Consider the following 72,089-nt stretch of genomic DNA (forward strand, 5'->3'; position numbering starts at 1 on the left):
GGCAATTTCAAGTCCGCGTGGGTTCTACCCTGTCTGCTCATTATAATCAGGATCAGGGTGTCCCACAAGGCAGTATTTTGTCTGTCACTTTATTTAGTATAAAAATTAACAGTTTGTCAAAAGTTTTAAATGATTCAGTTGATGGATCACTTTTTGTGGATGATTTTAATCTATCTTGCCGTGGTAAAAATATGCACACAATAGAAAGGCAATTACAATTATGTCTCAATAAAATTAACAAGTGGTGTTTAGAAAACGGGTTTAAATTTTCCAAATCAAAAACTAATTGTATACATTTCTGCAGAAAATATAAGCCACATAAGGACCCTGAACTATTTCTGAATGGCACTCCTATCAAAGTTGTTAAGGAGGCCAAGTTCTTGGGACTTATTTTTGATAACCACTTAACTTTCCTTCCACATATTAAATACCTTAAAGCTAAATGCCTGAAGGCACTCGACTTATTGAAAGTAGTTTCTAATTCAAAGTGGGGAGGGGATCAAACAACTCTCTTACACTTATACAGGTCACTAATTCGTTCAAAACTTGATTATGGCTCCATCGTCTATGGTGGAGCCTGCAAAAGTAATTTACAAAAACTCGATACCATCCATCATCAAGGCCTGAGGCTTTGCCTTGGAGCCTTCAGAACGTCTCCCATTCACAGTCTTTATATAGAAGCAGATGAGCCTTCTCTTAAACAACGCCGTTTAAAATTATCGTTACAATACATCACTAAATTATATTCTAATCAGTCCAATCCAGCTTTTGAATGCATCTTCAATCCTCTCTACGAGGATCTTTACAATAAGAAATCAACACTTACTCCACCACTCGGAATCAGAATAAAATCTCCAATATCAGCTTCGAATATTCAACTTCAAGATATAGCTCCTACTAAACTTTTCTCATCTCCTCCTTGGCAAATGGTAAAGCCAGAAGTAGACCTGACATTAACAAAACTAAAGAAATCAGATACTAACCAATTAATTTACCAACAAGAATACCTTCAACTAAGAAACACTTACGACACTTATAAATCTATATTTACAGATGGATCCAAGGATGGTGGCGCAGTTGCTAGTGCCACTGTCATTGGATCCAGAACAATCTCTTCACGTTTACCTGATAACAGTTCAATATTCACTGCAGAAGCAAACGCCATTTTTACAGCACTTAAATATGTCAGTAATCAATCTAAACATAAACAATTCATACTGTTTTCAGATTCTCTTTCATGTCTTCAGGCAATTAAAAATATGTCTTCAAAACATCCACTTTTAATCCAAATTCTTGAGTTATTTAATGATCTTGCTACTGGCCAATATGACATCGTCTTTTGTTGGTTACCAAGCCATGTTGGTATCATTGGTAACACAATGGCCGATGCTGCTGCTAAAGCAGCGCTCAACAAATCTGTGACACCACTTCTGATCCCATACACTGATTTTAAACCCATTATTCGATCTTACATCCGAGATCTTATGCAACAGAAGTGGGACGCCCAAGTAGGTATCAATGAATTACATGAAATTAAACCAAATATCGGATATACCTTCTTGGGCTGTCAGTCCAGATTTGAGGAGGTCATTATGCGACGATGTCGTATTGGCCACAGCAGATATACTCATGAATATTTACTAAAAGGTGAGGATCCTCCGTTTTGTATCCCTTGTGATGAAAGAATCACAGTCAAGCATGTCCTGCTTGACTGTGTTGATTTTTCCATCACAAGGGATAAATATTTCAATGTAAAAACAATTAAGGACATTTTTAATGATGTTAATTCTCGTTTAATATTATGTTTTTTAAAGGAAATAGAACTTGTTCATAAATTTTGATGTGTTCAATGTATTGTTTTAAAAATTGGTAGTGCGAAATTCATAACTTAGATTGTTAGTGGCTGTACCCTTGAGGGGGGTTGAAGTAGTGTAAAATTATTGTCCCCCTAAGAGGGTATGTAAGTCCCAAATCATTCGAAGTATTTTTCAGCACACTAGGATTTTAAACGTAGTATCTTCGTTATTTTAATCTAAGGCTTAACTGGTTCACTGTCGCCAGTGACTGAAGGGATGATATAAATCCTGCTGGGGTCCATGCAGGAAGCAAAAGTACTGTAAGTCCCCATGGTCCCCAGTATGGTGATCTCCCTTCCGTTGCTGACGATTTCTAGCCCATTTTTATATTGTGATGTTCATTAATGCTTACTGTTTTTATTATTCACAACTAGTTTTAAATCAAGTCTGTGATATTCTAGTTATTCTACTGTCCTTCGTCGACAGGTTTTTATTTCGTATAATTATGTGTATTATTAATGTACTTCTCGTCACGATATGGCTGAAATACTGCCGATGTGACGTTAAATCTTAACTCACTCACTCACTCACGTAAATTGCCTATACAGAGTAATCTGGGCAGATAAGAGAATATTGTTAATTCAAAACGCCTTTTTCGGCTATGTAACTATGGTTCTGTTGAGGACCAAGTCCATTATTTATTTATCTGTGACAAGTTGTAATTGGTATTGATCAGAATGTAATACAATCAATAAATCGACCACATATGGGTTATCTTTGTAAAGGGTGATTTAGTTTGACAACAGCTTAGCATTAAACGTTAGATTGGTTTTAGGAACTTCGTATTACACCCTCACAATAGCATAAAGCAAACTTAATAAGACGTGGCCTTGCTCGTGAAATATATAGTGGTTTATTTGGCGAAGCGTTACATTGCGTTACCGTTAATATAAAAAATACACTAAAATATAATTACTGTTTTGTGTTTGCTTAGTTGTAAGACTGTCAATCACACTCGCACATCGATCGTTTGCTCAAACATTTTCTAGCAAGGATAAGAATTTATGGATGAACAACTTCTTTATTACAATTAAGAGCGACGTTTCGGTGTAGGTTCTAACACCGTTATCAAGCAAATGTTAGAACCTACACCGAAACGTCGCTCTTAATTGTAATAAAGTTGTTCATCCATAAATTCTTATCCTTACTTAGTACTCCAACTTCTAAATGCCTATCAAAGAAGTCAAACATATTTGACGAAAATTAGTTCTTAGAAGAAGATGTCATCATCGTGTTGTTCAGCTGTAACAATTGGAATACTGATAGATGACGTCATTATCGCGTTGTTCACCTGTAACAATTGGAATACTGATAGATGACGTCATTATCGCGTTGTTCACCTGTAACAATTGGAATACTGATAGATGACGTCATTATCGCTTTGCTCAACTGTAACAATTGGAATACTGATAGATGACGTCATTATCGCGTTGTTCACCTGTAACAATTGGAATACTGATAGATGACGTCATTATCGCGTTGTTCACCTGTAAAAATTGGAATACTGATAGATGACGTCATTATCGCGTTGTTCACCTGTAAAAATTGGAATACTGATGGATGACGTCATCCTCGTGTTGTTCACCTGTAACAATAGGGATGCGTGTTCAACTTACCGCCTCCGTGGTCAATTGGTAGAGCGTCCGCCCGGAGAGCGAAATATCAGGGGTTCTATCTGCAGCTTGGCATTAAGGGACCAAAATATGGACTGGTCGGCTCGCAGTATACCTCTGTTTGACTGGGGTATTTTATGTTGAACTGCGGCATGGTATCTCAATGGGACACACACACACACACACACACACACACGTGCTGACTAGAAATATAAGAAATATTCTTCCTGTGTTGTCCTTGGGGATGTTTGGTTCACACAGATAATGCCCCAGAGAAACTTCTTACGGGCTGTTTGTTCTTCTCCAATTACATTTGGAACACCTACATAGATAACAGTCCGATCTAAGCCATTTACAATGCATTTAGACGTTGGATAGGTATTTAGAAGTTGGAAGAACATGAATACATGACACTTTATGGAAAAAAAACCCTTCTTTTATTATTTGCCATTACAATTCAGGGCTGATGCTTGTTCCTTCATTAGGTAATCAAGCATGATCAAGCATGCGATCCTGACGTTCTTCTTCTCCGGAATCCACAAAGGTATAACATGTGGTTGCATGCTCTGTTGGATATGTATCTAATGCAGGTGTCAGGTGCACCTCACTTTTAATTGAAAGTCCTTCGCACAATGTGCAACCTCATCGCCATGTTTTGCAAGACATGACGTACCTGAAACTGTTGTTCATTTGAGGAATAGGACTTATATGGAGGTCTACTTCTTTATTATGACGAACACAGCGTTTCGGAGTATAAACTCACTCCTTCTTCAGGTGAATTCACCCGAGTAAGTATTTACTCTGAAACGTTGTGTTCCTCATTATAAAGAAGTTGACATTCATAAATTCTCTTTCTTATGTGAATCACTTGTATACTTTATCACTTGTGTATAAATGTCTTTCAAAGACATGGTCGACCGCCTCCGTGGTCTAGTGGTATAGCGTCCGCCCGGAGAGCGGAAGATCCGGGGGTCGATCCCCGACCGCGTCATACCAAAAGACGTTAAAGGATGGTACTTGTTGTTACCCTGTCTGGCGCTCGGCATTAAGGGGCTAAAACAAGGACTGGACGGCTCGGAGTCAGTATACTGTGTCTGAGTGGGGTATTCATGTTAAACTGCGGCATGGTATCTCAGTGAGCTAGCACTATAAATCGGCATCAGTCCGGACTAGTACAAGCAGCCACACAAATACACACCCGTACATGCACGTCGCTATATAAGTGCAATAATCTTGGACGCGACGTTAAACCTCATTTCACCTCACCTCAAAGACATGTTCATTTGGGTAAATGTGTGGTAGAGTTCTGCACGTCTCTTCTTGTGTGATTACCTCAACTAATTTCGTGTAAAACTGAAACGTGAAACTGCATATCACAATGTAAAACAAACTGAAGACGTGCTTCCTGTTTTAACAAGATATGTGCTTGTGTTCCTCTGAGTTTCGGGCACAAATACTGTTACTGCTAACATAAACTAATGTCCATGGGAAAGGATTCTTATGCACTGTTGGATTAAACTGAATATTTAATGACATCACTTGTTTTGAATGTCTCTTGGGAAACTGGGTATGGGCTATCAGGTAATGTAATGGACCATGCATCACCGATCATAAGAAGCGAATGTTCGATATTTTAGTGTGTATGGTGTGTGTGTGTGTGTGTGTGTGTGTGTATATGGATATATATATATATATATATATATATATATATATATATATATATATCCAATATATATATGTGTGTGTGTGTGTGTGTGAGTTTGTATGGTATGTGTGTGTCTGTGTGTGTATGGTGTATGTGTGTCTGTGTGAGTGTGAGTGTGTGTGTGTGTATGGTGTGTGTGTGTGTGTGTGTGTGTGTGTGTGTGTGTGTGTGTGTGTGTGTGTGTGTGTGTGTGTATGTGTGGTGTATGTGTGTATGTGTGTGTGTGTGTATGGTGTGTGTGTGTGTGTGTGTGTGTGTGTGTGTGTGTGTGTGTGTGTGTGTGTGTGTGTGTGTGTGTGTGTGTGTGTGTGTGTGTGTGTGTGTGAGAAGGGAAAAGTATATTGACGCCAAAAAATGTTTTCTGGTTGATGCAACAATTAATCTAAAACAATTCGCGAACGTCTGCCATGTACCAAATTCTGCCGCTAAATAGTATATGGTTTCGGGTAGAGGCGACTATGCTTGTGGTAAGAGGCAACTAACTGGAACGGTGGTCAGGCTCGCTGACCAATTACTCAGATCGATGCTCATGATGTCAATCACTGGTTTTGTCTGGTCGAGACACGAGTATTTACAGAGCTCCGTCGTATATCTGGAATCTTGCTGCGTACTGCGTTCAAAACAACAACAACAACAACAAACAAACAAAAACAATAAATATTAATGTGATGTATTCGATTATTTTAATTACTTGCTTTCAAGCTTTCCGGCCTGCTGTGTCTATTTCATCTTCACGTCTGTCCTGGCTATCGATCTTACCGTTCAGTTCGATAATGAAGCCTTTTGTTGAACAGGTGTTACCTTTTGTGTATTACACAGAATTCATACACTTGCTATTTCCTTGTCAACAATCCTTCAGTAGTATACCTGACCCACCAGGAGAAAAGGAGCCTTATGGGTGAAAAATCACCTTTTGACTTCTCATTATATTTTAAAGCTACAGTATCTTCGGAACACAAAAATTACAATTCTCCAGCTTCAATTTATATATATGATATACGAGGACTCGTTTTTCGAATTGTAACTTGTAATAATTGCAGTTTTTAGACATAATGTCTGATGAATTGAAAGTAGACATGTACGATGAAAGGTTTTGAAATAATGGTGATATCACAATACGAACTAACGAGAGAAAAAATTATATTTGTTCGTGCAGTCCGCTCACATGGCGAGTTGATGTCTTTATGACATCATAGCACAATTGCATCCCAGCACCCACGAGGTCCCCTTTCTCTGGGTGGATCACATATATTCATGCACGCACACGCTTCGTACACGTCTTCCCATGAAGACACCACCCATTTGTTTGTTTGTAGATTATGGTAATACAACAATAATTATGTGTATTTAACGAGTCTAATCCTCCCATTGAAGCATGCTCAGAGATCTACATCACCCCGTCACCCTAGTCAATGGATTAGTGTGCACTCTAATTAGATTCTCAGCTCATTACATTACATACAGCGAGGTGGTAGAAGGTATAAAGTCAGCAGATCACCAACCATTTCCATGGACAGCTGCTCGAACGTATATAAACAGAGCAGCCAAGGATAAAAATGAAATCATATCAATATAAGAAAATAGAAATCATATCAATGCAAAAACAGAAGTTATGTGAACACTGAACTCAAAATAGATATGTCTACCCTACTCACACACAGGAGTCCCAAAGAGGGACAGAACAGAACTTTATTACGCTCAGTTTACATTTTCTTTCACAAATAGATATCCCATTCCATCTTCCTTTTTCAATTGGTAAGTGGTGGCATGAAGTACGAAATAAAAGTAGAGGGATAGCTTTATTTAGGGGTCAGCCGAAATTTCCTAGGCAGAAGGCTACCTCATAAACACTTAATGCAACAACAACACCATTTCCTGCTGGGCGCCCTGGCAGGAAAAAACACCGCATGTACCATGCGCGTCATAAGTACTCACCAGAACACAATTCTTTGGATACAAGGAACAGCAAAAACACGAACAAGATCATTTATTAACACAAGACAGCAGCAGTTACTATGGTGATTAGAGTCACGCCACGAGTCAATAAAAGCATAACAGACCATAAACATATGCTGCTCTGGTTGGTTACGACACTATAGACAATAAGCATCAACATACACTAGTAGCATTTCAATATTCTTGGTCAATGCTGACATGTCCTCACGAATTTGAAGTCGCCGGGATGTTTCGAGTTATCCGTAGTTCGAGGTGGGCAATGTTTTCAATACATATGGTACTCTGAAGGGTCATCGTCAAGTGAATGTAATTCTAGATAAGGGTGTTTCAATCTTTATATTAAAACGGAATTCAAAGTTCGAAAGCTAATCCTACCTAACTGTTATGATGTTCCATTTGAAGTTTTCTTAACGGGGCGGGGCACGGGTGGCCCAGTCGTCTAAGGCGCCGCAATTCGCTGAGCAGAGTTGCGTCCCTTGGGCACGCCAGAAACCTATGATTGTGGGTTCGAATCCCGGTTCGCCCCGATTATGTTTCTAGGTTTGTCAGCTCCATACCCGTGCTCGTGGGTTTCACCGTAGTGGAAACGTCTGAGACATGCATCACTTCGGGCTTTCCTCCCACATTAAGCTGACACGCCGTGATATAACTGGAATATTGTTAAAAGCGGCGTTAAACCCAACTCACTCACTCACTCACTCACTCACTCTTAACGGGGCAAATCGGGATTGAGGGGAAATCAGTCCTTGCACAGCTAAGCGACGCAACTCCGAATAGCCTTGACTGGACCTCTCGTGAACAGAAAAGAAGAGCCAGACAGGTGAAACTACTTAAGCTACATAATAATCAAACGAATCCTAGTTGTACGGTGGTTTGGATGGAATAGAGTGTTATAAATTTGCATTGGCAATTGAAAAGACTCAGTATAAGGTAGTGAAAAAAACCAAATTACTCTTTTTCATGCCAATTGTGTGAATGACGAGTGACATGCTTACCCTTCTCGCCAACACCTGGTGTCATCACAGTTTCTCAGTGATCCATATAGTTTTCACCGCGATATTGCCTTTTACACCCAATTGAATCTGTTCCGGGAGATAATCGAGACTGTTCCCTTGTGTTGACGTTTTGTATTTACTTCAGACAGAGTATTTGTTCAGGCAGCTGTTTAAAGCTCCACCTTAACTATACATAGCCCGCAAGGTGGCGATGTTTCAGTTTCGAACAGTGATTGACAACGTAATAATAATCAGATTATATATTCAAAACTTCAATTATTATGCAGATGTTTCAACTAGTGTTTTGGAAGAGGTCTAATTTGAAACACCAGGAGTTGCGCCAATATTTCTTACCTTGAACATAGTACATGAATACATGTATGTCACGTGCATATACATAATAATGAAAACAACCACCTGATAAATAAGTAACGAGTAAAAAATATATGTTTGTACCTACATTAGGCCTGTCCAGAAAATAATGTTCTTACGATAAACTAAATATCCAACAAATATTCAAAGACAATTTAAATCATGGATATCGTATTTTTTCACATTTTCACACACAAAACTGAGTTTGATCATTAGATCCACATGTGTCCAATGTAAGTTTTGTCCGATGGATTTGGATACAATTCGCGCACAAGTTTTAAAACACAATCTGGCATCGCTTTCCGTTTTGTCCACACCAATCCTTCATCTGCTCCCATGTCCGTTTCTTCATGTCCAAGTAGATCTCTCCATATCTATATCTCTATATCTGTTCAACTCAGTGTCTGTTGCGCTGTTTTCGAATCGACGTCTTTCTGCGACTTGGTGGGGCACCACCACGATTGCCTGTGTTGTGTCACGCATGGATAAAAAAAGGAGTATGTCCAGACATCTTCGTCATCAATCTGGTTATGACACTGATCCACTTATCTAAAAAACCGCACTGAATTAGTCAAAGTTTCTGTTGCACTTGCAAGGAAGGAGAGAAAGGTGCCTCCTTGTTGATTCGAGTTGACGGGCGGACTGACGTCAACTTGAATTGGAACTTTCTCCTAGACAAAATTACCAATGTCGTTATCGAAATGACCAATTGATAAAATTTCTGCAGAGTAGGCCTGATGTAGTAAATGTCATGTGTAGTGTAGGTGTGATGTATCACATGCCATGTGTAGTGTAGGCCTGTTATAACAGATGTTATGTGATGTGTTGATCTGATGGAGCAGATGCAAAGTGATTTGAAGGCCTGATGTAGCAGGAACCATGTGTAGTGGAGGCCTGATGTAGCAGGTGTCATGTGTAAGGTATGCCTGATGTAGCAGGTGCCATGTGTAGTGTACGCCTGATGTAGCAGGAACCATGTGTAGTGCAGGCCTGATGTAGCAGGTGCCATGTGTAGTGTAGGCCTGAGGTAGCAGGTGCCATGTGTAGCGTAGGCCTGATGTAGCAGGTGCCATGTGTAGTGTAGGGCTGATGTAGCAGGTGCCATGTGCAGTATAGGCCTGATGTAGCAGGTGCCATGTGTAGCGTAGGCCTGATGTAGAAGGAATCATGTGTAGTGTAGGCCTGATGTAGCAGGTGCCATGTGTAGTGTAGGGCTGATGTAGCAGGTGCCATGTGTAGTGTAGGCTTGAGGTAGCAGGTGCCATGTGTAGCGTAGGCCTGATGTAGCAGGAACCATGTGTAGTGCAGCCCTGATGTAGCAGGTGCCATGTGTAGTGTAGGGCTGATGTAGCAGGTGCCATGTGTAGTGTATGCCTGAGGTAACAGGTGCCATGTGTAGCGTAGGCCTGATGTAGCAGGAATCATGTGTAGTGCAGCCCTGATGTAGCAGGTGCCATGTGTAGTGTAGGGCTGATGTAGCAGGTGCCATGTGTAGTGTAGGCCTGAGGTAGCAGGTGCCATGTGTAGCGTAGGCCTGATGTAGCAGGAACCATGTGTAGTGTAGGGCTGATGTAGCAGGTGCCATGTGTAGTATATGCCTGATGTAGCAGATGCAATGTGTAGTGTTGGCGTGCTGTAGCAGGTACACTTTATAGTGTAGGTCTGATGTAGCAGAAGTCATCTTTGGGGTAGACCTGATGTAGCAGATGCTATATGTAGTGTAGGCCTGATGTAGCTGGAACCATGTGTAGTGCAGGCCTGATGTAGCACATGTCATGTGTAGTTTAGGCCTGGTGTACCAGGAACCATGTGCAGTGCAGGCCTGATGTAGCAGGTGCAATGTGTAGTGTAGGCCTGATGTAGCAGGAACCATGTGCAGTGCAGGGCTGATGTAGCAGGTGCCATATGTAGTGTAGGCTTAATGTAGCAGGAACCATGTGTAGTGCAGGCCTGATGTAGCAGGTGCCATGTGTAGTGTAGGCCTGATGTAGCAGGTGCCATGTGTAGCGTAGGCCTGATGTAGCAGGAACCATGTGTAGTGCAGCCCTGATGTAGCAGGTGCCATGTGTAGTGTAGGGCTGATGTAGCAGGTGCCATGTGTAGTGTAGGGCTGATGTAGCAGATGCCATGTGCAGTGCAGGCCTGATGTAGCAGGTGCCATGTGTAGTGTAGGGCTGATGTAGCAGGTGCAATGTGTAGTGTAGGCCTGATGTAGCAGGTACCATCTGTAGTGTAGGCCTGATGTAGCAGATGCAATGTGTAGTGTTGGCGTGCTGTAGCAGGTACACTTTATAGTGTAGGTCTGATGTAGCAGAAGTCATCTTTGGGGTAGACCTGATGTAGCAGATGCTATATGTAGTGTAGGCCTGATGTAGCTGGAACCATGTGTAGTGCAGGCCTGATGTAGCACATGTCATGTGTAGTGTAGGCCTGGTGTACCAGGAACCATGTGCAGTGCAGGCCTGATGTAGCAGGTGCAATCAGTAGTGTAGGCCTGATGTAGCAGGAACCATGTGCAGTGCAGGGCTGATGTAGCAGGTGCCATATGTAGTGTAGGCTTAATGTAGCATGAACCATGTATATTGCAGGCCTGATGTAGCAGGTGCCATGTGTAGTGTAGGCCTGATGTAGCAGGAACCATGTGTATTGCAGGGCTGATGTAGCCTGTGCCATGTGTAGTGTAGGCTTGATGTAGCAGGAACCATGTGTAGTGTAGGCCTGATGTAGCAGGAACCATGTGTATTGCAGGGCTGATGTAGCAGGTGCCTTGCGTAGTGTAGGCTTGATGTAGAAGGAGCCATGTATAGTGCAGGCCTGATGTAGCAGATACCATGTGTAGTATAGGCCTGATGTAGCAGATGCCATATGTAGTATAGGCATCATGTAGCAGGTGCCATGTGTAGTGTAGCCCTGATGTAGCAGGTGCCATGTGTAGTGTAGGCTTGATGTAGCAGTACCAAGTGTAGTGTAGGTCTGATGTAGCTGGTAACATGTGAGGTGTAGGCCTGATGTAGCAGGTGGCATGTGTAGTGATGGCCTGATGTAGCAGATGGCATGTGTAGTGTTGGCCTGATGTAGCAGATGTCATGTGTAATGTAGGTCTGATGTAGCAGATGCCATGTGTAGTGTTGGCCTGATGTAGCAGATGTCATGTGCAATGTAGGTCTGATGTAGCAGGTGCCATGTGTAGTGTTGGCCTGATGTAGCAGATGTCATGTGTAGTGAAGGCCTGATGTAGCAGGTGCCATGTGTAGTGTTGGCCTGATGTAGCAGGTGCCATGTGTAGTGCAGAACTGATCTAGCAAGAACCATGTGTAGTGTAGGCCTGATGTAGCACATGCCATGTGTAATGCAGGGCTGATGTAGCAGATACCATGTGTAGTGTAGGCCTGATGTAGCTGGTAACATGTGTAGTGTAGGTCTGATGTAGCAGATGTCATGTGTAATGTAGGCCTGATGTATCAGGTGCCATGTGTAGTGTAGGCCTGATGTAGCAGGTGCCATGTGTAGTATAGGCCTGATGTAGCAGATGCTATATGTAGTTTAGGGCTGATGTAGCAGGTGCCATGTGTAGTATATGCCTGATGTAGCAGGAACCATGTGTAGTTTAGGCCTGATGTAGCAGGTGCTATGTTTAGTGTACGTCTGATGTAGCCGGAACCATGTGTAGTGTAAGCCTGGTGTAGCAGATGCCATGTGATTTGAAGGCCTGATGTAGCAGGTGCCATGTGTAGTATAGGCCTGATGTAGCTGGTAACATGTGAGGTGTAGGCCTGATGTAGCAGGTGCAATGTGTAGTGTAGGCCTGATGTAGCACATGCGATGTTAAGTATAGGCCTGATGTAGCAGATGCTATATGTAGCGTAGGCCTGATGTAGCAGGTGCCATGTGTAGTGTTGGCCTGATGTAGTAGGTGCCATGTGTAGTGTAGGCCTGATATAGCAGATGCCATGTGTAGTGTAGGCCTGATGTAGCACATGCCATGTGTAGTATAGGCCTGATGTAGCAGATGCTATATGTAGCGTAGGCCTGATGTAGCAGATGTCATGTGTAGTGTAGGCCTGATGTAGCAGATGCCATGTGTAGTGTAGGCCTGATGTAGCAGGTGGCATGCGTAGTGTAGACCTGATGTAGCAGATGCAATGTGTAGTGTAGACCTGATGTAGCAGGTGCCATGTGTAGTGTAGACCTGATGTAGCAGATGCCATGTTTAGTGTAGGCCTGATGCAGCAGGTGCCATGTGTAGTCTAAGCCAGATACAGCACATGCCATGTGTAGTGTAGGTCTGATGTAGCAGGTGCCATGTTTAGTATAGGCCTGATGTAGCAGATGCCATGTGTAATTTAGGCCTGATGTTGCACATGCCATGTGTAATGTAGGCCTGATGTAGCAGGTGCCATGTGTAGTGTAGTCCTGATGTAGCAGATGCCATGTTTAGTGAAGGCCTGATGTAGCACATGCCATGTTTAGTGTAGGCCTGATGTAGCACATGCCATGTTTAGTGTAGGCCTGATGTAGCACATGCCATGTTTAGTGTAGGCCTGATGCAGCAGATGCCATTTATAGTGAAGGCCTGATGTAGCAGGTGCCATGTGTAGTGTTGGCCTGATGTAGCAGATGTCATGTTTAGTGTTGGCCTTATGTAGCACATGCCATGTTTAGTGTAGGCCAGATACATACTATGGGCGTAGGTTACTGACAGCGGTAGAATCTAAGTGCATGTTGGCGATGGAGCGAAAACACACGTCTTAATGTCATTGTTCCATTCCAATGGTCCCGCACACGTCATTTCCACTTTACCGGTGACGGCGCAGACCACGTACATGTTGCAGCCACTGCAGTGCGGGTATTTATCATTGAGGCCCTCACAATTGTCCACACAGCTATCTGAAACACAGTATTCTCTAAATGTAGTTTACACACACGCAACCATCTGATACATAGCGTAAATAATACTGGTATAGTGTGCTGTCACTCAGCTATCTGTTACACAGTGTTCTCTAAATATAGTGTGCAGTCACTCAGCTATCTGTTACACAGTGTTCTCTAAATATAGTCTGCAGTCGCTCAGCTATTTGTTACACAGTGTTCTCTAAATATAGTCTGCAGTCACTCAGCCACCTGTTACAGAGTGTTCTCTAAATATATTCTGCAGTCACTCAGCTAACTGTTACACAGTGTTCTCTAAATATAGTGTGCAGTCACTCAGCTATCTGTTACACAGTGTTTTCTAAAAATAGTGTGGATTAACTCAGCTATGTGTTACACAGTGTTCTCTAAATATTGTCTGCAGTCACTCAGCCACCTGTTACACAATGTCTTCTAAATATAGTGTGCAGTCACTCAGCTATCTGTTACACAGTGTTCTCTAAATAAAGTCTGCAGTCATTCAGCTATCTGTTACACAATGTTCTCTAAATATAGTGTGCAGTCACTCAGCCTTCTGTTATACAGTGTTCTCTAAATACAGTGTGCAGTCACTCAGCTATCTGTTACACAGTGTTCTCTAAATATAGTGTGCAGTCACTCAGCTGTCTGTTACACAGTGTTCTCTAAATATTGTCTGCAGTCACTCAGCCACCTGTTACACACTGTCTTCTAAATATAGTGTGCAGTCACTCAGCTATCTGTTATACAGTGTTCTCTAAATACAGTGTGCAGTCACTCAGCTATCTGTTACACAGTTTTCTCTAAATATAGTCTGCAGTCACTCAGCTGTCTGTTACACAGTGTCCTCTCAATATAGTCTCCAGTCACTCAGCTCTCTGTTACACAGTGTTCTCTAAATATAGTGTGCAGTCACTCAGCTATCTGTTACACAGTGTTCTCTAAATATAGTGTGCAGTCACTCAGCTATCTGTTACACAGTGTTCTCTAAATAGAGTGTGCAGTCACTCAGCTCTCTTTTACACAGTGTTCTCTAAATACTAGTATAGCCTGCAGTCACTCAGCTATCTGTTACACAGTGTTCTCTAAATATAGTGTGCAGTCACTCAGCTATCTGTTACACAGTGTTCTCTAAATAGAGTGTGCAGTCACTCAGCTATCTTTTACACAGTGTTCTCTAAATACTAGTATAGCCTGCAGTCACTCAGCTATGTGTTACACAGTGTTCTCTAAATATAGTGTGCAGTCACTCAGCTATTTGCTACACAGTGTTCTCTAAATGTAGTGTGCATTCACTCAGCTATCTGTTACACTGTGTTCTCTAAATATAGTGTGCACTCACTCAGCTATGTGTTACACTGTGTTTTCTAAATATAGTCTGCAGTCACTCAGCTATATGTTACACAGTTTTCTCTAAATAAAGTGTGCAGTCATTCAGCTATCTGTTACACTGTGTTTTCCAAATATAATGTGCAGTCACTCAGCTATTTGCTACACAGTGGTCTCTAGATACCATTAAAGTGTGCTGTCACTCAATTATATGTTACACAGTGTTTTCTTAATATAGTGTGCAGTCACTCGGTGGCCTCTAGATACCAGTAAAGTGTGCTGTCACTCAACTATATGTTACACGGTGTTTTCTAAATATAGTGTGCAGTCACTTAGCTATCTGTTACACAGTATCCTCTAAATTTAGTCGGGGGCACGGGTGGCCCAGTTGACTAAGGCGCCGCGATTCGCTGTGCAGAGTTGCGTCCCTTGGGCACGCCAGAAACCTATGATTGTGGGTTCGAATCCCGGTTCGCCCCGATTATGTTTCTAGGTTTGTCAGCACCATACCCGTGCTCGTGGGTTTCACCGAAGTGGTAAACGTCTTAGACCTGCATCACTTCGGGCTTTCCTCCCACATTAAGCTGACACGCCGTGATATAACTGGAATAATGTTAAAAGCGGCGTTAAACCCAACTCACTCACTCACTCACTAAATTTAGTCTGCAGTCACTCAGCTATCTGCTAGACAGTGTCCTCTAAATACTAGCGTAGTGTGCAGCCACTCATTCATCTGCTACACAGTGTCCTCTAAATGCTAGTATAGTGTGCAGTCACTCAACACATCTGTTACACAGTGTCCTCTAAATACGAGTATAATGTGCAGTCACTCAACCATATGTTACAGTGGCCTCTAGATACCAGTAAGGTGTGCTGTCACTCAACCATCTGTTACACCATTTTCTCATGGTGTTCTATATCATTCACATAGGAGTCTGAAATACACTGCTCACATGAATATCCGAAAAGAGTTATGTACAAATGGACAGGGCAACCTCGTTTTGCCCTGTACATCCTGAGTGAGTGGGCTCTTACACCAGTATAGACACCATTTCAGTTTAATAACGGTCTATTATGTAATACTGGAGATAAAAAAATCAACCTTATTGATAAATGTGTCTTTTGTTCTCACCACAAAGAAATATTTTTTATTTCGCAGTTATTACTGTATCAGTTATGCCAGTTGTATTTATAATAATAATAAATAGATAAATAAAGGGCGTAATACAAATGTTTACTCTATGACATATACGGTCATCAATATCTACACACAATTCTTTGCAAATAATTAAATAAATACTTTTGTTGGCGGTAGTAGGTTTCGTTGTGGTCGTTGAAGTAGTCGTCACAGTAGTGGTTTCCGTAGTGGTTGTAGCAACCGTACTTGTAGTACTTGGTATTGTAGTTGTTGCAGTGGTAGTAGTTGCAGAAACTGTAGTTGGAGAAGTTTCTGTTGTAGTTACCGCAGGTGTAATAGTCGTAGATGTGACCCAGGCTGCAGTTGGTGTCGTTATCGTTGGTGTTGACGATGGAGTAGTTGTAGCAACTGAAGTTGTTGTTGTAGTTGTAGCTTGGGTCGGGGTGGCTAAAGCTGTCGCAGTAGTGGTTTCTTTAGGGGTTGTAGTAACCGTACTTGTAGTAGTTGGTGTATTAGGTGTTGTTGTGGTAGTAGTTGCAACAACTGTAGTTGTAGACATTTCTGTAGTAGCTACCGCGGCCGTTATAGTCGTTGATGTGACCCCAGCTGTAGTTGGTGTCGTTACCGTGGGTGTTGACGTGGGAGTAGTTGTAGCAACTGTAGTTGTTGTAGTAGTTGTAGGTGGAGTCGGTGTTGTTATAGTTGTCGGCGCAGTGGCTATTGTTGATGGTCGAGAGAGGGTTGTAGAAGTCGTCGTTTTTGTTGTAGATCCTATCACAGCCAGAGACATAACTGTAACTGTTGAAGAAGTTGCTTCTCCAGTAGTTCTCGTGGTAAAAGACTCTGTGGTAGATGTCGTGGTGCTAAGTGGCGCAAATGCAGTGTGTGAGTTTAAATCCAGCTCGCGCACTGCACCTAAGGTGAAAATATATAAAAAGCATGTATTGCTCTTATAGTTGTAATAAAAATGATGATGATGATGATGACGACGACGACGACGACGATAATAATAATAATAATAATAATAATAATAATAATAATAATAATAATAATAATAATAATAATAATAATAATAATAATAATAATAATAATAGCCAAGGATGTGGGACATACTCTCAATGTCAGTGTTGATTTTGTTGATGGTTCTGTACTGCTGGACGGTACAGAAATGAGTGTCAACCAAGCGAAGTGCCATATCAAATCGGCCCAGACTCCGTTTTTCAAGGAAAGACTTTCTGAACGACCACTAGTACTGCATCGTGTTTATGTGCAGTGTGTTGATAGGGTCAACGGTATACAGTATCTGACGTATCCAGGCCAACAAATCTGATCTGGTCCTTTTTGATACATCCAATGAAATCATTTACATCATTGAATTTTCTGTCCCTTTTGACACGAATGTGATTGACAAGTTTCAGGAAAAACATGGCAAATATGCAGACCTTGTTTTCCAAATATCACGCTTTCATCCCCAGTAACAGGTTGTTCGATTCCCAATTGATTCTCCGAAAAGCTCTCGGTAGAACCCAAGAGCATTTTGCACAAAACTGTTTCAGGTGCCTGTGCTAAAGAAAAGGCCCCTAAAGAAAGATGCATGTAATGTATCGATCAGATTTTAGAACCACCTTAGCCAATGTCACGCATTTATCTACCAGTGACTCCACCAAAGCAAATGCCATGACATTGCCACACCCACACCCACACCCACGCCCACGCCCATGCCCACAGCCACGCCCACGCCCACGCCCACACCCACGCCTACAGCCACGCCCACACCCACACCCACACCCACACCCACGCCCACACCCACGCCCACGCCCACACCCACACCCACACCCACACCCACATCAACACCAACAACTTTCTGCTTGTGTGTATAACACACCTGTCAACCTGGTTACACATATGAGTTGCTATTGTTCCTACCTCCGTCCAGACACAGGTGCCCGCTAGCTGCAGCAACAGGTACACACACCTCATCTACAGAACACGGTTGACTTGCACAAGGATGGGCGCTCTTCTGACAAAATGAAAAGTGTATTTTCGGTTCAAAAACTAGCATCGTAACCTCGGAACATGCAAGTACATTCTGGATATGACTTTGTGTAACAAACGTCGTTACAAAATTTTTACATTTCAAAATCCACCATAGTGTGTTGTCAAGGAATTCGCCTGAACAAATACGCTAATTTACTCAACAATACCCGGTCATATTGAAATCATGCATGTATAGAAATTGCATCAAGTAGAATCGAACAACCGTGCTACAAGATTAGAGTCTACACATACGGGAATCAGACATCACTACCAGAACTTTATCTAACCCTCCCTAGAAAATTGAGCCATACACACTTGGGCCAACCTGCCCCCGATAACCTGTCATCATACACATTTCTCTGTCATTTTTATGAGTCTAAGTTTTCCTGGTTTTAATGTTTTCCGGTAAAATAACACCATGAGCAGTATCAAACAAGATAATTTAGACAAAAAGAGAATATATAACAATTTCCCTCAGAAATAATTTCAAAGGTCAAAATTACACGCAATTCTAGTCTAGCAGAATATCCAATGAAAAAGAACAAGAACAGTTTAGAATGGCACAAGTATGTTGTATTCTGATTTACATCCTGGGTGAGTTGGCATTAACGCTGCTTACAGTTTTCCAGTTATATCACCGCGATTCAGTTAAATCCGGGAGGAAATCCCGAAATGATGTACGTCTCAGGATTTGGTAAAGTGGTGTAGACCATGGATGACTGAGAGTGATCAAATTTGTATCCTAACTATTGACGGAAACAATCCACTTATGTTGTGCAACATCTTCTGAGCAAGAGTCGAATAACGCTCTTTGAAATCTTGGATCTCTAAAGTTGTGAAATGTAAACACCAAAGGCTTAAGCTGCTGGAATATTGCTCAAAATGAAGGGAAAGTTGACTATTGGAAAGTTGAAGTCATCCTTCTTGCCATACAATCTTGAGGAGAGTTTTTTGTCACTCTGAATCTTTATGCATATATCTAAATATGAAACAGATGAAACAGTCTCACTGGTCTCCTTTGTTGCTAGTTGAGATGGGTAAATCAGTGGACGTGGATCAGTACTTCTATAACACTGACATAATGCTCCGACATGGCCATCAACTACCATGTCTGCTGGTCTCCTTTATATCTAGTTGCGGTTGGTAAATCAGTGGACGTGGATAAGTACTTTTATAACACTGTCATAATGTTCCGACATGGCCATCAACTACCATGTCTACTGGTCTCCTTTATATCTAGTTGCGGTGGGTAAATCAGTGGACGTGGATAAGTACTTCTATAACACTGTCATAATGTTCCGACATGGCCATCAACTACCATGTCTGCTGGTCTCCTTTATATCTAGTTGCGGTGGGTAAATCAGTGGACGTGGATAAGTACTTTTATAACACTGTCATAATGTTCCGACATGGCCATCAACTACCATGTCTACTGGTCTCCTTTATATCTAGTTGCGGTGGGTAAATCAGTGGACGTGGATAAGTACTTTTATAACACTGTCATAATGTTCCGACATGGCCATCAACTACCATGTCTACTGGTCTCCTTTATGTCTCGTTTAGGTGGGTAAATCAGTGGACGTGGATAAGTACTTCTATAACACTGTCATAATGTTCCGACATGGCCATCAACTACCATGTCTACTGGTCTCCTTTATATCTAGTTGCGGTGGGTAAATCAGTGGACGTGGATAAGTACTTCTATAACACTGTCATAATGTTCCGACATGGCCATCAACTACCATGTCTGCTGGTCTCCTTTATATCTAGTTGCGGTGGGTAAATCAGTGGACGTGGATAAGTACTTTTATAACACTGTCATAATGTTCCGACATGGCCATCAACTACCATGTCTACTGGTCTCCTTTATATCTAGTTGCGGTGGGTAAATCAGTGGACGTGGATAAGTACTTCTATAACACTGTCATAATGTTCCGACATGGCCATCAACTACCATGTCTACTGGTCTCCTTTATGTCTCGTTTAGGTGGGTAAATCAGTGGACGTGGATAAGTACTTCTATAACACTGTCATAATGTTCCGACATGGCCATCAACTACCATGTCTGCTGGTCTCCTTTATATCTAGTTGCGGTGGGTAAATCAGTGGACGTGGATAAGTACTTCTATAACACTGTCATAATGCTCCGACATGGCCATCAACTACCATGTCTACTGGTCTCCTTTATGTCTAGTTTAGGTGGGTAAATCAGTGGACGTGGATAAGTACTTCTATAACACTGTCATAATGTTCCGACATGGCCATCAACTACCATGTCTACTGGTCTCCTGTATATCTAGTTGCGGTGGGTAAATCAGTGGACGTGGATAAGTACTTCTATAACACTGTCATAATGCTCCGACATGGCCATCAACTACCATGTCTGCTGGTCTCCTTTTTATCTAGTTGCAGTGGGTAAATCAGTGGACGTGGATAAGTACTTCTATAACACTGTCATAATGCTCCGACATGGCCATCAACTACCATGTTTTCTCATCAGCTAAGTGTGATGACGTCATCAGCTGAAGTTGAAATGCAGCTGCTATTCGCATCCACGTGATCATAAGGTAACGCAGACAAAATAAAACATATACCTAAGTAATTACCATCGATTTCTTTATGTAATTCTGCCTTTTACGTTCGTCTTTCTTTCCACTTTTAAAAATGTCCATTATCAGCATAAGCTTTCTGTAACCCGACAGTGCGACAATGACAGAAATTGCAGCAAATGTCATGCTTGTATGCAAACTGCCATTGTTAGGATCTTTTGTGAAGAAAGAATCAATGGAGCATGCACCTGTGACACATGCATGCACGAGTGAGAGAGTGGACTGGATATAACGCCGCTTTAAACAGTATTCCAGTTATATCACGGAGTGTAGGCTTAATGTGGGTGGGAGAAAGGCCCGAAATGATGCAGTTCTTGGACGTTTACCACTTCAATGAAATTCACGAGCATCACTGAGTCCCAATGTTTGAAAGAAGTTGCTGTTCTCAAAGATCGACCTCAGGACATTTGTCTGTGCAATTTGTGATTCAATAATGCTAGACTAATTACATGCGTCATTAGCAAGAAGTACATGCCTTGCCCTTCGGTCTCAAGGTGTACAAGACCATTGGGCAAGTAAGATAAGTACATTCCTCTTCTAACACTTGTAACTAATAATGCAAATCGAGTCTCTACAGGTATCACAATGTTTGATTGACGTCATATGACGTTGCATGCTTGTCACGTCACGAGTGAGCCTTCGAGTTACCAACCTCCTATGGATATATATGGATATATATGGTTATATAACACTTGCGCATATATGGAATTCAGCGTTGAACATAAACGTAGAACACAGAATGTGGATATAATTTATGATTAATTTGGCTACCAGACATAGGCTTAAGAAATAACTCGACACCTTAGACTTTGGATCTTTGTAATATCTCTCCTAAAACACACATATAGGGGTTTCGACATATTTCATAATACGAAATGAACACGGGCGGACCTTAGCGCAAACAGTTTAACATTCGTGAGTTGCTTAGAAAGGTTTTCAAAACTTTAAAATGTCGAAAAGGAATTGAAAATCTTCGCCAGACCATTTAATACCCATGTTATATTTTACCACATCAAAATCTTAATGGGCCTAAATTTTACTCTTCCCTTATAATTTCGGAATAGGATGGTACACAGGAGGGACAAATTTAAGAACAGAATATCTGAAGAGATCCCAGGTGAATATAAAACAAATCATACCATTCCAAGAGGAGCCATGGCGTCCGAGTATACATGATGCCTGCTGACAGAGAAGGAGTCAGGTGAGGTGTTCCTGGTGTCTCTGCTGAGCTGACACAAGCCTGTCCCTGTAGCCCAGGTGTAGGCCCTGCACGGAGTGGAGTACCAGCACAGAGACTGACACAGCGTGAAGCTGGGGACGCGAGTCTCTTTGAAAACACCGGACACGAGTTGTCCTGAGATGACCGTGTGTCCATTCCCTTGAACTGCCATTACTGTGGCATACAGAATCAGCAACAACAATTTAACTGCACTCTTTACGAAAGGCATATTCCAAGATTTCATACGGCAATGTAATAATCGCATGTGCCAGGGAAATGTTAGCATTAGATCCGCGTGGTTCATCTGATGGATTCTGCAGTGTCAAATAAGCAGAGGACCTTGTTATCGACAAGTGACAGCCGCCACCTCGTTAGGGAGTTAATTGAGTGCAGAACACCTGCTGTAATTTGCTAAGTGCATCGGCTGAACATGAACTGTGAGCACAATGAACCATGGGCACCTCAAATTTTCTCAGTGTGAGAAGGAATTTAAAGTTGTACCAAATGATTATTTCAACGTACAACACAAACCATAATCATATGGCAACGATATCCGATCTGGTTCTTATTAGGAAACAGTGAGTCATGGACTCACATACCTATAAACAGTCTTTCTTTTAATTTCCGTCGCTATTATAAGTATGTCATTTACGCTAATTGAAATCTACGTCGCTGGATAATCGAGACTGACGTTGACGTTTTATGTTTAAATAACATTTTAAATACTCACGAATCAATCATTGAACATTAGTACAACAAAACAATTATATGAGGATGCTTTGGAAACTATAACAATTATTTCGTAGTCGTTAACGTACTACGTGAAGTTACAAAAACCTGCACTTCATACAAATGGAAATCATAGGAAATAGAAGACTTCAGTGCATGCAGCTGTTGGTATGGTGTGTGCTTAAAATGGTGGACGCTGTCGGTAACGTTGCTGAGTGTGATTAAAACATAACAACGTGATAGGCAGTATCCTTCAATACTTTAATATCGATTCTCACGCTTGGCCATCAAACATACGGGCAATTAGCTTAAATAATATTACAATAAGGAAGGAATCTCGCACTGAAAAATCATGGACAGGGGATTTAGTGTGCACAGTTATTCTATTTATCAATGTCTACTCACAGTACAGTTCCTGCTCAAAACGTCATTTGAAACAAACGAGGCGTTTTCAGGTAAGGCTTTTATTTACGTAGGTTACATTAATTAATATAACACAGAACATAAATTCAGCGCATATGTTTTTTAGGAAAGGGTATGGGCACTCGCATTTTTAAAATGCGCATTTATATCTAAAATCAAGAGCTCGCATTATTTCCATGTGGCATTACATTCCTGTTTTACAGTATATACCAGATAGGAAAAGATTGACTTTTTAAAGTCTGAAAACTGACTTGCTGGACGTTTCAGATTTTTGTATTCCAAGCAAACACTTGACTTATTGAAGGATGATAGCCTACTCTGACACATGAGTATAACAGCACAATACAGTTGTCAAAGATGTCCACAAACTTAGCTTTACGGTTAAATCATTGAACCAAAGCAGGTGACATTCACGATAAATGTGAACACATATACAGCACAAATACATTCATGTGCACAACTAACATTTAAAGATGCAAGGTTCTAATTCCATGCGGGGCGGTCAGGTTGCCTAGTGGTTACCCCTAATAAATAATAAAAACAATCAAACTTAATGCCACCCCGCCCCGAACTTGGATGTGCAATGACGGTTACTCACACCTCACAGCTGTCAATGGCTGACACTACTGTGTTTACATTCTCCGTAACAAGTTCAGAAGTTACATGAAGCAAGATGACAACCCCGATCTATGATGTGATTTAACATCAATCTGTAGATTTGAATGATTTGAATAGGAATGAACCTGCTGGTACAATATGATTACCAATGGAACCGAGTAGTACTGAACAGCCGCTTTTTAGGCTGCAGGCTGGGTGTTTTGACACGAGGGGTCAGTTTCAAGATTTCACGGATTCAACAACAGCGTGAAAGATAAATAATGTGATCGTGGTGGGCCAGAATCAGTTTCGTGTATGATTTTCTTAATTGTGCGTGTTCTGAAATGAATCACAAGTTTGATGAGTTGCTATCATCCAGTGTGCTGTTGATTGTCGGTTGTTTCAATGAGGAAATCGCCTGCTCCGATTCTCATCACTTCAGAACAAGTCCCTAAAAGTTCCATAAACATTACATTTGTATGCAAAAGATATGCCTTTGTTAAATATTGTAATGTCATCTTCGAAACAGTCAGCCTAGAACGCAAAAAACATCCGATATCAAACTACCGTATTTCCTCTAATTAGACGCTAGGCCGTATATTTATTTGGCGAAAGTCGTTGACTCGGCGTGTATTAGACATCTGGCTTGTATTAGAGACCCAGCGTGTAATGGTGGAAATAAAGATACGTTTTACAGTTCATATGGGGGCGATCGATTGGCAGACATTTTTTTATGAATCGATACGTAGGGTATCGATGTATTCATACGCACGTTTTTTGTGTGAAAAATCTTTACATATTTCAATGCGTTTCTTCAACAAAAAGGAAACCTCTTTTTAACCCATCAGAATCAAGCATTCGTCAGTGTCATGGTAGAATTTTCAGTAAACAGCAGACAGTCATTTGTCAGAGGTCGGTGGTCCTTAGTCTGATGTCAGTACTCATCAGCCAGTAGACAGTCATTTGTCAGAGGTCGGTGGTCATTATCCTGATGTCAGTAGTCAGCAGTCAGTGATACGCGATCAGTGGTCAGTAGTCAGTAGTCAATCTTTAGTCATTGGTCAGTGGTCAGTGTTCAGCAATCAGAGGTCAAGTCAGAAATCAGAAGTAGACAGTGGCCAGTTGTCAATTGTAGTAGTCATCAGGAGCAACCAACATCCAGTGGTCAGAGGTCAGTAGTAAGTAGACAGTGGCCAGTTGTCAATAGTAAAAGTCATCAGGAGCAATCAATATCCAGTGGTCAGAGATCAGTAGTAAGTAGACAGTGGTCTGTTGTCAATAGTAGTAGTCATCAGGAGCAATCAATATCCAGTGGTCAGAGATCAGTAGTAAGTAGACAGTGGTCTGTTGTCAATAGTAGTAGTCATCAGGAGCAATCAATATCCAGTAGTCAGAGGTCAGTAGTAAGTAGACAGTGGCCTGTTGCCAGTATTAGCAATCATCAGGAGCAATCAATATCCAGTAGTTGGAGGTCAGTAGTAAGTAGACAGTGGCCTGTTGTCAATAGTAAAAGTCATCAGGAGCCATCAATATCCAGTAGTCAGAGTTCAGTAGTAAGTAGACAGTGGCCAGTTGTCGATAGTAGTAGTTATCAGGAGCAATCAATATCCAGTAGTCAGAAGTGTGTGGTAAGTAGACAGTGGCCTGTTGTCAATAGTGGAAGTCATCAGGAACAATCAATATCCAGTGGTCAGAGATCAGTAGTAAGTAGACAGTGGCCAGTTGTCGATAGTAGTAGTCATCAGAAGCAATCAATATCTAGTAGTCAGAGGTCAGTAGTAAGTAGACAGTGGCCAGTTGTCAATAGTCAAAATTATGTAATGGCAAGTGGTCAATAGTCATTCGCCATTGGTCACTGGTCAAATGTCAGTGGTCAGAGGTAAATAGTCGACAGTCAGTCAGAAGTCAAAGGTCAGTAAGCAGTAGTCAGAAGTAACAGGTCAGTGCTAGTCGTCGGTAGTCATTGGTTATGTCAGTGGTTTGTAGTAAATGGTCACTGGCCAGTGGACAAAAGTCAAAGGTCAGGGCTTAGGAGTTAGACGTCAAAGGTCAGAACCAGTGGTCGATAGTCATCAGTCATTGGTCATTTGCCAAATCAGTGGTCATTCTTCAGTCGTCAGTCGTTAGTAATCATTGGTCAGAGGTCAGTGGTGAGTGGTCATTCGTCCAAGTCAGAGATCAGAGGTCAAAGGTCAGAGGTCATTTGTCATTCGTAAAATGTCAGAGGTCAGTGGTCAGGGGTCACAGGTCAGTGGTCAGTCATCAAACGTCAGTAGTCTGAGGTCAGTGTTCCTAGGACAGTGGCCAAAAGTCCATGCCCAGGAACCAATGGTCAGTAGCCAGTGGTCAATACTCAGTAGTCATCAGCAGCATTCAATAGTCAGTGGTCTGATGTCAGTAGTCAGTAGTCAGTGGTCCGTGATATATTGGCAGTGGTCAGATGGCAATGTCAGATGTCAAGGGTCAGTATTCAGTAGTCAGTAGTCAATAGTCAACAGTCAGCGGCAGAGGTCAGTATACAGTAGTCAGTTGGCAGATGTCAGTTGGCAGCGGTCAGTATACAGTAGTCAGTTGGCAGATGTCAGTTGGCAGCGGTCAGTAGACAGTAGTCAGTAGGAATTTGTAGGCGGCAGAGGTCAGTATACAGTAGTCAGTCGGCAGATGTCAGCGGGCAGCGGGCAGTAGACAGTAGTCAGTGGGCGGATGTCAATGGTCAGAAGTCAGTGGCAAGAGGTCAGTGGGCAGATGTTTGAAAGAAGTGGGCGGATGTCAATAGTCAGTAGACAGTAGTCAGTGGCAAGAAGTCATCGGGAAGTGGGCGGATGTCAATAGTCAGTAGACAGTAGTCAGTGGCATGATGTCAGTGGCGTCAATGCTAAGTGGTCAGTAGGCACTGGACAGTGGGTAGATGGCAATGCTCAGTAGTCAGTAGGCATTTGACAGTGGGTGGATGTCAATGATCAGTAGTCAGTAGGCATTGGACAGTGGGTAGATGTCAATGCTCAGTAGTCAGTAGGCATTGGAGTGTGGGTAGATGTCAATGCTCAGTAGTCAGTAGGCATTGGACAGTGGGTAGATGTCAATGCTCAGTAGTCAGTAGGCATTGGAGTGTGGGTGGATGTCAATGCTCAGTAGTGAGGAGGCATTGGACAGTGGGTAGATGTCAACGCTCAGTAGTAAGTAGGCATTGGACAGTTGGTAGATGTCAATGATCAGTAGTCAGTAGGCATTGGAGTGTGGGTAGATGTCAATGATCAGCAGTCAGTAGGCATTGGGGTGTGGGTGGATGTCAATGCTCAGTAGTCAGGAGACATTGGACAGTGGGTAGATGTCAGTGCTCAGTAGTCAGTAGGCATTGGACAGTGGGTAGATGTCAATGAGCAGTAGTCAGTAGGCATTGGAGTGTGGGTAGATATCAGTTCTCAGTAGTTAGGAGACATTGGATAGTGGGTAGATGTCAATCCTCAGTAGTCAGTGTCACTACTATATCACATTATACAGAAATATTGATGAGCAAATACAATATCATCACGGTGTGTAAGAAAGCAATCACATATATGAGCATATATTTATTAGCCACGGTTAAAATACAGCCATGTTGACTCGGGTTACAATTTCATTGTTCTTTACAGTGGTATACAGTCCGATCTTCAGAATCCAAATACCTTCTGAAAGCATAGTCACATCATTATCCTATTTCACTCACATTAATCACCAGATTAACTGACACGGATCTCTACCCATATGAAGCAGAGAGTCACAATTTTTGACATGTCTCTTAAATTCGCCGCATTGTATTGACAGGTGTGAATGAATCCGCTTGCGTTTGTCCATTTCTACCTGTAAACGACCTACATGAATATAATCGACCTTCCACTTCCAGATGAGCCACAAGATATGTCATCTTCTGAGGGTATCAAACAATAATGATGATGCGGGTCTAAATTGTGTCTAATTATGTTATCTTTTTCGAAGCCATTGGTGTAGCTTGACATTGTTTATAGTTGCTGGATGAATATACGGTTTTTAGTATACCGTGGACGGGCTGAAGTTAATGTCCTCCAGTTTCAACTCTTAACATCCAAATGACAATCATGCTCATGTATTATACACCAGGTGACAAGGCAATTGTGTTCGGGTATAAAACTACTGATGACAAGGCAATGGTGCTCGGTTATTACACAGCAGGTGACTTGGCCATGGTGCTCAGGTATTACACAACAGGTGATACGGTAATGGCGTTCAGGTACAACACAGCAGATGACAAAGTAATAGTGATCAGGTACAACACAACAGGTGACAAGGTACTGGTGCTCAGGTACAACACAACAGGTGACAAGGTAATGGCGTTCAGGTAAAACACAGCAGATGACAAAGTAATGGTACTCAGGTACAACACAGCAGGTGGCAAGGCACTGGTGCTCAGGTGCAACACAGCAGATGACAAGGTTATGGTGCTCAGGTACAACACAGCAGGTGACAAGGCACTGGTGCTCAGGTGCAACACAGCAGTGACAAGGTTATGGTACTCAGGTACAACACAACAGGTGGCAAGGCACTGGTGCTCAGGTACAACACAACAGGTGGCAAGGTACTGGTGCTCAAGTACAGCACAACAGGTGACAAGGTACTGGTGCTCAGGTACACCTCAACAGGTGACAAGGTACTGGTGCTCAAGTACAGCAAAACAGGTGACAAGGTTATGGTGCTCAGGTACACCTCAACAGGTGACAAGGTACTGGTGCTCAAGTACAGCACAACAGGTGACAAGGTACTGGTGCTCAGGTACAACACAGCAGATGACAAGGTACTGGTGCTCAGGTACACCTCAACAGGTGACAAGGTACTGGTGCTCAAGTACAGCACAACAGGTGACAAGGTACTGGTGCTCAGGTACACCTCAACAGATGACAAGGTACTGGTACTCAGGTACAACACAGCAGGTGACAAGGTACTGGTGCTCAGGTACAACACAACAGGTGACAAGGCACTGGTGCTCAGGTACAACACAACAGGTGACAAGGTACTGGTGCTCAAGTACAACACAACAGGTGACAAGGTACTGGTACTCAGGTACAACACAGCAGGTGACAAGGTACTGGTGCTCAGGTACAACACAACAGGTGACAAGGTACTGGTGCTCAGGTACAGCACAACAGGTGACAAGACATTGTTACATAATCACAAGATACATGTGCTCACGTATTATACAACATGTATAGGTTATAACTCATGTGTTTAGTCGCATCAATCAGGTATTATGCAAATTGATCACTTTGTCAAACAAACAAAACTGACCTCCTCAAAGCAAACACGAGGAAACTGATGAAAGTGTTCAGTGATGCTTCTTGTGGCAAGTGAGAATCAAACACCTACGCACTTTCTATACAAGGTTGATTTATACTAACACGGACATTGTACACCAAATCATCCCAGGCAGTCTGAATACGCAGCAGGTTTCAATTGCATGTTGGTGATGGTGGAAAACTGCATTGCTTGATGGTGTCATACCATACAGTCCCTCCTCCACAGAGCCTTTGAAAGAGACCGTTAACCGTGCACTCGACGTACTTGTCGCAACCTGCGCATGATGGAAATCTCCCGATGCGATCAGCACAGTCGTGCGACACACAGGCATCTGTAACAGTGCATCATCTTTTAGTATTTTCTATCTAAAGTATATAGATTTCTACAATGTTAGAATTTTTAAGTAACATATATAATGAATGTTACATTGAAATCAGACTGAATGAGTGAGAATATGGGTTTGGTTGAGCGCAGCTTATGACCGTGTGTGAACTTGATGTGCTAGGCAAGCGCTGGTGCTGACCGACCATGACACAGAATCAGGGCGTACAGGGACTAGAACCCTCAATCATCGAGGTCGGACGCCTTGTATACACAATGGAAGAGCTTAACTCAGCAGCCTCCTAACATGGTAGGGATGTCATCTGCGGGATGACTCCATGCCCTGCTACATACTTTCCTTCAATGGAAGTCTGCAGACTTGGGTACTGAGACTAATTGTGGTCAAATTTGATATGAACATGCTGAATCCAACGTGTGTGTGTGTGTGTGTGTGTGTGTGTGTGTGTGTGTGTGTGTGTGTGTGTGTGTGTGTGTGTGTGTGTGTGTGTGTGTGGCATGTGTATGTGTGTGTGGCGTGTGTGTGTGGCTTGTGTGTGTATGTGTGTGTGGCATGTGTGCGTATGTATGTGCCTGTCTGTCTGCCTGTCTGTCTGCTTGTATGTGTGGCGTGTGTATGATCATTGCTTACCTGATGAAGTTCCAGTAGGTTGCTCTGTGTTGACTTGCATAGTTGTAGTGGCCACAGTAGTAGTTGCTGCAGTTGTAGTGGTTACTTGGTATGGTTCTGCTGTAGTTGTCACAGTAGTAGGTGCTGCAGTGGTAGTCGTCACAGTAGTAGGTGCTGCAGTGGTAGTTGTCACACTCGTAGTTGCTGCAGTGGTAGTTCGTTTATTAGCAGTGGTCACAGTAGTAGGTGCGGCAGTGGTAGTCACAGTAGTAGGTGCTGCAGTGGTAGTCGTCACAGTAGTAGTTGCTGCAGTGGAAGCCGTCACAGTGGTAGGTGCTGCAGTAACAGTGGTCGCGGTAGTGGGTCTTGCTGTAGTAGTTGTCAGAGTAGTAGGTGCTGCAGGGGTCGTTGTCACAGTAGTAGGTGCTGCAGTGGTAGTTGTCACAGTAGTAGGTGCTGCAGTGGAAGTTGTCACAGTAGTAGGTGCTGCAGTGGTAGTTGTCACAGTAGTAGGTGCTGCAGTGGTAGTCGTCACAGTGGTAGGCCCTGCAGCAGTAGCTCGTTCAGTAGTTGTGGAACCTGTCACTGTGTTAATTGATGTAGTCAGCAGATCAGTTGTCAAAGATGTGGATCCTACAGTAGTTAGTGTAGTGGACGCAGACGCAGTCGCAGACGCAGACGCAGACGCAGACGCAGACGCAGCTGTAGATGCAGACGCAGCTGTAGATGCACCAGTGAGCTGTGATGTAGACTGGACAGTGGATGGCACATCTGTCACTTCTTGATGTGCACAAAAAGACAAAATCCAAATTGTTATCTCTTCAATGGTATGGGTACTTTTGATTTTGCTTGTTTAACAATTTGATCTTGAATGTGCCAAACGTTTATGTTTCAACGAATGACGTATGCCTAATGGGGAGTCATCTAAGCATATACAACTTATACCATCTGGTCCGCGGCCAGTTCCAAACAAACGGAAAGTGTGTTTCACAATATTCAAAAACCTTTCGCAGAGGTTTAGCGTCTCTTTCCATGTGTGTACGGTAACAAATATATCATGGCTAACGTGCAGTGACTGTAAAACACAGTAAAATCATATTATCTGTCTCTAAGACATATGTACACACGCCAAAGCTTAACGCCGCTTTTAGCAATGCTCCAGCAATATCACGTCGGGGGACACCAGAAATGGGCTTCACACATTGTACCCATGTGGGGAATCGAACCCGGGTCTTCGGCGTGACGAGCGAACGCTTCAACCACTTGGCTACCCGACCGCCCCCACTAACCTTGAACTATATATTATGAGGTTGTTCTTTTGCCTAGTTAAGCCAATGTAACCTCTCATGTTGGAAGTATATTGTCGTTGACATAATACCTCAAAATTATACAATTACAAATGGTGTTCAAATTAGAGGTATCAAACAAACAATAACGTACCTCCGATTTGTGTAAAAATAGGTTTGGCTGCTTATGCACCATTGCTTACCTCCATGCAGACACAGGTATCCCGTGACTGCCTTCGTTGGCACACACGTCTCATCTAAAGAACATGGTCGTCCCCTACAGGGGTGGTCAAATTTCTGACAACAAAACATGAATTATTATTAAATATCAAAAGGCATTGTGAATACATTGACGTAAGAAAGAAACTCAAGCTGTCCAACCGAGGCTCACCCTCAACATCGATTGTCTTTGAGTATAACTTTAGTAAATAAAAATTGAACTATTATACTGTCGTGCATAAGTATTCATGTTTCACTGTCCGGGAAGCCTCCGTCAATTAGTTTTAAAATACGTTCTCACAAATCACTAAATAAAAGCTCGACACAGAACGGCAAGCATCAGCAGTCGTCAATACACCATACAAGTTCTCCAAGTAGAATTGATCTGGTGCATCCAATATTCATATTTCAATTATAATGCAACTTTTCTCACAATACAACAGGCGGATCAAACAGATTTGCAGTATTTTAAAATGTCCAGTAGAGCTGTTTTTAGGAGTCAAAGTCATGTCAACACCACAGAGTTCAGCACCAGTCTGAATACCTTATGAAGTAATTTGTGATTGATTTTGCAAGATACACTGGATGTTGCGCCCTGTGACGTCAGCCGAGTGTTCCCTTTCATACGTTGTAACGAAAGATTGGGACTGAATTGTTTCGCTCGTTGGCTTTTTGTGTTTTCACAAAATCAAATCAACGAATTCTTAAAATACTCTATCATACGTGCGTACTCGTATACTCAATGTCTGACACCTGAAACCATTTAATGCAATCTTTTTCCAATATTCCAACGCTTGATACTATTGATACAACTTAGTTTATATATTTTTTCAACTGAATCAGTACCATCCCAGCACAGAAGCTAATCTGTTACGATAAAAAGGCTTATATAACAATGTTTTGGGACACAAACAAGTGATGATAAAAAATAATTGGACAAAACTAGATAATAAAAAGGATAAAAAATATAAGGCCACATACCAGTCCCAGGGGAGCCATGGCGTCCGAGTATACATGATGCCGGCTGACAGAGAAGGAGGCAGGTGAGGTGTTCCTGGTGTCTCTGCTGAGCTGACACAAGCCTGTGACTGTAGCCCAGGTGTAGGCCCTGCACGGAGTGGAGTACCAGCACAGAGACTGACACAGCGTGAAGCTGGGGACGCGAGTCTCTTTGAAAACACCGGACACGAGTTGTCCTGAGATGACCGTGTGTCCATTCCCTTGAACTGCCATTACTAGAATGTACAGAACCACCAGTAACATGTTTATAGCTCAAGTGATATTCTCGAAGAAATATGGCAGTCAGTTAGGATGTTCCCGTGAGTATCAATCAGTGTCGCCAGTGACAATGCATAACATATGACGAAAGCACCTATATACCACGAAGCCATATAATGACTATTGATAATCCTGGAACATAATTAATGTTTGGTTTGTTTGTTCACTCATAACATTAAATTTTAAATTACCTGTTAACTGCTTCAATAAATCCACGAATCTCTGCCTTCTCACTTGAATTATCTTAAGAAAATCAACTGCTTTCAGACAAATTTGGGAGATGGTTCTATAGACCTCCAGCATTGTGGGCAAATGACCTCTGCCCAAACCATGTCAGTTTTGTCTGAGGTATACAAAGGAAATGTTTCTCAGCAGAACAGAGGGATCTACAAGGTTGATATACCTGGATACGGTCAGATAAGTAGGAAGGTGCCGCCTCTATCTGGTGCAGATCGATAAGCACAGGTGTAAAATTGGGCTGGCCGTTTGGTTCTTTACCCAATCCTTGATGCCGTGCTTTGTCCTTGAAATACGTTGTTCTGTCTTAGACGTAATAACATCGTCCACAAGTAACGAAGCGCGGGTACATTTCTGGTCAGCGATTTTGGCAGCAGTAAACATTTTAGCATTATTTGAAAGAAGAGGCGTCTTTTTAATGCTCAGTTTCCATTAGTTGAAGTGTTTAGGTTCTGTATAAATATTACCTCGAAGGCTATAATCCTGAGGGAACCAAACAAATCACAATAATATGATACTCAGTATTTCTTAATGGCCTCATTCAACACTTTGTGAACACCAGTGAATTCACGGTTATGCAACATTCTGGGGCATGGCTTCATGTGCATTGAGATTGTAAAACTCTGGCACATGCTAGAGACATCCTTGAACGATTTGATTATAAGAGTTAATGACTGATCCCTGAATGAAATGTGAAACATGGTGCCCACTCTCCCCCCTGGGTGGGGTAAGGTGAAATGAGGTTCACGTGTGTGTGTGTGTGTGTGTGTGTGTGTGTGTGTGTGTGTGTGTGTGTGTGTGTGTGTGTGTGTGTGTGTGTGTGTGTGTGTGTGTGTGTGTGTGTGTGTGTGTGTGTGTGTGTGTGTGTGTGTGTGTGTGTGTCTGGTGTGTGTCTGGTGTGTGTGTGTGTGTGTCTCTGTGTGTGTGTATTTGCGTGTGTGTGTGATTGAGTGAGAGATAGATAGATAGATAGCGAGAAAGAGAGAGAGAGAGAGAGAGAGAGAGAGAGAGACACAGAGAGAGGGTGAGTGAGAGAAAACTTGTGCTATTCCAGTCTTATGCTGATTACATAGTGCCTACCAGCCCACTGAGATATCATGCTGTAGTTTGACATGTTTACCTCAGACAGAGTATACGGACCAATCCTTGTTTTATCTCCTTTTTTCCGAGCGCCAGGCAGGGTAACAACAAGTAACATAACCTAACATCGATTTGTACGAGGCTACCAGGCGACAGAGCACGTTATACCACCCGCTCCTTTCTTTTAAATATCATTGAAAACAGGTAATGCTTTTAATACCTTGGTCTGCAAGGCCACTATTCCTATTATTAGTTATTTTCAACATTTTGGCCAACCAAACAATATTATTCCTATAATTATAGGCACATGAAAAAACGTATCACAAAATTTATACATTTAGCTTGGACTTCAAGATTTAACTTTTTCCTCTAGTTACAGGCAGATGAATAAATACATCAGTGATTTCCTATATGTATCATCTTCTACAAGAGTATACTCTTCCTATAATTATAAGCCGATGAATACATGCTTCGGGGATTTCCTATATGAACCTTGCTCAGCAAGATTTAACTATTCCTATTGTTATAAGCAGAAGGATAAATACATCAGTAATTTGCTGCATGCACATATAACTACAAGATCGAATGATTCCTGTAAACCAAGTACAAACTATGGCCCGCCAATATATACTGAGTGATGCAGCCTGGACTGTGAACCCGCACTGCACTCATGTTTGGTTCAAAAGAAGTTCATGCTAATGTATTAATGTAACTTACCAATGTGAAGGGAATCAATTTACACGTCAGAGTGCAGTCAGTAGGGGGTATTTTGTCAGGTGTAGGTGAGGCTTAAGAAGTCTTACACAAGGACATCAACTACAGCAAGACTTTCCAGTAATTGAATATTGATTGTGACGAGACTCTCAAGTTGTCAGTTTCTGACATTTGTTCATGCTCAGTGAAGATAGTTGCTTATTTCGTCCCCTAACGTTGGCATATGTGGATTAGTACCGAATCCACCTTAATGAATCTGAATGCACAGTTTGGCACAGACCTTTTTCACCCTTTCGTCATCTTGGATCGAAAACGAGACTTGGGGTGTTCAGTTCCATGCAGAGTGAGTTGCATCTGCTGATTGGGAACAGAGAGTGTGTTGTGATTGGCAATTCCATCATTTCAATAATCACATTGTATCCAAAATGTCGAATGCAGAAGAAATTCGTACTTACTACTGAGGAAAATAATCAATTATTTGTTTAATTTCAATATGTCAATAGATTAATTAAGGTAGCAGTCTTGGTCTGTAGAAAGTTGAGTGTCAAATCTACTAAAGAAAATGACACAAATACTCTTAGCTGGTTCCCGGAAATATGTGTGTGTGTGTGTGTGTGTGTGTGTGTGTGTGTGTGTGTGTGTGTGTGTGTGTGTGTGTGTGTGTGTGTGTGTGTGTGTGTGTGTGTGTGTGTGTGTGTGTTCATCTACATCTAATTAAGTTGTTACCATGGTAACGACGAGAGTTAAACTGTGGTAGCTGGTAGGTATTGTACCACACGACCTTCCAATTGTCGGTGTTCTTTCGCGTCTGTTGAGTAGTGTACATACTCCTATGTGAGACGTGAGAGTTCATCTATATATTTTTCATAAACGTTCAAAAGCCACATAAGAGGACACTGCAGCACTAGCTCTGCTCAGATCCCAACATTAAAGTCATGTCAGGTAGTTGATTAGTTCTTGTATCGGTTAGCCTCATCCCCGCCTGTGTCTGTGTGGCATAAGATGTCACTGACCAAGGTCCAGACATCGGACAAATGCAACAACCACGACATACCTTTATGCAGCCACACGAACCACAATGAGCTTTGCAAAGCATATTTATTTCATTAAGGTAATCACAAATGATAAATCAACAGAAACTCCGGTGCTGCTTGTCATACACAGTGGTTGGAGGTTGCATGGACAAAGACAAAGTTAGTGTTGAGGTTGACGTCAGTTCCGAACTTAAGAGGGTTTGTTAATACAGTATTGAAAGCTGGTCTTCAATAACAAAGGTTAAGGCATTCTGTTAATCAGAGTTTCCCGAATGCATCAGGTCAGGTGTACTTTAAATGGTTTCCGGCATGTGGGGGATTATAACAATTTAGGGTTGGCAGATTTGACAGGCCTTTCCTCCCTCGATTGCTATAGGTCCACAGCTGACAGTATCAGGGTCGTACTGGGTTTGACCCGGACACTGGGTGACGAACATGTTGCCCTTGGTGTCACAATGGATGAATTTAGTGGTGTCAGAGGGGTGGGCGTAGTCACAGGTGTCGCCAGGGGAACAGGGGTTGGTGACATTGTCGAAGGTGTCTGTAACATAAAATACTTGCATATACATCTCTGTAACGTTTTTCCTTGAAACAACACGATCACAACTGAAAGGTTTGGAGACAATAAACAGGCCATTAAATATGTATTCTTCTCTCTGGAAATATGGCAATTAAGTTGATGAGTCATTATGAATCATACATGGAGAGACAAGAACGTTCATTATTAGTATTGTATACAGATTATAATATGAACTGCAGCTAAGGGGGTTTGTATGATCCTTGCACCGTTTGGCTGGTTAGGCTCATCATCAGCTCAGGGTCCTTCGCCCCTCTACACGCAGCCCAGGCAGCGAATGGGACTTCTCATAGGAAGTGCTGCCTAGGATAATGTGAAGACTCCCCAACTCTGCAGCCTTCTGCATTACCCAGTTTGTCAGAAGGGCTGTATTACTGGTAGCAAACCCGGGTACTTTCCCAATGTCAGACAACAAATTGGGAGGTACCAAACCTAATGCACCGAGAACAATGGGGAGTCAGACAACTTGGTACTTGGGATGCAAGCATGACATTTCGAAACCACAAGTATGGCGAAGATGGTAACAAAATGATCGATCACTCCATCATGCCGCTTAAGATACTGTGTTTGTGCCCAAGCTTTGCATCCATTGCACAGTCATTAAATTCATTACATAATCTACATTTCATATTTACCTTTTTTTAGTATTGTTATTTTTTATATCATAATTACTGTGTGACCTACTTGTAGGAGGTTGATTAATGTCTATGCTGTAACTGGCGTTGATACAAGAAGCCACCTGCTGAATGGTCAGACGTGTTCCAATCACAGTAATATAGAGTGGTCTCCCTTTCATGATTTCGTTAAAGTGCATGATACCCGGCCTCCCATCAGTAACACTGAGTCTGACGTCATAGAAGGCGGGTCCAGGACGGGGGGTGTTGTAGGAGGAGTACATTTCTAGGGTACCACACACCACCTTCACAATCTGTGAACACGTTCAAATTAGGTTAGCAGTGATGTTAATGTTTCAAAATTCAAAAGTCTTTGAAATGCATTCAGAAGTGATACAAATAAGGAAGAGAATTTATGGACGTCAACTTTTTTGCAAGGAATACGAAGTCCAAAACGTTCATTTCAACAACGTTGAAAAGTATCAGCACCAAGCCACACCTCTAATCGGACTGTCACATTGTGCAGTGAAACAATGGGAATCAGCACTGAGACTGCAATCAGTATCTGGTGTGTCCACCCCCCACACGGATGACATTCGAGAGGGGCCTGCTGCTGCTCAGACGTCTCATGTTCAATACAGGGATCCTCTGGCAGTCCTGGCGCAGTGTCCATTCCTTCAGGTCTTCAACCGTGAGGCCTCCAGCTCTCACTTGGCGGCCTACGTACTCCCAGAGGTGTTCATATGAGGGTTTGTCATTAGTTTTCGGGGTGGGGGGCACGGGTGGCCCAGTCGTCTAAGGCGCCGCGATTCGCTGTGCAGAGTCGCGTCCCTTGGGCACGCCAGAAACCTATGATTGTGGGTTCGAACCGCAGTTCGCCCCGATTATGTTTCTAGGTTTGTCAGCACCATACCCGTGCTTGTGGGTTTCACCGAAGTGGTAAACGTCTGAGACCTGCATCACTTCGGGCTTCCCTCCCACATTAAGCTGACACGCTGCGGTATAACTGGAATACTGTTAAAAGCGGCGTTAAACCCGACTCACTCACTCACTCATTAACTCATTAGTTTTCGGAATTGGATTTGGAATCAGGTGATACTTGATTAATCCTCGTATGTATATAATATCCACCTCTACATACCACTGCTTTGTTTTCGTCGGGGCTGGTGATGTTATCCTCATTGGTGACAAATGTTTCTTCCACTGTGCCGTTTTCTGGCAGCGGTTTATTAATAGGATGTCCCTCCTCAACAGCAGTTGAAGCTGCAGCCCAAAGTTTTAGCATTGCACAAGGTATGTCCCTAACGTAAAACCAAAATTATATCCATAATCATAAGGAATGTCTACTAAAGACAAAGTCCATTATACGATTTCGTATCACCCCACCCCACCCCCCACCCCCGGCCCCCATGTGCCATCCGTCACAAGCACATGCAAAGGCAAGTCAATTGTTAACCTGAAGAAAACACACCAACATTTCTTACAAAGCACATACCCAGCGACAAGCATTCGATGCCTACCACTTTGAACATTACGATAAAAATGAAACTGAGAGTTAAACTTTTGCTGCTTACACAATACCTACAAGTCTCAAGCGACCTACCTCCACACGAACTGTCTTTCAGTTGGTAGAGCAGACTGTCGATCTCCTTAAATGAATTGAGCATTATCACGTGGGTACAGGAAGGATGAGTAGCCACGCCCCTCAGCTCAGTCTCGTCAGCGTTTCCTATACCGACCGATATCATCGTGATGCCTGCCGCTTTAGCCTTCGTAGCAGGGCTGATGGTCGCTGGTTTGTCGTTGGACTTGCCGTCGGTCAAAAGGATTGCTACACGCTTGGCATTAGCCCGGGCACCTGCTGCTGGGCTCAGCAGGACGTTAAAGGTGTGGAGAATAGCAGCAGCTGTGTTTGTGCCACCGTTACTCTTACTGATTCTGCCGATAGCTTTCAACAAGCTGCTTTTGGTTGTGTGGTCCTGGAACTTGATGTCATCACCAACCTTGGAAGCATATTCTACGACTGCGATCTTGACTGCATCTTTTGATACGTCCAGTTTAGTGACAACGGCTTTAACGAATTCAATCATACGTTGAAAGTCACGCCGTGAGACGCTTCCCGAACCATCAAGAATGAAGGTAAGGTCAAGCTGTGTCCTGCAATCTAGAATGTACATGTTATGATGAATACATATAGTCGGATAGACAGATGGTTGGATTGAGTTGGGTTTAATGCCGCATTTAACAGTATTTCAGTTATATGAATTTGTTTCAGCTTAGTTTGGGAGGCCGACAAGCACGGGCATTGTACTGACGGACATAAAAACATATCTCTCGCACACACACACACGCACGCGCACACACACACGCGCATACACATACATACACGCACACAAACACACACACACACACACATACCAATTCCTTTCATTGCTCTAGCTTTAGTTATGAATCCAGATTGGCTGCCACCAGGTCTCAGCTTCGAGGCCCAGAACGAGGCTTGACTGGCGACGTCACCAGGAGGACTGTTGCTCTGGTTCTCCTTTATGTAGAGGGCAGATGCCAGGCCGGAATATAGAGGCTTTCTCAGGTCAGCCCAGGATGTACTGCGCCAGTCGATGTTGAAGGCTGACTGGACAATACTACACTCAGATGCGATGGATGATGGACAAGTTTTTGTCATCAGGAACTTTGATTTATCGACCTGTAAATATACAAAATGAAAGATGTAATAAATATAGTAATAGTGGTAAATAGTGAACTCAGATGTCCAAATCACAGAACAATTACACTGATCAGCAGGCATTCTGTGAGATATTCTGATGCTACGTTGACAGCGTTTCGCAAACACACAACATATGATCAAGGGCTAATGGTCATAGACTGATAAAGTTCTTTTTAAACACTCGTTTTACTTCTGCACCAGAATGGCATGTCCTTCTATTAAGGATTATTTAGAAGCATGTCTATTTAATTCAATTAAATGAAAAACTCCTATCTGAAACCTTAGCTCTATGCCCAGCATGAAGTTATTCTGTGATGGTGAATACTGCTGAACACCCAGCTCAGCAGTATTCTAGCTGCATATTATCGAGTCTGGACCAAAGAAACCAAAGGTGTCGGTTCGGCTGTCGGGTCACGATGACATGCTATAAACCAAGTCACCTGGTTTCACGGACTGATCCATTTAAGTTTTTCTTACAACAATAGGGTGCTGGGGATCAGTTCTGCCCGGTACAAAGTGCACGTTCTGCTCTTACTTTTTCCTCAGGACATGAAATGTCAGTTATAAAATCTATGTTGGAAGGCAGCTACTGAGTGCATGCATGTATTTGTGTACACATGGCAATGATGGGTTGTCCTACCTGCCAGATTCCTCCGTCATACCCAGACCTGTAGGTTTTAGAGTCTTTGCCATCGTTAGTCTCCACGTAGGCCAGACGTCGCAGGAACAGTCGGTCGTCACCGAGGATGCACTTGGATCTGATCCTGTCTATGACGGCGTTGACAACATAGCTTCCGGAAACTCCGGGATTCAACGTCAAGTCCGCTCCGCCTGCAGTCCCAAGTGCGCCAGGCAGGAACAGTGCCCAAACCAGATACATCTTGTTTACCATTCTGTGAATTGTATTATATGCTAGGCGTTTACATCCTGAGGGACCACGTTCTCTCGTTCAGATAATAATGATAAAAATGTGTGTACTTCTATTTCGCTAGCCTCCCTACACTCGGTGCAGGCTCACAGTGTCCTCCATTTTCATTCTCAGCTCCCTAGGAAGTATACAACACAGGCTGCCTTGTGGGGCGTTTGGTGATAACAGTGACATTACTATCCTATCCTACCCAGTTTTACTGCTGGGTGAACAGAGGCATATATTGACCAAAGTCGCAGTTAACAAAGATACTTATTGCCTTGCTTTGTCATTACTACTACCAAATAATGAAACCACCCCAAACCCAAAGAAGACATGAGGTCAATGACATGTTAGTGGTTAATATATTACACTTTATTATGGTCAAAAACTGCTTTATTGTTTATAACGAGATACGTTTCCCTTCGCTCTTATTGGCTAACCGTGTCATTGTTTCCATTCACGTTATGAATGTAATCTTTTAAACAATGAGGATGACATCATTCGTTTATTGCGTCACGCAAGATTTTTTTGTGACGTCGTTTTAGAGATTTACTCACTGAGTTAATGTTTTCCTTGAGATTTAGCCACATCCCTCAATTTCCCCCAACAAAATACTGTTGTCTACAGTTGCCTAGGAAACAGGAAAATGGGTGAGGTAAAGAACAATCGCTGCGATGTGCCAACTTGTGTCGTCCTACAGTCGCCTTTCCGTAAGTTAGGTAATTCTAGACGAGATCGCATGGTAATTCCAGGACAGCACACGTAATAATAGCATCTTCAGTTACGTTATGTCGATGCCGCTGTATTGATCAATATAGCCGGCTCTATATTAACGGTATCGCTGGTTCTTTATGTCGTGATGTAGTACCGCAGTGTCCTACTGACGTTCATGTCGACCTCTTTTCTTACGTACGTTTTTATGCAAATGGTGTGAGTGGCGGGTGTTACCGGCAGGGCAGGACATGCTTACCCTTTTCGCGGACACCCGTCGCTATAACAGTGATCCATTCATAGGAAATATTTTTCACCACAATCTTGCCTTTTCCACGGGGGAATGGTTTTTATCTGGCGTTCTCGTATAACCCTCTCGTCATACTGTTGTACTGTCATCTTTTACAATCGCACCATCTCGTTATACTGTTGAACTATCATATTCTACAATCGCACCATCACATCACACTGTTGTACTGTCATAGTCTACAATCGTACCATCACATCACACTGTTGTACTGTCATAGTCTACAATCGCGCCATCACATCACACTCTTGTTCTGTCATAGTCTACACTCACGCCCTCACATCACACTCTTGTTCTGTCATAGTCTACACTCGCGCCCTCACATCACACTCTTGTACTGTCATAGTCTACAATCGCGCCCTCACATCACACTCTTGCACTGTCATAGTCTACAATCTCGCCATCTCGTCATATTGTTGTACTGTCATATTCTACAATCACACCCTCACATCACACTCCTGTACTGTCATAGTCTACAATCGCGCCCTCACATCACACTCTTGTACTGTCATAGTCTACACTCGCGCCCTCACATCACACTCTTGTACTGTCATAGTCTACAATCTCGCCATCTCGTCATATTGTTGTACTGTCATATTCTACAATCACACCCTCACATCACACTCCTGTACTGTCATAGTCTACACTCGCGCCCTCACATCACACTCCTGTACTGTCATAGTCTACAATCGCGCCCTCACATCACACTGTTGTACTGTCATAGTCTACAATCACACCCTCACATCACACTCTTGTACTGTCATAGTCTACAATCGCGCCCTCACATCACACTCCTGTACTGTCATATTCTACAATCACACCCTCACATCACACTCCTGTACTGTCATAGTCTACAATCGCGCCCTCACATCACACTGTTGTACTGTCATAGTCTACAATCGCGCCCTCACATCACACTCCTGTACTGTCATAGTCTACAATCGCGCCCTCACATCACACTCCTGTACTGTCATAGTCTACAATCGCGCCCTCACATCACACTGTTGTACTGTCATAGTCTACAATCGCGCCCTCACATCATACTGTTGTTCTGTCATAGTCTACAATCGCGCCCTCACATCATACTCATGTTCTGGCATAGTCATCAATCGCGCCAACTCGTCATACTTTTGTACTGTCATAGTCTACAATCGCGCCAGCTCTTCATATTTTTGTACTGTCATAGTCTACAATCGCGCCCTCACATCACACTCCTGTACTGTCATAGTCTACACTCGCGCCCTCACATCATACTGTTGTTCTGTCATAGTCTACACTCGCGCCCTCACATCACACTCCTGTACTGTCATAGTCTACAATCGCGCCATCACATCACACTCTTGTTCTGTCATAGTCTACACTCACGCCCTCACATCACACTCTTGTTCTGTCATAGTCTTCACTCGCGCCCTCACATCACACTCTTGCACTGTCATAGTCTACAATCACACCCTCACATCACACTCTTGTACTGTCATAGTCTACACTCGCGCCCTCACATCACACTCCTGTACTGTCATAGTCTACAATCACGCCCTCACATCACACTCTTGTACTGTCATAGTCTACAATCACACCCTCACATCACACTCTTGCACTGTCATAGTCTACAATCTCGCCATCTCGTCATATTGTTGTACTGTCATATTCTACAATCACACCCTCACATCACACTCCTGTACTGTCATAGTCTACAATCGCGCCCTCACATCACACTCTTGTACTGTCATAGTCTACACTCGCGCCCTCACATCACACTCTTGTACTGTCATAGTCTACACTCGCGCCCTCACATCACACTCCTGTACTGTCATAGTCTACAATCGCGCCCTCACATCACACTGTTGTACTGTCATAGTCTACAATCACACCCTCACATCACACTCTTGCACTGTCATAGTCTACAATCTCGCCATCTCGTCATATTGTTGTACTCTCATATTCTACAATCACACCCTCACATCACACTCTTGTACTGTCATAGTCTACACTCGCGCCCTCACATCACACTCTTGTACTGTCATAGTCTACAATCGCGCCCTCACATCACACTCTTGTACTGTCATAGTCTACAATCACACCCTCACATCACACTCTTGTACTGTCATAGTCTACACTCGCGCCCTCACATCACACTCCTGTACTGTCATAGTCTACAATCACACCCTCACATCACACTCTTGTACTGTCATATTCTACAATCACACCCTCACATCACACTCCTGTACTGTCATAGTCTACAATCGCGCCCTCACATCACACTGTTGTACTGTCATAGTCTACAATCGCGCCCTCACATCACACTCTTGTACTGTCATAGTCTACAATCGCGCCCTCACATCACACTGTTGTACTGTCATAGTCTACAATCGCGCCCTCACATCATACTGTTGTTCTGTCATAGTCTACAATCGCGCCCTCACATCATACTCATGTTCTGGCATAGTCATCAATCGCGCCAACTCGTCATACTTTTGTACTGCCATAGTCTACAATCGCGCCAGCTCTTCATATTTTTGTACTGTCATAGTCTACAATCGCGCCCTCACATCACACTCCTGTACTGTCATAGTCTACAATCGCGCCCTCACATCACACTCTTGTTCTGTTATAGTCATCAATCGCGCCAGCTCGCCATACTTTTGTACTGTCATAGTCTACAATCGCGCCAGCTCGTCATACTGTTGTACTGTCATCTCTTACAATCGCAACCCCTCTTCATATTTTTGTACTGTCATATTGTAGAATCGCGTGATCTCGCCATACTGTTGTACTGGGGGTGATGGGTAGCCTTGTGGTTAAATTGTTTGCTCGTCACGCCGAAGATTCGGGTACAATGTGTGAAGACCATTTCTGGTGCCATACTGTTGGTTAAACTGTCATATTGTACCATCGCGCCCTCTCGCCATACTGTTGTATGGCCACAATATACAATCGTGCCCCCTTATCATACCGTTTTACTTTCATATTCTACAATCTCGCCCTCTCGTCATACTGTTGTACTGTTATGTTGTACGATCGTATCATCAAGTCATACTGTTTTACTGTCATATTCTACAATCCCCCCCCCCTCCCCCCCCCCCCCCCCCCCCCCTCTCGTCACACTGTTGTACTGACATCCAACAAGAGAGGTTGTACAGTTGGAGTGGTGTAAAGGGTGAAACGAGGTGACAATAACAAACGCGACCCGGCAGGGCTAACACGGTACCAGCACGCTTGTGTGACGGGACCCACCTTGATCTGACAACTATACAACCCCTGATGTTACAGACAAGCCGTGACGAAGTCCTAAAGCACATCCATACCCAGAATATTATGTGAACCGACAGTGAAACACACAAGGGTGTAACCCTCTACTTGTAGAAGAATGTATGCAAAGAGTATACACCATGTGCGATAAGGCTAAAATGAAACAAACGAGAAGTGTTTATTTGATGGTGATGTATTTGATACGGGTATCATTGTTGCGTTTTGGACCTTAAATTTGCAGTGTTTCGGCGACTGTTTTTAGTTTTGAAACATTTTCATAAAGTTTGTAATTTACTTTCTTTTGCCCGGCAGTTTATTTCCCATGACTGAAGTATGACTGAAGTATGACTGAAGTATGATTGAAGTATGACTGAAGTATGACTGACGTATGACTGAAGTATGACTAAAGTGTGATTGAAGTATGACTGAAGTATGACTGAGGTATGACTGAAGCGTTTTTGAAGCATGATGCATGTACGACAAATTGCATTGATAACAGTATAATTGCTGCTTACCTGACTGCACCGGCTCTCAGCTGCACGTCGTGGGTTGTAAACAGTTTGTGTTCTTTATATAAGCTAGTGAGTTACATTAAATTGACATATATGGTCCAAAATTAAATATGACTAATTATGATATATCGTCACGATCTCATCCAGATCCAGCAGATGTCCTCCCAATCATGTTCACGGCGTGGGTTGTGATACACAAAGTCAACCCTTGAGTCTGATGGGTGGGATCCGGTTTCACACTCTCTATTTGGATATATGTGCCAGCTCTGGACATTGTTTGCGGACATGTATGTTCTGGACGCCTCCCTCAGGTTTATGGGTTTATTGGTGTGTGGCATCTGCTGTGGTGCAGTCAGTTCACCGTCGCCTAAACAACCACGTCTCATCTGCTGTCGCGTTTTTATGCCTTTACATTTGTTGAAAAAAATTGTGATTATTCAATTCCCCACAACAATTTAAATTTCAACCCGCAGCGACTTATACAAAGGCCACGCTATATTTTGAGATTGACAGGTTGCTAGGGAGTAATTCCTACCAGGAATCCCTAAGTGGTAGAAGGACCCTCGCAATCGTTAAATAAATACGTTTTTAAATTGTAAATTTATATAAAAAGATCAAAATTGTGATTCATATATTCAGGTTGGCTTATCATACAGCAAGTTATTTAGAAACATTTTTGCACAGTCAGATTTCTTTTTTTTCCTCACATCTTCCTTGAAAAAAAGTAAAATAAACGAAACAGTAAACTGACATATACTTTTTAAGATGTTCATTCACTTTAAACATGGGTGAGGGAACGCAGCTGTAATATTTACATAAATACATTTGGACTAAAAAAGAATAGGGACGGCGATGTAAAACGTTCGCTCGTCACGCCGAAGACCCGGGTTCGAATCCCCACATGGGTACAATGTGTAAAGCCCATTTCTGGTTTCCCCTGCCGTGATATTGCTTAAATATTGCAATAGGCGGCATAAAACCACACTCACTCGCTCACTCATTAAACAATGAATAGGAGTTATGGCTTTGGGGTTTTCTCCCTAATACCTGAGTCCATCTAAAGCCGTACACGTGCCTCGGCAGTGTATTTGTTTACATGTTCATTATAAGCACGTACACGCCTAACACATGGTGCCTAAAGTACTAATGCAGTTTTGGCAATGATCAAACCACCAAGTGTTTGCAGAACCCAGTACCTAACATGCTAGCCGTATGTAAAGTGGTTTATGTTACGTCGTCTAATAAATAATGGTACTGGATATACGATCTTTGACAAGACCACTCGCCGTGCTGTTCCCTGGTGATATACTACATTAATAATGATAACTCTAATATATAATTACCGTAGTTTACTACAGTGCGTGTTGTGTGGGGGGTGGGGGGTGTTAGGGGGTGAGGGGTCGGGAGGGGGGGGGGGGGTGTATTTGTAAGTTCATATCGATAAATCTAATGTATAATTAACGTTGTTGATACAGTACATGTTGTAGGGGAATATTTGTAAATTTATATCGATAACTCTAATGTATAATTACCGTAGTTGACTACAGTACGTGTTGTGGGGGGACATTTGTAAGTTTATTTCGATAACTCTAATGTATAATTACGGTAGTTGACTACAGTTCATGTTGTGGGGGACATTTGTAAGCCTATGTTGATAACTGTAATGTATTATTACCTAATTTTCACAATAAGAATATGGAAGCTATATAATAATTATATTTTTCATTGGGCGAGGTACATAGATATTCATGTATTCAAAAATATATTTTCTCGTGATGCCACGTAAACAGTAATATAAGGAACACTCCGTGTTTAGGTGTTGAGACGTTAATTCATCTAATGACACTTTTAATATTACATCCAATATTTGTTTAGAAGTATCAAGCCCCATATTGACTTTGATTAACCAATCTAATCGTTCTAACCGACCACCCGGTTTAGAAGTGACACAGCTAACCGACGCGCCAGCTGAACAGCGATAGTCGGACGTGTGCACCCATTCGCTGAAGCGGACATAAAATATCCTTTAAATCAGTCAGTATGGATCAACAACTTCTTAATGCCTCTTAAAGAAGTTCTCCTTCAAAACGTTTGGAAATGAAAATCACCGGCCAAACACCAATACAACGTAAGATTGTACGTACTTTTGTAATTTGTTTTAAAATATTCATATGCCAAATAATCATAAACTCCACACTGAAATGCTTTACCATTAACAGGGGTATATAGTTTGTATGTCCTGTCATATCTCGAAATTACAGGAATCTATATAGAATAAACACGATATTAAGCAGATTTTTTGGACATCTGGGAGTAAAATGTTGTTGTTTTTTAAATAACTTAAATAACTTATTTTCTGAAAGAAACTTGGAGGTTGGAGTGTCTATGTTCGTAGTAGCTGGCTGGCTGGTCGATGTTTGGATTAAGCGAGATAACTAAACACTGTCTAAATGGGGATAATATGTCCAAATTTCCAAAAATAGGATTTTGTTACCACTTACGAGATATTGTCCATTGCTATCTCAATGTTTAAAGATAGAGTGCAACTTTGGTGATTCACAATGTCTTCGCGATTTTAAGGCCATCTTAACAACTATATCTTTATATCAGTTTTATTTATTTGTATATTAACCGCTCCCGTGGTCTACTGGTAGAGCGTATGCCCGATAAGCGGAAGCTCCGGGATTCGATCCCCGTCCGCGTCATAACAAAATACGTTAAAAGATTGTACTTGTTGTTAACCTGTCTGCTCGGCATTAAGGGTCTTAAACAAGGACTGGTCGGCTCGGAATCAGTATACTTCTGTGTCTGAGTTGGTTATCATGTTAAACTGCGGTATGGTATCTCGGTGGGCACTATAAAATTGGTATCAGTCTGGACCAGTACAAGCAGCCACACAAACACATGCACAGACGGCTGACCCTTGGCGCCACTTGGCCTACACACTTCGGGGACTTTGAACGTTAACGAGATTGGATGATGTCACTGTGCATGCTCTGCAGAGTAAAATAAATACGTCGACAACAATCCTCCATCTCCCAGCACTATGTTTGTGGGTTTTACCAAAGTGGCAAACGTCCGAAACCTGCATCACCTCTGGCTTTCCTCCCACATTAAGCTGACATGCTGTGATAGAAAACTGGAATACTGTTCAAAGCAGCTTTAAACCACACTCACTCCCTCACTCACTCCTCCCACATCAAGCTGACACGCCGTGATATACACCTGGAATACTGTTCAAAGCAGCGTTAAACCACACTCACTCACTCCTCCCATATTTAGCTGACACGCCGTCATATATCTGGAATACTGTTTAAAGCGACGTTAAACCCCATTCACTCACTCACTCCTCCAATAACAAGCTGACACGCCGCGATATAACTGGAATACTGTTTAAAGCAGCGTTAAACCACATTCACTCCCTCACTCACTCACGCACTCACTCACTCACACTCTGCCCTCTCTTGACCTTCCGAAACACGGGGATTTGTCCCAAAATGTAACTGTGTGATGTTTATTAGACACCTTTCATTCTGAAACTCGTCAGGTTCTGTTGTTATACAAGTGTGTTTTACAAACAACACCAAAATGGAAATCTCTATCTTAATTTATTCAACAACAACATACATTATTCAATTCATAAATAATACAAATAAAAACTGACAATATAATGACATGTGCAATGGTACACGAGTTCCCATGGGTTGTTTTCTTCGTGTAAACACTTGCCTTTACATGTGTTTGTGACGGGTGCCGAACACCTGACGTCATCACTATTTAATAGTGATTCCTTAACACATGTTTATGATGTAGATAGAAGCGTACAATGGACTCTGATTTGAGAGTTTTGTCGCTTTTATTTTATACACTACATTTAATCGTGTATCTACGAAAGTCTGATGGTGCCACTTTTGTACAATATTTTAAAATAATTTTTTAAGTCGAAATCTCTCCATATTTTAAATATTTATTACGAACTTTCGATTTTTTTCTTGTTATTTCGATTTTATTCTCATTATTTTGGTTTAATTCTCGTTATGTCAATTCTTTTCTCGCAATTTCGATTTTTGGAAATAGTTTTGAAACAAGAAAAATAAGCAGAGAAAAAAAAATCAAATTTCAAGTTTTTGGAATATACTTGAAGTAATAAGAAAAAACTCGAAGTAACGGGAAAAGAATTGAAATAACCTAAATTTCTATTTGAAAAAGATAATATTATGGTACCAAAGTAGCATCATCAGGTTTTTTTGTGTATCAACCTGCTCAAACAATACTGTGGAATTCCAAGAACCCCTCTGATGACATGCATGCCGTAAAAGGTGACTATGCTTGTCGTAAAAGGTGACTAACGGGATCGGGTGGTCAGGCTCGCTGACTTGGTTGATGCATGTCATCGATCCCAATTGGGAGGATCGATGCTCATGATATCAATCACTGGATTGTCTAGCCCAGACTCGATTATTTACAGACCGCCGTCATATAGCTGGAATATTGCTGAGTGCGGCCTTAAACAACAAACCAACCAACCAACCCTCTGATGAATGTCTAATAGTTATTGTTTAATGTAAGACGTCATCACGAAACTACGAATAAATTACTACAACCACAACAATCCAATGAATATATAGTAAGCTGACAATGTAAGTTGGTCTTGGTGACAGGGGTATCTCCATGAAGAAATGAATTGGTCCCAAAATCTCATTTGAACTGAAATACTCATTGTAATTGATTCGGTGAAGAGAAATGGCGATTTCAGTTTATAATGAAAATCTTTTTTTCCCAAAAATTTGGAGGTCAAATCGAATTACGTTAACTTTTGCTGTTATGGTATCTTTTGGTTGATTCGATGGAGCAAATCCCACATCTAATTTGATGTTTTATTAAAGTGAACAAGTCCCACTTTAACAGAGTAATACAAAGCTACAAAGTCAGTCTTCTGACGGAATTTTGGAAACAAGAAATTTAGCACCAAGTTTCAATCCGTAGCAGGAATAGTTCATCTTGTGTTATGGAAACTCGATCAGCTACGTCGTTTGGGTAGTTGAACGTAATACAGTCCTGTTGGTTATGATGTGATTGATGGCCTTTTGAAGATGTGGATGATATGACGATATGTAGTCGACACATTGGATATGTAAGTGCATCTTCCAATTCCTTTACGCATTAAGTACCTGTTATTTTTAATTGAGGCTTACAGGTTGTTTATCTGTAATTATTTTTTATGTGGAAAAATAAATTTCGAGTCGGGAGGAATCAATCCAGGTGGTGTTGTTGGAGGCTAGACCAACTTTAATGTTACAAAAGTGAAAAAGCAAATCAAAGTCATCTTGATTTAAAAAAGTGTCGGTTTACCTGACATAGGCACATGTGTAAATATATCGAAACCTATATACGTTTTACCTAGGTGACAGAAAAGTACTAATTGTCGACTGCTTTTCATTATACGTGATCTGTGGATTTAGTCTGGATAGAAACATTTTGTCAGTGAATCTACATTTACACGATTAAGAATTTAGAAATATATTTCAATGCTGTGTTTGGGAGTTATGTTTGACGTAGAGCTTACAATGAACACATACAACTTTGTTCATTTCATAATACTGTAAATGGTAACAAGGAAGATGCTCTATACAGTATCAAAGTCGAATTAACATTTAGAAACATAACATATGATTCGATCGGGCCACGTTTCACAAGGAAGTCATTCCGGCTTCTAACAGAAATAAAATAACACTTGTTAGAAAGTACAAAAAACAGAGCGAGTGCATAAAAGCGTTATAAACGTTAAAGGCAAGAAAAGCAGCAAGCCGCGTGGGTCCATAGCACCGTGTTAGCGGACAATAAAAACAGAATATGAGTTGGTGTGTCGAGGAACTAAATAGTCAAGAAAGGTAACAGGAATTAAAATAAGAAATATTCTAGATAAGCGATTCTGATATAACGAAAGATAGATGTATTTGCTAACGAAATATATATACACACTAAATATAGTATTTGTTGTACGATAATACTTCATGTTGGGCAACATTTTCATCCTGGTTCAGTCTGGTTCAGTCGCCATAATTTGATAACCTCGACGCTGTTGTTACTAGTTAACGTACCCATGTTAATCCCTCTCATGTATGATAACTGTTGTTACCACTACAGTATTATAAAGAAATTGTTATCCATAAACTTGTGTCTACTTTATTAAGGAAATTGAAACACGAAACGTTTACGTGAAGATGAAATGAACAAAAGAAAACATCAACAAATTCGTTAAACATTGTACAAGCGTAAAGCAAGGAATAGTTCCACAAACCTTTGTTGTCCTTTGTCGCCCTACATTTGTGATGACCTCAGTAAGAATGAGTATTCCTATGTCTTAAGCCAAGCATCTTCAGTGCAACATAACTTTGATCCACAACACACAACAACATGGCGCGTGAGTGACTTGTCATGGTATTACAGAGGGTGTTGGGGGACGGGTTGACAAAGGGGAATTATGTTATGTCTGGCTTTTCACCCGCTTTGGCGAGAACGGTCCTAGTTAGGTCGCGAGTGGTACATCTCTGGTCCAACCCATCTCCATAATAAACGACAATCCCTAACGGATCAGGTTTTCAACAATATATTAACACACACCACATAGAGGAAGTTTGTTGAATAATATATGCATAAAAAAAGGAATGTTTTGTTAGGAACGCTACGAGAGGTTAATGGAAATATATATTCGCTGCCAAGTGTCCGGACATTGAATACCTGCCCTTATGTTTTGCTTATGAGGTGTTTGTTTTAGCAATAAAACAAAATATCATTGTTGTGAAAGTGTTTGTAATCAAAATCAAATTTTCATATTTGCTTTTTCAGCAGCAACGTGTAGGGGTTAGTTGCCACTTGTAGAGCCTTTGACTAAGGATCCATTTCACTTGGCAGCGGAATTCTGAAACTGTCTAACGCATGTGTGACCGGGTGAAAGACGCATGACGTGGAATACAAGAAAGCTAAATACAAACTAAACACAGAAAGTAAAATGGAAATACTGACGTGATAGATAGGAAGGAAAAGCAAAGGCGCCGGAAATCCTACCAGTGTGACCGGAAGTGACGTCATCAACACGTGACCGCTCCCGAGGAGCTTGGGTCATGCGTATCATATTCTTCGAGGTCAAAAGGTTGTTTCTCCTCTTCTGCTGTGATGGGATATCAATTCACTTTCAGTTCAAGCTCAACAACTCCCAATGTTTCCATACTCAGCTTATTCCTGGAGTTCCCATTTAATCTTTTAGTCTTACCTATCCGTGTGTCGTGTACATTTACAGCGGACACCCATTAATCCGGCCGATTCCAGTGTTTCCAATCCAAAGGGCCAATTATCAACGCGTCCCTTGATTCGATAGACCTAACATTTGTTAATCTGGACAAAACTAGGAACGGATTAACGGGGTCTCCCTGTACATGACATGATGCAAGTTTCAATACTTGTAGAAATGATGTACTCGTAACCTGCTCCTACCGAGGGTCGAACCCAATCTACTGAATAGGGATGAAATGAACCCATCCAACCCGCCCCATTATTTCTCGACTCTATTACTTGATATATGTATGGTGTAGACACAGTATGCAAAACATTTTCTTTGTATTACATTCTGGATTTAAATTGTAACTTATAACTAGTAGCTGCTGATAATATCTTGGGTAACTAGTTTGAATAAACCGCCATAAGTTTCCACAGGTAAATAAGTGGCGCACGATAAGTGTTGTTGATGGCGTGATGACTACACTGTCGTCGCCGTCTCCTTGTTAGGAAAACAAATAGGTGTCATTAGTTTGTATTAAAGACTAGCAGAGTTCGTTATGGTCTTGAAACCCATTACGTACCAAGATACAAATAAACATCCTTTTTTGTAGACTAAGTACATAATTTCATAAATAATATCCCTAAAAATATTCAACGTTCTCTTGTTCAGTTTCATATCTTCTGTGGATCTGCTTATCCAGATGTACAAATCTTCATAAGAATCCTACCTATGTGTCAATGGGGTTTTGCTACTTTTTCTTAAAGCCAATATGTTTATTACTTCATAATCTGCTAAGTTTGCCCTCTAGGTTTACAAGCCATCGTGACTGATATATACACAGTCAAGTACGTCATGTTTTCTACGAGCACATTACAAGCATCTGAATCTATGACGGCGTGTCTTGATATAGCGTCTACAGCAGGGCCTTGATGCTAATAATCTCCCAGAATTCTTTGAATGCGTCTACTGCGCAGCTTCCGCCTCCTGTTCTTCCTTGGCGAGGCAGCGTGGGCACCAACATGTCACCTGAAAACATAGGTGGATAGGTGATAGATAGAGTGAGTGAGTGAGTGAGTTTCACGCCATTGCAGAATAGTGCATCAATATCCAGGCATGGTACCAACTAAATGGGCTTCACAAGACTATCAGCTTCACAAAACTATTGGCTTCACACGAATGTGATCGTCACAAGAATGTGGTTGTCAGAAGAATATGACCTTCACAAGACTATGGGTTTCACAAGTCTATTGGTTTCACAAGGCTATTGGCTTCACAAGAATGTGAGCGTCACAAGAATGTGATTGTCGGAAGAATATATGACCTTCACAAGAATATGGGCTTCACAAGAACATGGCCTTCACAAGAATATGGGCTTCACAAGAAGGAGGACTTCACAAAATATGGGCTTCACAAGAATATGGCCTTCACAAAAATATGGGCTTCACAAGAAGGAGGACTTCACAAGAATATGGACTTCACACATTGTACACGTGGGGAATCGCATCCGTGACGACACAGCGCTTTAATAACTAGCCCATGATCACCCAAAAGCCCACCTGATAATAGTGATAGAGTGAGTGATAGCGTTTTATGCCCCTTTAAACAAGACGAGGGAATATCAGAAAGTGTCTGAGCTTGTCATATATAGGTTATTATTGTGCCTACCCGTGACGTCAGTATTTACCGTGTGGCGTGAGCATATATAGTAGTCATCAATAGTCTTATCATGGAGGGTCGATCACCAAAGAATATTGGGGAACGGTTGCATGTTGTTTAGGTGTGTGTGAGTGTTTGTGTGTGTGTGTGTGTGTGTGTGTGTGTGTGTGTGTGTGTGTGTGTGTGTGTTATGCAACAGTTAAACGATGAGTTGGCGAGATAGTTTGGAGGATGCGCTACGCTCTGGTCGACCCTCCAGCAGCACCACAAACCACAGACGGCCCAGTGGGTAATATCAGCACCCCATGCCCAGCGGTCACGTAGGCTGACCACCAGTCCTACTTTCAGGCCTTTCCACAAGCATGAGGTACTGACCCTGTCAAATCATCCGTTCACGATGATCTTCCATGATATTCATAGGCATAGCCTTAACAAGCGGTTGTAGCCTAGTGGTTAAAGCGTTCGCTCGTCACGCTGAATGCCTGTTCTATTCCCCCATGGGTACAATGTGTGAAGCCCATTTATGGCATTCCCCCATCGCCTGAAGCGCAATAAAATCCTCCTACTTCGCGCATAAGACTGTACTTTAATGTATTGTGAATGAATGCCGTAAAAGAGAAAGTTACGAAATGACTCCGCGGTTCTGAATTTCAAAACGGAAAGCTAAAGCAAATAAGGAGGCCTTCTTTTATCTTCAAATCAGAGTTGGAAATTTGAAATGTGAGAATGATTTATCCTTTTGAGATTTGCATCTTTCAAAAGGTTTTTGAAAGCTCCGGTTTGCGTGGGATGTGGCGTTTCCAGTGTAGATATGGGAGCTTGGTTGACAAAATGCACATCCTAACAACATGCGCTGTTAACGCTAAATGAATGTAGTCATCATCAACATCATCAACATCAACATCATCATCATCATCATCATCATCATCATTAATAGTACTGTTATCACAACTATTCTGTACCCGTGGGGATTCGGTTTTTAAACTGGTCCCTAGCAACTCATTCTTGGAAGAGGCGATCGGGCGGTCAGGCCCGGTGACCTGGTTGATTGCGAATCATCGTCGCTATACAGCATGGGTCGTTGCTCATGATATCAATCACTGCATTGTCTGATACTTGATTATTTACAGGCCGCCACCGACGCTATAAAGCTGAAATATTGCTGAGAGCGGCGTTAAACAACACCATGCCTGGTGTGTCTTCATACCAAGAGGGTGTACATTGTTGTTGATAATAACAGCCTCTGGCTTGGATGTCCCGACTGGCTCGTTTACAGGCCGCCGACATATAGCTGAAATATTACTGACCCGACATAAAACAAGATTCTCACAACAAGCAATTTACTCACTTTGAAGCGGGGCTTCATATGCCCGGGTCATTCATAGCTGAAGACTTTGACCATCCCGTCACTCTGGACCACAATCAGCCTGTTGGCGGACGTCATGTTGATGGCCACTGGTCGAGAGAGTCCACTTTCTCTGGCCAGGACAAACCTCTGGAAGTACCCCTCGCTGGTGATCAGCTGGATTCGACTGTTGGCGTAGTCGGCGATGAAGATGTTGCCGATCTTGTCAGCGCAGAGACCTTGAGGTTTTCTGAGGACGTGGGCGCCGTCGGGGTGGTAGGCGTAGACAAGTTGCCCCTCGGGGGAGATACACCTGACGGTGTTGCTGGTGACGTCGGTGACGGCGTAGTTCCCCTCCCTTGTGAAGCAAACGTATCGTGGTTGGACGAATATCGGATTGCCCTCAGCATCTGCGTTGAAGGACTTCAGGACCTCCCCTTCAAGGCTGATGAGATCCACAGAAGCATCTTTGAGACAGCTGACGAGCAAACTGTCTTCCGATTTGGACATTTCGATACTGTCGTACTGTTTGTCCGTCCTCACTCTCTTCTTGAGCGCCATCTGTCCACCAGTGATGACAAAGAAGATTACTTTTTTGTTGATGGTAATGGCCACCTCCTCTCTGTCGCCACATCTCGTCAAATCACGTGGTTCCTCGCTGATCTGGATCTGATCAATGAGATCGCCATTACCGGTGAACTTCTGAACTCGTTTGTTCCGGCAATCAGCCACGATTATCTCCCCCTTAGACGTGCAGGCGACTCCCCACGAGGAGAGACCTTCGTCCGAATTGCAGTCCTCGATTTGAATCTCACCGAGTTCCTCAAAGTCCCTGTTGAACAGTTTCACAGGGTCTGTCACAGCAAAGTTGACCCTGACCATCATGTCTTCAGGTGGTTCCACGGTCGAGTCCTCCTCCTGCCCTATCTGCTGGATCGAGTCTTTGATTGTCTCGTACACCTGCAAGATCTCCACGTCACTTCCGTACTTGAGCAGAGCCTGCATCCGTTCACTTGCGCACTTTAGGGTCGTCATGTGGTCTTTTGGGGGGCCTTTTTTGGACCCGTTTAGTTGGCTACGAAGCTTCTGTGCCGAGTCGTTCAGACGACTGAGAAGTTTGCTCTGGCTCTCTTCGATCCTCTTGATCAAATCTGCCGAGAGGGATTTAATCCTCTCCTCTGAACGCTTAATGGTCTCCTCCAAGACCTCCCCCGAGTCCCCCAAGGCCTGACCCCTGGGTTTCCCCTCGGGGTTGAGCTGCAGCGCTTCTGCCTGAACAATAAGTTCGCCTAAATCCTCCTCCCGCTCAGACATAGCTTCCACCACCGTTACACAGTTCTTACATGTTCTATGTGACGTCGCTGCACATTGGACACACGCAGGACCTCGACAGTCCACACAGAACAGCTTGACCACCTCTCCTTCGTGCTTCCCGCACAGAACACTACGCTTCCGCTTCATGACGTTCTCCAGCGGAAGTTTACGCATCTCGTCAGCGGAAATGACGACATGGTCAGCGGTGGTCGCCCCGTGGAGGTGGACCTTGCCGCACGCGTCACACATTGCGTCATAGCAATCCATGCACCAGTTGACTGCAGGTACCGTCACGTCCCTTTTGTCACATATGTCGCAGGATTTGTCGTCGTTATAAGCGGTCAAGACCTCACTGAGCTTATTTACAAACGTATCATCCTTGAAGCTATCGCCGTATCTCCCTCTCCTGCCGTCGGAAGGAAGCAGTGTAGTCTGTCTGCATTTCGGACAAGGGAAAGACTTGGACCCATTTCGTTCGAGCTCGCCGTTGATGTGGTCGTTCAGACACGTTTTGCAGAAAGAGTGTAGACAGGGCAAAGCCTTAGGACGTCGCTGAGGACGGCCGCAAATTCTGCAGCTGCAGAGACCCTCCGAAAGAGCGTTGAGGATCTCTGCGTCCGCCATTACTGCGGTCGTCTGATCTTCCTTCTGTCGTCTGCTTTATTCAGTGTCGTCTGCTCCGAAAATTCTACATGTCATCAACTTTCATTGCAAGTCGTTTGACGTAGCCTCTCTTCGCCGTCTACTCTAGCAATGTCGTCTGCCGATCTCAATGTCGTCTGCTCGCGGTCACGTGACGCTCTGGAAAACAATGAAGGTATTGTATTGCACGCTAGCAGTATCGAACTATTGATATTCCCCTGGTTGTAAATGGAATGCGGTGATTAGCACGCTCAGCAGAGGGGCTGTTGGGCTTAGAGATTATTCTCTTTACCAGCTTAACGCCGATTAGGACAGGACCTTGCAGATCAAACACACATTTATTCCATATGACCTTGACCCACATTCAAGCAATTAGCTGTGTGACGTGATTTCAATCATCTCCAGCTTGTTTTACATCGGATAAGGGTCACAACCTTTAAAATCAGATTAGACTACAAGCTTTAACATCTGATTAGGGAACAAAGCACATAAACCGCCCTCCAACTTGCTGGTTCACATGACATACTGAACAGTATAAAAACGCTACATTGTTTCTTAGGAACAGACAATTGACCACCGAGACTGCCGACGCTATTTTCCCACCAGGGAAACCATTTATACATTCAGAATACCACTTACTAAGCAACACTAATGTACAGATGTGGAGCCAAAATTTATAAACCGGCCGGGTTATTTTAGTGGAATGCACATATTGAACATTCCAACCTTTCATGTAGTCCACGCGATTTGTGATGCAAGTACTGATACTGTTTTCAGAAATGAAGTGTTCCATATCTCTCCACGCAGGATGAAGCGTATAGCAAATGACTGTCACTGAACACTGACTTAACACTTGTTTCTTAAGGTAGTTTATTTTCGGAAATGTACAGAATAAGGTGAGTGAGTTGGGTTTAACGTCGCTTTTAACAGTATTCCAGTTATATCACGGCGTGGCAGCTTAAAGTGGGAGGAAAGCCCGAAGTGATGCAGGTCTCAGACGTTTACCACTTCGGTGAAACCCACGAGCACGGGTATGGTGCTGACAAACCTAGAAACATAACTGGGCCGAACCGGGATTCGAACCCACAATCAAAGGTTTCTGGCGTGCCCAAGAGACGCAACTCTGCACAGCGAATCGCGGCGCCTTAGACGACTGGGCCACCCGTGTCCCCTTACAGAATAAGGGATACGCTAGATTATCGTCGGCAGTAGAGCTAATTTTCTCGGTGTATATACGTTGCCGTCAATGTGTAAAATGCGATTCTTGGGCAATTGATAAAATGCCTAAATGTGTCATTTCTCAACTACACTGAAAACTCTATCCTTTTATTTGACTGAATATGATTAAGAAGATCAAACGAACCCAAAACCATCACAATGGACTAGTTATGTTAGGAGTTGAAGCCAAAACTTTATATATCAACATATATACCCCACTCAGATATAGCATACTGACTCTGAGCCGACCGGTCCTTGTTTTATCCCCTTAATGCCGAGCGTGAGGGAGGGTGACCATAGGAGGACTCTATGTACTGGACCAGGGTTGGTTGTTGTTTTGTTGTTTAACGCCGCACTCAGCAATGTTCCAGCTATATGACGGCGGTCTGTAAATAATCGAGTCTGGACCAGACAATCTGGTGATTAATATCATGACCATCGATCCACGCAATTGGGATACGATGACATGCATAAACCAAGTCACCGAGCCTGACCACCCGATCCCGTTAGTCGCCTTTTACGACAAGCATAGTCACCCTTTACGGCAAGCATGGGTTGCTGAAGACCTATTCTACCCCGGAATCTTCACGGGTCAGCTGGATCAGAAAGGCTTTCCTAGTGTGCCAGTAGTAGTAGTAGTAGTAGCAGGAGTAGTAGTAGTAGCAGTAGTAGTAGCAGGAGTAGTAGTAGTAGCAGTAGTAATAGGGGTAGTGTAGTAGTAGTACTAGTAGTAGAAGTAGTAAAAGTGGATGTATTAGTAGTGGATGTCGTAGTAGTAGCAGTTGAAGCATTTGTAGTAGTAATATTAGTTATACTAGCGGCGGCAGTAGCAGTAGCAGTTGTAGTTGTATCTGGTAGTAGTAATAGTATCTTGTAATAGCAGTAGTAGTAGTTGTAGTGGTAGCAGTAGTAGTAGTAGTCTTGTCATTCACCTGCTTAAACCTCATCTCAGATTGCCCAATGACACAACTAGTGTTGCAGTGACAAGGAAACAATTTAATGGCGTTAGTTGTTTATACTTCAAACAAGGGCTAGCCAGCAAGTGTTAGGTTCAAGATCATAGCTTGTTTCAAATATAACACGTCAGCTGTTTCAAATAGAAATGGATGCGAGCTAAATCTTTCCGACTGATTTTCCCTAAACGAATCGGAACGAACCCTACTGCCATAATGCTCCTATCTGAAAACAATGGCGTCTCACCATCCACGTCCGGGGTAGAATTTCTTTCTCAATAACCTGCTCGGTGATTCATCCAAATTAAAACGAGACCCTTCACTGATATGTGGAGCCATCTCTCAGAGCAATAAACAGATCGTGTTCATATCCTGACGAGATACTACGTCCTCGCGTTGTCCTGGCACTGCAAGCATCAGGTGCAATTTCCAGCATGACCGTTACCCCAATCGAGCAGCTGTGGGTTGAGCCAGACAGACGTTTAGGTCAACGAAACCAAGTCAGACCAACCCTTCACTTCCTTGCTTACCAAAAAATCCGTCTAATGCTTACGAGCCAAACCAACAAAGCCCCACCAACCATTTACTTCTTTGCTAAGCAACCAATCCGTCTAACACTTACGAGCCAAAGCAACCAAACACCACCAACCCTTCACTTCCTTGCTTACCATCCCATCACTCCAACACCAGCCCCAACTCTCACGACAAATATATGTGCATCACCGACCCGCCACGAGGTCTGAACGTTGCTTTCTAACGGTATCTTATCGGTCTAACCTTTTATACAGAAACACATAAATATTTATGACATTATAAGCTGAAGGCATAGTGAGAATGTCTGAGGTCGGGTATTACAGCTCATAAACCTCTGCTGGCTGTGATCCGGGGTTCAATAGCTGAGCGTCCCTCTGTCCAGGATACATAGTGCAACACAAACCCTAGCGAGTTGCTGACCCGGGATGACATTACGACAACACGTTTGATGTGTATGAGGTTAGTACAAGTCTGAGGTCAGGACAGGGTTTAACGTAAAGTAGTTCGAGTTTTATTGCCGTAATATAAGTCATATATGCCTGCTCGGTTGTGCTTGACATCTGTACATCACGTCGCTGTTGTAGGATGATAATGCTGATCTTGGACACGGAATAAGTTTGTTTGTTTGGCGGTGGGGTAGCCTAGTGGTTAAAGCGTTGAGTCGGGTCAAAAACCCGGGTTCGATTCCCCGCATGGGTACAATGTGTGAAGCCCATTTTTGGTAACCCAAGCCGTGATATTGCTGGAATATTGCTAAAAGGGCAGTAAAACCATACTCACTCACTCACTTGTTCTTTAACGCTGCAATTAGCAATATTCCAGCTATATGACGGCGGTCTGTAAATAATCGAATCTGGACCAGACATTCCAGTGATTGACATCATGAGCATCGATCCACGCAGTTGGGATACGATGACATGCATCAAACAAAGTCAGCGAGCCTGACAACCCAATCCCGTTAGTCACCTTTCACAGCAAGCATCGTCGCCTTTTACCGCAAGCTTAGTTGCCTTTGACGGCAAGCATGGATTGCTGAAGACCTATTCTACTCCGGACCTTCACGAGTCACACGGAATAAGAGTCGTGCTACAATGTATAACGTGTGTGACGACGTGAACTGATGCTCATGATATCAACCACCTGTTTACCCGACCCAGTCTCGGTTATTAACAAGCTGTGACACAGCCGAGTATTGCTAGATGCAGCGTAAGGTAATCACCGTCTCATTCATATCACAGAGCGTAATCCATCTGAATAAAACCTGTTATCTAACATCTGGGTTAAAAAGACCCCAGATATTAACACAGCACAGTCGCTCAGTCCAGTTTCCTACTGGATACAGCACCATAAACATTTACTTTGGGAACACCAATGTGATAAACATTATATCACAATGCATCCATGATATAATGTACTATCTCGTGACTTTTGACATATCCCCTATTAATCACGTTTCGCATGCGCCGTGTTCCACTCCCAGTCTAATTTTGTCAAAACATGAAAGGCTTTCGTCCAACCACCTGTGGATTTCACCGCTTCCATGTGATTTACGTCACATGTTCCCCCTATATATCATTAATAGCACCCCTGTTACACAGACAACCCTACCTCCCAGGTGTACTCGCGGGAAGGGGGGGCGGGGGGATCACCTGGTCTTTAATACAGATGTGGTTGTACTGTTATCAAAGCTATGTGTGTTGACATTGTTCAATATGTTACGAACTATTCTACGAATATTTTGACCTCAACCACCTGTACCGGTGCAGTTGCCAGACGTCAGTGCATGTGGTAGATATACGGATGAATACATGGTTATAAAAGTAGTTCCAGATCGGGCTAACTGGGTGGTAACTGGACTTGCCAGCAGGGGGGCGTCTCAAAGTTTTTAGATTAATTTACAACCAAGCTGTTATCGAGGATGAGAAATGAGAAAATTGAATTTACACCTGTCTGTCAGAATTTGTTTTGGAGATGTAGACATCAATAAGACCAACAGTATCTGCAAACTCTCAGTTCATTAGTTCACAGAGGCGCGTTTCTTGAAGCCCTCATAATTGGGTTACATGATTTATTGTGTAATAGGAAAATTCCCATTACTCATACACTGGGTTGCTGGAGATGGAGATGTTTATGTGTACGGAGCAAGGCGGGCCTTGGTGTCGAGTGAGTGTGTGGCTATTTCAGTTATTGCCGTGCACGTGCACATACTCAAGTCTGGACCAAGCTAACCAACCACTGAATCAATAAGTGACGTGCCGAAAAAGGTGACTACCCCATCCCCCTATTACTGACCACCCCATCCCCTTATTACTGACCACCCGATCCACTGACCACCCTTTCCCTAAATTACTGACCACCCCATCCCCTTATTACGGACCACCCGATCCACTGACCACCCTCTCCCTAAATTACTGACCACCTGATTCCCTTATTACTGACCACCCGATCCCCATATTACTGACAAAAAAAACCCTTATTACTGACCACCATATCCGCTTATTACTGACCGCACCACCCCCTTATTACTGACCACCCCATCTCCATATTACTGACACAAAAAACCTTATTACTGACCACACCATCCCCTTATTACTGACCACACCATCCCCTTATTATTGACCGCACCATCCCCTTATTACTGAACACCGTATCACCTTATTATTGACCACCCGATCTCCTTTTTTCTTTCAGTACCTCCAACTCGGAGCCAGTGATCGATCACGTAGCACTTATCATGTATATAACACAGGTATTTGTAATACTGGGATTTAATTCGGAGGTATGTGGAGGTGAAACCGGGTGTGTCCCAACAAAGGCGTCTTTGTCAGTGCGAGTCCCGTGAATACATTACACAGTGCCTGTTGAACCAGTGACTACAGGAGACTATACGCGACAAAGCCGTGATACAAACACCACCTGGGACAGTATATCAATACAGCTCGGTATACGGGGGTGAAGACAGCATTGCGACTCTAACATCACTTTGTAGTGGAGACTGAGTGAGTTTGATTTAAGTCTGCATTGAACAGTGTGTCACGATGATTGAGGTGACACTCCTGACTCAATGCAGGTCTTAGACGTTCACCGCACAGCACAGCGAATTGTTTGACACGATAAGGTCCCCGCGATCCATTAAACATTTTCGATGATAAAGTGAGTTTCAGTCCCGTTTCTCCACGATCTCCGTTATACGCTATTGTGCCTCAAAGTATTACAAACAGTTCTCTAATAAGAAAATATTACTATCTTACTAACTTACTTACAGCTACACATCGAGGCCAATATATCTTCGTGGTATAAGACGTCTATTCGAGCTATGCCTGTGGTTTCGGTGTTTTTACATATATATTGGTATGTCTAAGGCCCCAAAGGAACAAGTGAATATTGTTTCACGCCGTTGCAAAGAATGGACATTGTACCCATGTGAGTAATCGAACCAGGGTCTTTAGAATGACGCGCAAAACACTTTAGACTCTTGGCGACTCGACCGCCTCAAAACTTAACTTCACTTATCAGCTTTGGGGATTCTAGGGTAACTGGTACCAGGGATACTACCCAGGAAACTACCCGTCTTGGAAAACTGCCCGTCTAGGAAAACTGCCCGTCTAGGAAAACTGCCCGTCTGGGATAAATGGCCCTCCAGAATAACTGACCCGAAAGGAAAACTGGCACCCTAGGAAGACTGGAAATACTTATCGTATAAGGCGACTAACGGGATCGGGTGGTCAGGCTCGCTGACTTGGTTGATACATGTCATTGATCCCAATTGTGTGGATCGATGCTCATGATATCAATAACTGGATTGTCTGGTCCAGACTCGATAAGTTACAGACCGCCGTCATATAGCGGGAATATTGCTGAGTGCGGCGTTAAACAACAAACCAACCAACCAACCAACCGTACCTTAACATAGACTCACGACAGTCGTAGCGCTAAGGTCGCTTTCTACAACGACACCCATGGCCATGGGTGAGGATCACAGCGTTCCCCGCCCCCATATCACAGCTAGAAGCCACCTGACATCACACTCACTAATTGTCGAGCAATGTGTGTACGTTATATTACTCAGCTTTCCTATTGCCGATAAATACATTCTAAAAGTGTGCAGACTCTACCGTTTAATAAGCAACGCCCCACACGGAGATTATACCCGGTATATAGCCTTTGCACTGACTAACCTTGGTTTTACCTGGTCTTACCTGTGGCGTCCGCCTATCAAGATTAAAGACTTCAATATACTAGGTAGACTAGTTTAAGTGTGTCGGAGTCACGTAGATTTATAGTGGCATGTCATTTATCTGTGTTCAGTGAGTTGATAACTGAACACTGCCATTTAAACCAACGCTGTCACTCGGGCCCACAGTCGCTTGTAATGAAGTTTTACATTCTTTAGCCATTTTGTAATTGGTTTTTCTGCGCTTTGCTGTTTGGATGGGTAGGGACGTGATGCAATTTAAGGAGAATCAAGTGGTCCACCCTTTTTGAAATGTATTGGTGCTTGGCGCGGGGATTAATTCCGTGTAAGTATTTATATACAGAAGATATTTCGAGATTTTGTGGGTCAAAAGGTCAATTGTTTAACGTTAGCTTAACGCTGTTTTTCGCGGCGTTTCGCAGGTAATATTATCTTATACCGGTTTAAATTGGTTTGAATGAACGATGAGTATTTGGACCAATTGGGCAGAACTAGAGCCCCGGATGTGTCACTGGGTTAAGCAGGTAGGGGGAAAGAGTATACAGGATGTCAAATAGTTACCAATTTCCCGGATCCAGGGTGAAAGAGTGAGTATGGTTTTGCGCCGCTTTTAGCAACAGTACAGCATTATCACGATGGGGGACGCCAGAAATGGGCTTCACATTATACCCTTGTGGGAATCGAACCCGGACTTTCGGCGTGACGAACGAACGCTTTAACCACTAGACTAACAACCCCAAACACCCCTCTTCCCCATCACCAAAACCACGACCCCTCTCCAGGAAGCAATGCCCTAGTGAGTGGTGGCTGTCGTATTTCAAGTGTGTCGATATAGAAAATTTCATAATATAATGCATTGTATGGCGTAGCGATTAATGCGTATTCAGCAATCCCAGGTATCCAGTAACACACAGTGCGTTTGTTGTTTTAGGCCGCAGTCAGCAATAGTCAAGTTATATCCAGTGTGATCGAGTGTGGACCAGACAGATCAGTAACTGGCACAAAGAGCAACGATTCAGCCTTCACGATAACACACCAACAGCAAAGTCAAACAGCCTGACCAACCGTCAATTTAGCCGCTACTTACGACAAGCTTCACTATAGGTTCATGGATCCCAAACTAAGTCTAACAAGGGATGACTTATCCCGGAAAAACGAATCAGCGGTACTCTCTGAAGTAATAAATTTCAGGATTAACGAATTATTTTAACTTCCGAATACACAAACCATCTGTTCACGTGATTAGTTCATCCGGACGTTCAGGGTGGGATAATGTTCGGATTAACGAGGTCTCACTCTGTTTAGTGTCTCTATAGTTTACGCCACACTAATCATCATCAGTTTGCTTCATTTGTTTGTCTATATTTTATGGGGACAATCACTTTCGTGAAGTGAGTGAGTGAGTGAGTTTGGTTTTACGCCGCTTTTAGCAATATTCCAGCAATATTACGGCGGGGGACACCAGAAATGGGCTTCCTTTTGTGAAGTGAGGTCACCACCTCTCCACACTTTGTGTGTATTCTGATAACACTGAAGGGACATGTTAGGCTACAGAATATCTATCACATCTTGACGCAGTACTACTGCATGTACTGACAGACGGGGTCTGTGGGAGTGCTGCAGGGTAAACTACAAGCCCACGCCCAGTCACACCCATGCACGCACCTGCACCAGAACAGCACAATGCTGACTAACACAACGGCATACACATGATATAATAAATGGGATTCGCACTGTACAGTGTATCACAATTCCTGATTTTGTGTATGACTGGGCCTCAGCGGTTTAAGTCGCTTTGCAGAGTTACGTCCCTTAGCCATGACAGAATCCGCTGATAGTGGGTTCGAACCTAAGATTTGCCCTGATCTGTCGGCCAAAGCTCGTAGATCACAAAGTCTAAGACCTTATTTACACTGCGCTTTCCTCCACACAGCTGGCATGTGGCATAACAGAAAAACTGTTCAAAGCGGCGTTAAACTAAACTCACTCGCTGTGTAAGCAAGGATTTCTGAAAGTACTCACCATGAACATTCCTCCCCCGTCAACCAGCTCCCCGGGGGTGTAGGCGCCCCGATCTCACCCTCCTGTCTACCTACACTGCACGGCTGGCCGTAGGTACCTGTCCACTCCCCGCAGATCTACCTGTCTGCGGCACGGAACCCCTCTCCAGCTACATCTGTCCGCTGTCAGCACGGACCAAGTACTCCACGGTAAACAATGCCTGTCCGGCAGTGTATGACGAGTCCACCCCGTGTAACGTGCCTCCCCTGATAGAGATATAAATAGGTAACGATTCCTGGGACCGTGCCCCATGTAAATGAGGGTCAAGAGGAAAGCGTGCTACACGCGAGAAATGTTGATTCAAGGGAACTTGACAGCGTGAAGAGATTTATAACGGCAATGAGGGTGGATATGGGGGTTGGGTGGAAGCGAAACACATTTCGACAAGGTTGACGCTTTGAATTATGTACCTGTCGTTTGTCATACTCTTGCATCAGGAAGATCGCTAAGCTGATCTTTGGGTTATTGGTGAAGCGTTTGTATTCCAGCAATACATCACAATGGGGCCAGCACTATTCCAGCAATATCACAACGGGGAACAGCAATATTCCAGCAATATCACAATGGGGAACAGCACTATTCCAGCAATATCACAACGGGGAACAGCAATATTCCAGCAATATCACAACGGGGAACAGCAATATTCCAGCAATATCACAACGGGGAACAGCAATATTCCAGCAATATCACAATGGGGAACAGCAATATTCCAGCAATATCTCAACGGGGAACAGCAATATTCCAGCAATATCTCAACGGGGAACAGCAATATCTCAACGGGGACAGCACTATTCCAGCAATATCACAACGGGGAACAGCAATATCTCAACGGGGACAGCACTATTCCAGCAATATCTCAACGAGGAACAGCACTATTCCAGCAATATCACAACGGGGACAGCAATATTCCAGCAAAATCTCAACGAGGAACAGCACTATTCCAGCAATATCACAACGGGAAAAGCACTATTCCAGCAATATCACAGCTGGATACAGCAATATTCAAGCAACATATTACAATGTGGAACAGGAATATTAAGGTAATATATCACAACGGAGACAGAAATATTCCAGCAATGTCACAACGGGGACAGCAATATTCTAGCAATATCCCTGCAGGGAACAGCAATATTACAACAGGAAACAGAAATATTCCAGCAATATCACAACGAGGAACAACAATATTCAAGAAATATCACATTGGGGACAGCAATATTCCAGCAATATCACAACGGGGAACACCAGGAATGGCCACCATAAAAGATTCGCCTCGGGGCGAAAAGGTTACCAAGTACTAGTAGAGTGAGTGAGTATTGTTTTACGCCGGAGTCAGCAACATCACAGATGTATCACGGCAGCCTAACAAAACCGAGCCGTGCAAACAAACCAGGGCGACTTGACCAACCAGCGATGAAGTCAGGGTGCACATCCGAGCATCTTTAGTCACTTCTTACAACAGGAAGGAATTCTGGGGACCTATTCTCGCGGAATTACCATAGCGATTAACCCAATTAAAAATTGTTACCTTGTGAAGCCCTGTCATAATAAACAGATGAGCCCCCTCGTCTTGAGCCCCAAAACACATAACTGATACAAAAGACGGCGTGTTGTATGGTCATCGATAGACTACGACTGACAGACAACAGAATCAAGCCGATAACATGTCTATGCAGGCGATGGGCTTAACGCCTGGATGGATAACGCGCGTGTTGATTGTTGGCTGGTTCTGTTATGTACCTTGCGTTCCAGTTAAATACTTCCTATTAAGTCAAATGTACCCTAAGAAAGCTGTATGTTTGGGCCAACGTGTAACAATGGTAAATGGTGATTGGTCATTTTAAAATGTGTATGCTTCATTTCCTCGGCATATGGTTGACGTCAAATACAATCACGCCTCAGTGTGTGGTCAGTACAGCCGATGGGGTTCCTGTGAGAAAGGTCCTCAGCAATCTATGCTGGTCACGTCAGCTTTTAGGAGGGTCCAAATGGATTGGGCAGGTAGACGAACCTCATAATATTAATCACTGGATTGTCCGGTCCAGACCGGATAGTTTACAGGCCGCGCACATATTGCCGAGTATGTATTTAACAATGTGAAATAGGGTTTAACGTCGCGTCCAAGATTATTGCACTTGTATAGCGACGTGCATGTGTTTGTGGTAGCGCGCGCCTTCTTGAACTTGTCCGGACTAATGCCGAGTTTATAGTACTACCACACTGAGATACCATGCCGCAGTTTAACATGAATACCCCACTCAGACACAGTATACTGACTCCGAGCCGACCAGTCCTTGTTTTACCCCCTTAATGCCGACGCCAGGCAGGGTATCAACAAGTACCATCCTTAAATGACTTGTGGTATGACGCAGGCAGGGATCGAACCCCGGAACCTCTGCTCTCCGGGCGGACGCTCTACCACTAGACCACGAGGCGGTTATCTAACAACCAACAAACAAAGACACATGTGTATACCGCCTGCATGGGACTGCGAGCCATTTATCGAAAGATATCACTAAAATAAAATACTAAACTGACAATTATTAACTGCGTTCCGTGCTAAACCCCGTAGTGACCATGGCATGAGTATGTCCATAGCATAATATGTTTGTTTGTGTGCTTGATTGTTTTTTGTTTTATTTAAACGCTGCACTCAGCACTATTCCAAAATAAATCGAGTCTGGACCAGACAATCCAGGGACTGACGTCATGAGCATCGATCCACGCAATTGGGATACGATGACATGCATCAGCAAAGTCAGGAGCTTGTCTACCCGATCCCGTGAGTCGCCTCTCATGACAAGCATAGTGGCCTTTTACGGAAAGCATGGGTTGCTGAAGACCTTGTCGTGAATTGGGACGTCGCTCATACAGTAAAACCCACTGGTTAAGAACAGGACCCCGTTCAAAGCAGAGTTAAACCCAACTCACTCACTCATCAGGACATATTGAAGACGTCCTTTATATAGATTACAACACGAGTGTCTGTCAGATACCATTTATCTTTTAACGAGTTGTTTCGAAACGTGTCTGAAGAGCGAAAGTGAGTTAGATATGCTTGAAACAACAAGTTGTAAGATAAATGGCATCTGACAAGCACAAGTGTAGTGATCTGTTTCTTACACACCCTAAGATCGCACCTTTTTGGGATCGAATCGATGCATATTGTTTATTCTCATGATCGCAGTGGCGCGTTAATTCATAACACTACGGTCATGAGTGACGTCATCCGATGTTCTGCTTACTCCTCATATATAATGTGACACTACACAAAAAGGTTTCCGCCGTATCTGTTGATTTTTAAGGCGATGATGATAATGCAAACTAGTGAGTGAGTGAGTCTGGTTTAACGCCGCTTTTAACAGTATTCCAGTCATATCACGGCGTGTCAGCTTAATGTGGGAGGAAAGCCCGAAGTGATGCAGGTCTCAGACGTTCACCACTTCGGTGAAACCCACGAGCACGGGTATGGTGCTAACAAACTTAGAAACATAATCGAACCGGGATTCGAACCCACAATCATAGGTTTCTGGCGTGCCCAAGGGACGTGACTCTGCACAGCGAATCGCGGCGCCTTAGACGACTGGGCCACCCGTGCCCCCTGATGCAAACTAGATAAGATCAAAGAACCTGCGGGATGCCGAGAAAATGATTTTACAACAATGTTTACATCCATAAGATATCACTGCCGCTGACCGACATTTACATAATGGCATGCTCACTGACAACAGTACGCAGGATTTTCTGAGGAGGATTTTCGTTGATTGAGGTATGGTGAGTGAGTGAGTTGGGTTTAGCGCCGCTTTAAACAGTATTACAGTCATATCACGGCGTGTCAGCTTAATGTGGGAGGAAAGTCCGAAGTGATGCAGGTCTCAGACGTTTACCACTTCGGTGAAACCCACGGGCACGGGTATGGTGCTGACAAACCTAGAATTATAATTGGGGCGAACCGGGATTCGAACCCACAATCATAGGTTTCTGGCGTGCCCAGGGGACGCAACTTAGATCGCGGCGCCTTAGACGACTGGGCCACCCGTGCCTCCGATTGAGGTAGGGTACATAAATGTGTTATGTAAGTAATCAGATACAATCAGACAATCTGCGTACTGTTACCAATATTTGTTTTATGTTTTCCAATGCAACCAAGACAATTGGTCAGGAAATGCAGATAACCACCGTCGTCGTTGTGCGTGACTCATGGCGTCACACAGGACGGAAATCTTTACGATTTCTGTTGAATTTACCTGACCCTTGTAATGTACATTACAGTATAGACAAGGTGCATCGATTCATTTACGGTGCACCTAATTTTCAGAGGTCACTTTCAGTAATTTTGTTTTGCCTATATTGACAGTGGATAATATCACAGAAGAGTGAAATTGCCGCAGAATTTAAAACCGTGAAGTGTATAAGTGTGCGTGATTTATTTTGCATCTTATCAGACTTCGAAGTGAGGATTGAAGAGGACGGACATCATATATGTCGCTGTGACATTCGGGGGTCGTACTCCAAAAACAACAGCACGTTCAACACAGACGGAGGTGAACATTCGACTGAAGCTCAAGAAACTTATGAATGACTTGCTATCACGAAAGTAGTCCTTATCACCATTGAGTAGCCAATCAGGGGCCTGGAATTCGATTTTACACATGTGTTTTGAACCATGTATCTCAAATGGGTTTCTAACCCACAGATGTGTAAGAAATTGAGTGTCCACATAGACCCCCTGGCCTAGTCACGGCGACGCGTGACTGTGGCAAGTGGAAGTGGCGAGTGACGGTGGCGAGTGACGGTGATGGTGGCGAGTGACGGTGATGAGGGACAGGGGCGAGTGACGGTGATGGTGGCGAGTGACGGTGATGAGGGACAGAGACGAGTGACGGTGATGGTGGCGAGTGACGGTGATGAGGGACAGAGACGAGTGACGGTGATGAGGGACAGGGACGAGTGACGGGGATGGTGGCGAGTGACGGTGATGAGGGACAGAGACGAGTGACGGTGATGGTGGCGAGTGACGGTGATGAGGGACAGAGACGAGTGACGGTGATGGTGGCGAGTGACGGTGATGAGGGACAGAGACGAGTGACGGTGATGGTGGCGAGTGACGGTGATGAGGGACAGAGACGAGTGACGGTGATGAGGGACCGGGACGAGTGACAGTGATGTGGCGAGTGACGGTGATGAGGGACAGAGACGAGTGACGGTGATGGTGGCGAGTGACGGAGACGAATGACGGGGGCGAGGGATGGGGGACGGGGACGAGTGATGGTTGCGAGTGACGGGGACGCGAGACGGGGACGGTGGTGAGGGAAGGAGACGAGCGACGGTGGCTAGTGACGGTGATGGGGACGAGCGACAGCGGTCAGTGGTGAGATCGAGCCATTCATTTCATGCAACACCGAATGTGTGCCAAGTGTTTTCCTCACCAACATGACCAGCACTACAATAACAGACTAACCCGAGTTTGTCTCCCATTCTTAACATCAATGGATTGTGAAATGCTGACGTATCGAACCTGTACACATCTTACATAGGGTTTGTTATATATTCCCAGGCGTCTGAGGCAGTGCAATTCGTTCTGCAGAGTTGAAATCTATGAGTGATTCCTGGTGCGTCCTGATTACTTTTCCAGGTTTGTCAGCACCATACCAATGCTTGTGGTTTCTCGGACGTCGTGTCACATGCATTTTAGTCGTTACATCTTTCGTGCAATTAAGC

General features: G+C 43.1%; 4 protein-coding genes across 4 annotated transcripts; all 4 read right to left on the reverse strand.

The window, feature by feature from the left end:
• Window positions 1-13,208: 13,208 nt before the first annotated feature.
• Window positions 13,209-22,002, reverse strand: LOC139457634 (uncharacterized). Its single transcript, XM_071238989.1, has 4 exons — window positions 21,637-22,002; window positions 17,778-17,871; window positions 16,014-16,766; window positions 13,209-13,384 (listed from the first exon to the last, which is right to left on the reverse strand). Exons 1-4 carry the CDS (start codon window positions 22,000-22,002, stop codon window positions 13,209-13,211), a joined length of 1,389 nt encoding a protein of 462 aa, XP_071095090.1.
• Window positions 22,003-28,414: 6,412 nt separating this feature from the next.
• Window positions 28,415-32,489, reverse strand: LOC139457635 (uncharacterized). Its single transcript, XM_071238990.1, has 4 exons — window positions 32,208-32,489; window positions 31,211-31,304; window positions 29,743-30,501; window positions 28,415-29,103 (listed from the first exon to the last, which is right to left on the reverse strand). Exons 1-4 carry the CDS (start codon window positions 32,487-32,489, stop codon window positions 28,925-28,927), a joined length of 1,314 nt encoding a protein of 437 aa, XP_071095091.1. The 3' UTR covers window positions 28,415-28,924.
• A 3,409-nt stretch (window positions 32,490-35,898) lies between these two features.
• On the reverse strand, window positions 35,899-40,377 carry LOC139457636 (uncharacterized). Its single transcript, XM_071238991.1, has 6 exons — window positions 40,126-40,377; window positions 39,179-39,464; window positions 38,364-38,924; window positions 37,902-38,023; window positions 36,831-37,074; window positions 35,899-36,110 (listed from the first exon to the last, which is right to left on the reverse strand). The coding sequence occupies exons 1-6, from the start codon at window positions 40,375-40,377 to the stop codon at window positions 35,899-35,901; spliced, it is 1,677 nt and encodes a 558-aa protein (XP_071095092.1).
• A 12,460-nt stretch (window positions 40,378-52,837) lies between these two features.
• On the reverse strand, window positions 52,838-57,392 carry LOC139457637 (E3 ubiquitin-protein ligase TRIM56-like). Its single transcript, XM_071238992.1, has 2 exons — window positions 55,458-57,392; window positions 52,838-53,479 (listed from the first exon to the last, which is right to left on the reverse strand). The coding sequence occupies exon 1, from the start codon at window positions 57,390-57,392 to the stop codon at window positions 55,485-55,487; it is 1,908 nt and encodes a 635-aa protein (XP_071095093.1). The 3' UTR covers window positions 52,838-53,479; window positions 55,458-55,484.
• Window positions 57,393-72,089: the final 14,697 nt, after the last annotated feature.

Source organism: Haliotis cracherodii, unplaced genomic scaffold, assembly GCF_022045235.1.
Source record: "Haliotis cracherodii isolate W230 unplaced genomic scaffold, xgHalCrac1.p SCAF_12, whole genome shotgun sequence".
NCBI classification, from domain to species: Eukaryota; Metazoa; Mollusca; class Gastropoda; order Lepetellida; family Haliotidae; genus Haliotis; species Haliotis cracherodii.

Coding starts and splice junctions, on each gene's coding strand:
- LOC139457636 (XM_071238991.1), bottom strand. CDS start 40,377: ATGGTAAACAAGATGTATCTGGTTTGGGCACTGTTCCTGCCTGGCGCA. Junction 37,075..37,901: donor CCGACGAAAACAAAGCAGTG/GTATGTAGAGGT, acceptor ACGTGTTCACAG/ATTGTGAAGGTGGTGTGTGG. Junction 36,111..36,830: donor CATTAATCAACCTCCTACAA/GTAGGTCACACA, acceptor TTTATGTTACAG/ACACCTTCGACAATGTCACC.
- LOC139457635 (XM_071238990.1), bottom strand. CDS start 32,489: ATGTTACTGGTGGTTCTGTACATTCTAGTAATGGCAGTTCAAGGGAAT. Junction 31,305..32,207: donor CCATGGCTCCCCTGGGACTG/GTATGTGGCCTT, acceptor TTTTGTTGTCAG/AAATTTGACCACCCCTGTAG. Junction 29,104..29,742: donor ACCTACTGGAACTTCATCAG/GTAAGCAATGAT, acceptor GCACTGTTACAG/ATGCCTGTGTGTCGCACGAC.
- LOC139457634 (XM_071238989.1), bottom strand. CDS start 22,002: ATGCTAACATTTCCCTGGCACATGCGATTATTACATTGCCGTATGAAA. Junction 17,872..21,636: donor CCATGGCTCCTCTTGGAATG/GTATGATTTGTT, acceptor TCATTTTGTCAG/AAGAGCGCCCATCCTTGTGC. Junction 13,385..16,013: donor ACCTACTACCGCCAACAAAA/GTATTTATTTAA, acceptor ACTGTGTTTCAG/ATAGCTGTGTGGACAATTGT.
- LOC139457637 (XM_071238992.1), bottom strand. CDS start 57,392: ATGGCGGACGCAGAGATCCTCAACGCTCTTTCGGAGGGTCTCTGCAGC.